The sequence below is a fragment of the Pinus tabuliformis genome, chromosome 4_1, assembly GCF_031772625.1.
Source record: "Pinus tabuliformis cultivar Carrire ecotype Pingquan chromosome 4_1, CPIR1, whole genome shotgun sequence".
NCBI classification, from domain to species: Eukaryota; Viridiplantae; Streptophyta; class Pinopsida; order Pinales; family Pinaceae; genus Pinus; species Pinus tabuliformis.
In genome coordinates this window covers 822677371-822749459 of record NC_142303.1, presented here as the reverse complement: position 1 = coordinate 822749459, position 72089 = coordinate 822677371, and positions in this window count along the sequence as shown.

The following is a 72089-nucleotide window of genomic DNA, read 5'->3' as shown; positions in this document are numbered from 1 at the left end:
TAAGAATATATTTGAGGCTCTGCAACTGGAACATCAGCTTCTTGTTGCTGATGCATATGGAAAGAATTCATATCTGCATCTGTGTCCAATGATACATGATAATCATGACTTCCATCCTGATAGAATGTGTTAACGTCAGGTCCTTCATTTTCCTGCCCAACAACATCAACAGTATCCGAACCAATATTGACTTCACCATGAGCCTCGACTCTAAGCCTCTTTTTGTAGTCCTCCATCTCCCTCTTGTACCTCTCCCTCTCACGCCGACTTTGTTCAATGTATGGCAGTTTTTCATTGTCTGAATACAGTATGGACCTCCCACTATGCTGTTAACGGGAGAGGGGGGGCGGTCGTATTTGATATTGGCCATTGGATGACCAATGTCAAATTGCATAAACGTCGTCAGATATAATGTGAAGAACCCTGAGTTGGAACATTGATTACGAACCCCTATGACATTAGTGAGGGAGCGGGGGTCCGCATTGTGTCTTGACCATCCATTTTCAACATGTATCCACCGTTGGATGTTAGGACCCTTCTGTCAATGTCGAGTTGGAACCATGCTAAGGGAGTTTGGAACCTGGAATATTAGATTGTGAGGAGCTTGTTAATGGACCAACAATTCGATGTCCAAGGACGATTTTAGAAATTGTATAGGGTTGATATGAGCTATCAGATCTAAGATCAACCAACATAACCACTGTTTGATATTTTAAACTACCAATGGTCGATAAACCGAAGGGACCCTTGAGGTTATGTGGGGTCAACAATAACGCATTTATTAATTTATTTAAAATATTGTAAGATGGGTTATATATATATATGTTGTTTTGCGTTCATGCAATATGAAAAGAGAAGTGGTGGGCTCCGTGTAATTTATTTAAAAACATAAATATGTTATATGTATGACCCTTTTGGGTTGTCACTAGAACTGTGAGCTATTGAGGGTTGGGTTTCATATTTATTTATTATTTATGAATATTTACATAGAGGGGATATACTTTGGTCCATAAGTGTTAAGTTTATATGTTATTTAAATGATTTTCATATTTATATATAGATTAATAATTGGATAATATTTATATAATCCATTAATATATAAACAAAAACATATATATTTATATATCTTAAATAAAACAATATATGAAAATATATGAAATTGTGTGTGGGGTCAGAAAGAAGTTAGCATGTTGGCTAGTTGGAGAAAGAGGCCAAAAAGCTTGTTTACTTCCAATAAGGAACCAAGGAAATCCTAAAGAGAAGAGTGAGAATCACAAGGAATAGGTAAAAATATGGAAGTACAAGAAAATACAAGTACTTTTGACAGGAAAATTAGTTATAGATTTTGAAATATAGTTACAACATTGAGGAAAGTAGGTAGAATTGGAATTTTCTCGGTATGGAGAATTTGACGAAAATTATGCAAACTTAAAAAGACCGTAAGTTACAGCTCACAAATAAGAATTGGGCATATAACAAATAATTAGAATGACAATTTCAGGATGATTATAACTTCCTACCCAAAAATTTGAATTGAAGGTTAAATTTTTGGAAAATTTTGAAGAAAATCTACAAGAGTCTTCACATGTTAAAATGTCATAATAGGTTACAATATTTCAAAGGTCATATATTTTAGCCTGGGGATTGGAATAACACAAGTAGATAGTCAATACAAAGAAATTGACGAAGAGGACAACCTGGAAAATCTAGAATTCTTAAGTCAATGATCAATTTGAACAAAATATTTAGGAAACACTATAAGTAAATTTTCAGGGAAAATTTCCTAGTAACATATAGGAGTCAAAAATATGCCCAAGGACCTTAGAGTGAAGAGGAAGTAGTTAGGGTTACAAACATAAGCATGAGTGATGTTAAAAAAACTAATGATCATGTAGTGGACCAACCTAAGGGTAGGGATTTGGAAGAAACAATCAAAAATCTCAAATTGGAATTTCTCAACTATAAAGATGACAATGAGAAGCTGATAAAAGATAAACAACATATTAGAAACCAAATATTTAAGAGTTTAAACAAAATTTAGAGTGAATTGACATAGAAAACTGAGTCCAGATTAGCTTATGAGCAAAGTGCATGGTTTATGATGAGAGGTATCGGAAGGTCAAGTCACTCCAAAATTGTTTCTTATCAACACTATCACTCAGCTAGGAAAACAAGTAAAAGGGATTATTTTACTATCGAATCTGATAATATCCATATTTTTTCAACACTTAGAGAAGTTAGAAGAAGAGCAGAAAAGCAAAGCTAAGAAAAATTAAGGCCCCCATATTTAATGGCGAAAATAAGAAAAGGGAAGACGAAAATACCTGGTTGCTAGAGATGAGGAAATATCTTTAATTGTTACACTATTCTTCGAATTTAGGGTCTAGAATTATCATATATCACTTGAATGGAAAGTTGAATCTCTGGTGGAAATATCTTTAATTGTTACACTATTTCTCAATACCTCTGCCTCTGATCACTACCCCATCACTCTAACTTTGGAAACCCACTGTCCTCTTGGCCCTATTCCATTTAAATACAACCCTCTTTGGAATCAGATTCCTGTAGCCAGAGAAATTGTTTAGATGACCTGGAGCCAGCATGTGGAAAGTTCGCCATGCTTTATTTGGGAAACCAAATTAAAAAGAACCAAGCAGATTTTAAAAGATTGGGCCAAAGATAATTATCAGGAGCCAGAGGAGATCAAAAAGAAAGTCAAGAATGAATTAGAAGGTGTGCAGTCAAGGATCGAAGAGCATGGATTATCGCAGCAAAATAAGGAGCAAGAAAGTGTATTATACGCACAACTGAGTCACATTAATAGGGAGGAAGAAACCAAGTGGCATTTAAAATCTAGACAATTATGGCTTCAAGGAGGAGACAAAAATACAGGCTACTTCCACAAACAGGCGACTGCTCAAAAGCTCAGGAACGATGTAAACACAATCCTGGACAGCGAAGGAAATCGGCACAGCACTCAAGAAACCATAAGGAAGGCTTCCTCCAAGCACTACAGGGACCTCCTAACTGAAATCAAAGGGGCAGAAGACTATTCCGACTTGCTCCAGCATCTGCCCAAAGGAGTCAGTAAGGAGATGAACGACAACCTTAGCAAGGAAATTAAAGAAGAGGAAATTAAAAGAGCAATCTGGAGTCTACACCTTGATAAGGCGCTTGGGCCTGACGGATTCCCCATCTGTTTTTTCAGGGAGTTCTAGACTCTGATAAAAAAGGACCTGACAAAGATGATTCGATGGGCACAAAGAAAAGGGAAAATAGGAGGATTCACCAATTCCACCTTTCTTGCCCTCATACCTAAGGAAAATCGGTGCTCTTCCTTTTCCAGATTCCGACCCATTTCCCTCTGCAATTCCTCCTACAAAATTCTATCCAAAATCTTAGCTACGAGACTCAAACCCCTCCTTCCCTCCATGATTTTTGAAATTCAAGGAGGTTTCCTGCCCAACAAACATATCACTGATTCCATTCTCCTTGTCTAAGAAGCCATCCACTCGAGTTTATCCAGGAAAGAGAAAGGATTTGTTCTAAAACTCAATATGGCGAATGCCTTCGATAGAGTAAGGCATTCCTTCCTTATTGTTGTCATAAAAAAGATGGGCTTCGAATCTCCCTTCATTAATATTATTGTAGCTTGTATCTCTAGGCCATGGATCTCCCCCCTGATCAACGGTAGGCCAGGTGAAGCATTCCAATCTTCCCGAGGTCTCAGACAGGGTTGTCTCCTCTCTCCCTACCTCTTCATCCTCATGGCAGAATCCTTCAATCAAGCTTTCGACCACAATCAGAGAGTGGGCCTTATAACTGGTATCAAATTCGGGAATGGAGCAAAAAACATTAATCACTCACAGTTTGCTGATGCTACCTTATTAATTGGGGGAGCCTCCAACATAATGGCAAGGCAATTCAAGAAACTCCTTGACCAATCTATGGGGTACTCTGGAGGCTTGGTCAATCAGCTCAAAAGCTGTATATATGAATGGAACACTTCAAATCAGGTTATCCATAGCATTGCAAACATATTTGGTGTCACATGCAAGCTGGAATGGACCCACTTTTCCTATCTGGGCATGCCAATGAGCTTGGGCCCTTTGAAGGCTAAAACTTGGAACAGAATCATTGACAAGGTAAAGAGAAAAGTGCAGCAATGGGGAACTCAGATTTTTGTCTTTTTACATCCTTTGCAGCTTCTGGAAGTGTGTAGGAACTCGGTTTGACTGGTTTTTTACCTTTATCCTTCGGTTGTTTGCCTATTTCTATCGATCTTGTATCCCAACCCTAGAGCATCTAGTGGCTTGGCACTTCGAGCCTTCCGTGGGAATTTTGGTTTGTCCAATCAACTCTTTGGTTGTTTTCTGCACTTGTCTAGTGGTTGATAAAACCTTTTGTTGCGTGCTTTGAGCAAACCACTTGTTGAGCGTTTGGCTTTCACTTCACTTTGTTTTGGGCTTAGATCACATAGTTCATTCGAGTCTTTGCGAGCTTTTGGACAGATTGTATTGGTGTTTCGGATTTGGTTCTACTTGCATTGAGTGAATTTGTTTGTTTACTTGTGTGATCATCTCTCAAACTTGTCTATATGCATTATGCCATTTTACAAAGAAAGAAAAACAAATGATCTTGTTGCATTACATTAGTTAGCATTTTGCATTGTTATTAGCAATTAGTCACTTTTAAAAAGAAAAGAAAAAATTTTCATTTCTTGTTATTAGTTGCATTAGGATCTTTGTTGATTGCTTAGTGATCATTTTGTTTGTGTAAAGATCTCAACTCTCCTGTAGATAGCATTCATTGAACGAAATGATTTATTTTGGCATATAGTTTGCATGCAGGAAATCTTTGAGAGATCACATACGGTAGGACCTAAAAACTGAAACATAATTGAAGATAAATTGTAAAATGAACTCAATGAACCTAACAACGCATTGGAACTTAACGCAAAAATTCTAGAGGTCTAGGCTAGAGACGTGTTCCGGCGTCGTAAAGCCTGGTAGCTTATCGTCGAGTGGTTGGGTGATTCCTCCACGGTGAAACGATAAGTGCCAGTACGGATTGTGCTCCCACGTACCGTCGAGTATATATTGGGAGACCCCTATAGGCTTAAAACCTTTTATCCATAGGAAGCCGAGTCTGCCGCCTTACAAGCCGTAATGCACTGAACACAGCATTCGGGAAGATTGACTGCCGTACGGGAAGTCCTTGGTTTTCATCTGATTGCCAAGGTGTATAAGCAGTTTTACGGATTGTTTGGTAAACCTCTTGCCTAGTTCTCCAGAGTAGTCACTTTTGATCCTTTTCGGACTCCTTAAAAGAAAAGGTGCCAGTGAGCGTCTTGTCATTTCGTGCTCATTAAATATTCGAAGGAGACTAGAGTCATCTTTTTGTCCTTTTCTCGACTCTTAAAACATGAAAATGTCAAGTTCAGTGTCTTAAAATTTATTTGGCCACGATAACATATTACCCGGTTAGATTTTGTTTGCGTTAGTCTGAGTAGGGTTTTGTCTCGTTAGATTCCCTAGGGTTTTGTGAAGTCCCATCCTGGCGGAATTACCAATTTTGTCTTCCAAGATACCGGTTGTGAGTGAAACTCTTTCTATTGTTCCAAGTATACAACCGCTCAATTCTCGTGCTCCAGGCGACGAGACTTACCAGTTTCATTGGAACCCTGTTTGGGAACCTTCTGAAAATGGTATCCCTTTTTGGGAATACACTTCTCCTCGGGTTCCACCACCACCATTTCCTTCCGACATGGAAGACACATCCCCTACTACAACTGACGAATCCGGTGCGCCAGGTGGCGAAATTCCCACCGCAACGGAATCTACACCTGTTAGTAGAACTCCTGCTACTGGGGGACTACCTCCTCGCTATAGAGCAATAAGCAATGTTATGTCGTCTCCTTTCCCGGGTTCTATCTGGTCACAACTCACTTTTTCCAACACGAGCCTTTGACTCCACAAAGTCGCAGTACAACTGTTACCTCAGTCACAACCCCTCCAACGGTATCTGTGGCTTCTTCGACTCCCATTTTTAGTCGACCTTCGGCCTCTTTATTCGGAGTCTTTGATCCCACATCGAATGTCCCACCTGAAGGCCAATACGATCAGTATCTACCACCTCTCGGGACCTGGACGGGTCTACCGGCTATTGAAATTTCAGTCCCGTTGTCAATTGATTGGGGTTCCACCTTTTATCATGGTGGCCAAGCATTGTATGCGCAACCCGAAAAACCACCTCAGCAAAACCTACAAGGACAATCCTTTCAAGGAAACCCTTTTGCCTCTGGTGGCCCATTTTTCACCTCTCATACTCAACCTACTGGTAATCCAGGTCAACATTCTGTTCAACAAGCTCAACCTGGTATCCAGCAAGGTTCTCCTACTGGACAAACTGGTCAATCATTTGTTAACCCAAATCAACCCAATGTCCAGTATGCTCAAATATATGGACAAGCTGCCCAACCCCTTGGTCAGCCCACTGTACAGTACAATCAACCTTCTGGACAAGCTGCTCAACCACTTGGTCAGCCCACTGTCCAGTATACTCAACCTTCTGGGCAAGCCGGTCAGCCTCAAACACAATTAGGCCAACCAACTGCCCAGCCCACTCAGGCATCTGGTCTGTTAGGACAACCTTCAGCTGTACAACAACAAATCCAATCCCAGCAGGTAGGCCAACCTCAGTATCAGAAGGTACAACCTTCCGGGCAGGTAATCCAACCTCAGTATCAGCAAGGTTATCCTTCTGGCCAGATAGCCCAACCTACAGGACAGCCTACTGGCGCTGCTCAATCCGGTCCTTGGCCCCAAGCGGGATCCCAAAACCCATCTGGTCTTCAAATGCAGGCTGGAGCTCAATCCCAAACATTTTATCAAACTCAGGCTGGTTCTCAAACTCAATCAGGGGTCCCGCCACCGTATGGTTACCAACAACCTCAAGGGCAACCTTTGTTTGCCCCATACCAGAATTACCAACAACTGCAGGCGAATCCTTTGCAGAATTATCAACAACCATATGGCGCTTCTGCAGGATCGTTTGGTAATCCATGGAACGCTGGGGGGCAGATGTACTCTCTTATGGATGGCTGCGACCATACCACATACATCATGTACTTAAGCTATCAGTTGTATCTCTCGATGCAGATTCTCCGCGGCGGCTACATATGTTCTTGTAAAGCATTTCACCCCTCTCTCTCTCTCGGGCCTCATGCTTTAGGGGGCATCTGTTACACAGTAATTTGTCACCGTTGGTCACCGTCCCTGTTACCCCTTTCCCGCACGGTGGAGGACTCATTCCGGGACCTATGAGCAGTGACATAACTTAAAAACACTTGCATTATGTTCTCCTCAGTATGGACTTCATTTGCCCTGAAGAATCATATAAGCCCTCAAATTAAAATCTTCTGAACTATTTTGAGCCTACAAAGGGATCAAATTTCTAAGGTGCATGCTTTTCTTTTACATCCATCTTAACTCTAGATTTAGTGAGCATAGAGGGGGATTTAATTTCTTGATGATAATGTTAGAGTTTGTTCTATTTGTAGAGTTTGTGAAATCTTACAAAGACCCGGGATTTCACACGAGTGAGAGAGACAATTTTCTTGATGTGGTTTATAAACATGTATATGCATCTCCTTGATAGGGATGAGTAAGTGGAGGGATATGGAGATGAGTATGAGATTGTTTTGTGTGAGAAATCCATCACAACTTGCTAGATTTCTCACTCTACAATGTTTCTATGTGCTTGAGTTTGCGCTAAAAGGAAATCTAACACATGTTAGGTTTTCTTTTACATTGAAATGTTGTTAATCTAGCACACATTAGACTTATTTAGTCCTAAAATTTTGTTACGTTCTTGTGTTTGTGCTAGAAGGAAATATAGCATGTGTTAGATTTCTTTCAAATTTAGATGTGTTTGTGTTTCTGTTGGAAGAAAATTTAACGCAAGCTAGATTTCTTAGACTCTACAATGTTGTTGTTGGCAACGTGCTTGTACTTGTGGTAGACATAAATGTAGCACTTGCTAGATTTCTCAATTTACAATGTTTCTATGTGCTCAAGTTTGCGCTAAAAAGAAATCTAACACATGTTAGATTTTATTTTACATTGCAATGTTGTTAATTTAGCACACATTAGACTTATTTAGTCCTACAATGTTGTTATGTTCTTGTGTTTTTGCTTGAGGGTAATATAACATGTGTTATATTTCTTTCAAATTAGAATGTGCTTATTTGTGTTGAAAGAAAATTTAAAACAGTTTATAATTCTTATACACTACAATGTTGTTGTTGGCAACTTGCTTGTATTTGTGGTATACATAAATCTAACACTTGCTAGATTTCTCATTCTACAATGTTTCTATGTGCATGAGTTTGCGCTAAAATGAAATCTAACACATGTTAGATTTTCTTTTACATTGCAATGTTGTTAATCTAGCACACATTAGACTTATTTAGTCCGACAATGTTGTTATGTACTTGTGGTTGTGATAGAAGGAAATATAACACGTGTTAGATTTCTTTCAAATTTAAATGTGCTTGTGTTTGTGTTGGAAACAAATTTAACACAAGCTAGATTTCTTATACTCTACAATGTTGTTGTTAGCAACGTGCTTGTATTTGTGGTAGACATAAATCTAGCACTTGCTAAATTTCTCACTCTACAATGTTTCTATGTGCTTGAGTTTTCTTTAAAAGGAAATCTAACACATGTTAGATTTTCTTTTACATTGCAATATTGTTAATCTAGCACATGCTAGACTTATTTAGTCCTACAATGTTGTTATGTATTTCTGTTTGGGCTAGAAGGAAATATAGCATGTGTTAGATTTATTTCAAATTTAAATGTGCTTGTGTTTGTGTTGGAAGAAAAATTAAACAAGCTAGATTTCTTATACTCTACAATGTTGTTGTTGGCAACGTGCTTGTATTTGTGGTAGACATAAATCTAGCACTTGCTAGATTTCTCAATCTACAATGTTTCTATGTGCTTGAGTTTGTGCCAAAAGGAAATGTAACACATGTTAGATTTTCTTTTACATTGCAATGTTGTTAATCTAGCACAAATTAGACCTATTTAGTCCTAAAATGTTGTTATGTTCTTGTGTTTGTGCTAGAAGGAAATATGACATGTGTTAGATTTCTTTCAAATTTAAATGTGCTTGTGTTTGTGTTGGAAGAAAATTTTACACAAGCCAGATTTCTTATACTCTACAATGTTGTTGTTGGAAACGTGCTTGTATTTGTGGTAGACATAAATCTAGCACTTGCTATATTTCTCAATCTACTATGTTTCTATGTCCTTGAGTTTGCACTAAAAGGAAATCTAACACATGTTAGATTTTCTTTTACATTGCAATGTTGTTAATCTAGCACACATTAAACTTATTAAGTACTACAATGTTGTTATGTTCTTGGGTTTGTGCTCGAAATATAACATGTGTTAGATTTGTTTCAAATTTAAATTTGCTTGTGTTTGTGTTGAATAAAATTTAACACAAGCCACATTTCTTATACTCTACAATGTTTTTGTTGGCAACGTGCTTGTATTTGTGGTAGAGATAAATTTAGCACTTGCTAGATTTGTCACTCTATAATGTTTCTATGTGCTTGAATTTGTACTAAAAGTAAATCTAACACATGTTAGATTTTCTTTTACATTGCAATGTTGTTAATCTAGCACACATTAGACTTATTTAGTCCTACAATGTTGTTATGTTCTTGTGTTTGTGCTAGAAGGAAATATAGCATGTGTTAGATCTATTTTCAATTTAAATGTGCTTGTGTTGGTGTTGGCAATGTGTTTGTATTTGTGGTAGACATAAATCTAACACTTACTAGATATCTCAATCTACAATGTTTCTATGTGCTTGAGTTTGCGCTAAAAGGAAATCTAACACATGTTAGATTTTCTTTACCATTGCAATGTTGTTAATCTAGAACACATTAGACTTATTTAGTCCTAAAATTTTGTTATGTTCTTGTGTTTGTGTTGGAAGAAAATTTAACACAAGCTAGATTTCTTATACTCTACAATGTTGTTGTTGGCAACATGCTTGTATTTGTGGTAGACATAAATCTAGCATTTGCTAGATTTCTCACTCTTCAATGTTTCTATGTGCTCATGTTTGCGCTAAAAGGAAATCTAACACATGTTAGATTTTATTTTACATTGCAATGTTGTTAATCTAGTACACATTAGACTTATTTAGTCCTACAATGTTGTTATGTTCTTGTGTTTGTGCTCGAAGGAAATATAACATGTGTTAGATTTCTTTCAAATTCAAATCTGCTTGTCTTGTGTTGGAAGAGAATTTAACACAATATTATTCTTAATGGGCCTTGTAATCAAACGAGTGATTTGAGGGGTGTGATTATGAAGGGGCCTAGATGAACAACCTAAGACCACCCTGCTACGAAACTCAAAAAAATGACTACGGGCCTACTGCAGAACACAAAAAAAGTCTCTGGGCCTGCTGCAAAACTCAAAAAAACATTGTTTAGGGGGTCAAAACTGCTTCGGAAGTTCAAGACCTAATCTTGGGTAATTGGGCATTTTTAGACAAGAATATCTCAAACATTTTATATCTTGTAGCAAAATCAATCTTCTGATAAAGCTGAGTGAAGGCTTCTAAGGAGAAAGGGGCACTATTTTCCACAGGGGGAGACATCATCATCTGGTTTATGGAGTGGCCAGTTATCTAGAGAGATGACTTAGAAATCGTCAGTACCTTGAAGTCTGCATGCATCAATGGCAGGTTTCTCGCCTATCCTCATTTCCTTACTCATTGGCCAGATGAGAGGTACTCCCATGAGTCCTAGACCACATGGGTAGGATGTATCAGTAGGAGAAGGATGAACCATTCTAGCACACATTAGACTTATTTAGTCCTACAATGTTGTTATGTTCTTGTGTTTGTGCTAGAAGGAAATATAGCATGTGTTAGATCTATTTTCAATTTAAATGTGCTTGTGTTGGTGTTGGCAATGTGTTTGTATTTGTGGTAGACATAAATCTAACACTTACTAGATATCTCAATCTACAATGTTTCTATGTGCTTGAGTTTGCGCTAAAAGGAAATCTAACACATGTTAGATTTTCTTTACCATTGCAATGTTGTTAATCTAGAACATATTAGACTTATTTAGTCCTAAAATTTTGTTATGTTCTTGTGTTTGTGTTGGAAGAAAATTTAACACAAGCTAGATTTCTTATACTCTACAATGTTGTTGTTGGCAACATGCTTGTATTTGTGGTAGACATAAATCTAGCACTTGCTAGATTTCTCACTCTTCAATGTTTCTATGTGCTCATGTTTGCGCTAAAAGGAAATCTAACACATGTTAGATTTTATTTTACATTGCAATGTTGTTAATCTAGTACACATTAGACTTATTTAGTCCTACAATGTTGTTATGTTCTTGTGTTTGTGCTCGAAGGAAATATAACATGTGTTAGATTTCTTTCAAATTCAAATCTGCTTGTCTTGTGTTGGAAGAGAATTTAACACAACCTATACTTCTTATACTCTACAATGTTGTTGTTGGCAATGTGGTTATATCTGTGGTAGACATAAATCTAGCACTTGATAGATTCCTCACTCTACAATGTTTCTATGTGATTGATTTTGTGCTAAAAGGAAATCTAGCACACATTAGACTTATTTAGTCCTACAATGTTGTTAAGTTCTTGTGTTTGTGCTAGAAGGAAATATAACATGTGTTAGATTTTTTTCAAATTTAAATGTGCTTGTGTTTGTTTTGGAAGAAAATTTAACACAAGCTAGATTTCTTATACTCTACAATGTTGTTGTTGGCAATGTACTTGTATTTGTGGTAGACATAAATCTACTACTTACTAGATTTCTCACTCTACAATGTTTCTATGTGCTTGAGTTTGCGCTAAAAGGAAATCTAACACATGTTACATTTTATTTTACATTGCAATGTTGTTAATCTATCACACATTAGACTTATTTAGTCCTACAATGTTGTTATGTTCTTGTGTTTATGCTTGAAGGAAATATAACATGTGTTAGATTTCTTTCAAATTAAAATGTGCTTGTGTTTGTGTTGGAAGAAAATTTAACACAATCTAGAATTCTTATACTCTACAATGTTGTTGTTAGAAACATACTTGTATTTATGGTAGACATAAATACAACACTTGCTAGATTTCTCATCCTACAATGTTTCTAGGAGCTTGAGTTTGCACTAAGAGGAAATCTAACACATGTTCTACATTTGAATAGCTATTATTGTGAGTTCTACACTTGTTATTGTTCTTGTTCATTTTGTTACGCATACAATGATGCGAGTAGTTATAGTATTTATAAATTCGTATTTTCTTCAATAAATGAAGAATGTGATAATAATATTTTACTTTATTTTCAGAAACCATGGACTATGAAGCTATTGAGAATTCAAAGGAAGCATCCAAGGAAAAAGGAAGTTCAAGAAACAAAACACCAAATTCTTTAAATGGTATGAGAATTTTAAATTAGTTTATACTTTGTTACAATTGTTAGACATATGATAATAAGTGGTTGTTGATTAATAAAAACCATGGAAATGGCCTTAGGAGTGGTTTTTTAATGAGGACAACCCATACCAACATGGGTAATTTTTTTTCCCGAGCAATTTTAGCTAGGTGATAACTATTGGCATCATATAGTAAACTTGCATAACATATGTACTTATTTATTATTGTGCGTGTAAATGGAAATCGTGTATTATAAGGTTGTTTAATAATATTTGGTATTTCATGTCTTCCATATTCTTTTTTTTCTAGAAACTGTGGAAACTGGTGTGCGTGAAATTCGAAGTAAAGTAGTGAAGAGAAAAAGAAAAACAAGTGATAGACAAACGATGCCTCCTTCAACTGGTATGGTGGTTTTATATTTTTTGTACTTTTTTAGAAATGGTTGGATTAGGTGGTTTCTTTTCATAGCAATTTTACCCAGGTGATAACTTTTGGTGTCATATAGTAAACTTGCATTAAAATATGTACTCATTTATTATTGTGCATGTAAATGGAAATCATGTATTATAAGGTTGTTTAATAATATTTGGTATTTTATGTAGTCAATATTTTTTTTTTTTAGAAACTGTGGAATCTGGTGTGCCTGAAATTCGAAGTAAAGTAGTGAAGAAGAAACAAAAAATAAGTGATATACAAACGATGCCTCCTTCAAATGGTATGTGGTTTTATATTTTATGTACACTCTCTTAGAAATGGTTAGATTATGTGATTTTTCAATATTTAAAAGAACATTATGTGACAATATTTAAAATTATATTTTCAATTTGATTCATGCAAATATTTTTTGTTGTTGTTATTTGCAGAATTGGTCGGCCCTAAAGCAAATGAAATGTTACAACTATCACTTAAGAAAAAGAAAAGTTATTCAACTCAAATGGCAGCATCAATAACACCTTCTACTTCTACTTTTGAAATGATTAAAAAATACAATACAACTAATAAATATGAGTTTGTGCAAGACTGGTACATCCAAATAGAAGCTCCCCTGAATATGTTTCCTGATATGTATCTATTTGGATCAATAGATGGAAAAGAACCAGAGATATTAGGAATAATAATTAATTGCTATGCTTGCAATGAAAATGACATTGACTTTCAAGTGGAAATGATTAAAGAAAATGAGGTAAAATTAATTTCATGTCAAGTAGAGTATACAAATTTTAGACCAGATTTGATTGAAGCTTCAAGTACTGATTCAACAAATACGATAAAGAATTCAATGTTCAAGTTGGATAACTATGAGAGCTTATCTAAATCTGGACTAACTAGTTGCGCAGATCTTTTAAAACGCATTGCCACCGTTTTGAGATATCGCTATGTAAGAAGTAAAAAAACATCATCTGTACTTCTTCATTTACAACAAAAAGGTAAATTTCTTGATAAAATACCAGATGATAAACTTGATTCTCAATTACTTGCTTTGAGAAGAGTATATTTATCTGATTTGGAGGAGAACATAACAGAAAGTGATTTCAAGCCTACTACAGAATTTCAAAAAACTAGGAAAGTTGAATATGAGACAACAAACCTTGCAAATCAATGTGATGAGATTCATGAAGCCTTCAAGCATTGCTATCTATTTTCAAACTCCTTTAGTAGAAAAGTGGCTGTTGAAAGATGCATAGAAGCTCCGAAGGTGTTCAAATTAAGATCACGAGATGATTTAAATGTTCAAGTATTAGTGAAATCATTCTTAGAAAAATTTCAAACCTCATTACCTGATGCTCTTCTGATTCCATTTGACATCAATGAGTCTGATCCATTGGTAAACTCTGTCAAAATTATAAATGAGACAGATCTAAATTCCAAGAATATCAATTTTTGGATAGTTGATGGTCAACACACCATTCAAGCAGCGAAAGAAATTTTAACAAATCCTAAATATAATGTATCTACAGAAGCGAAAAAAAAATATAAAAAACGTAATGCTCGATTCTTGCATCCATCAGTTGAACCCACTGAGGTGATCCGCATTTGTTGTCAATTAAATTCTGCAAATAAGGTGTTCTACAAAACTCCATTTATTGATTGTGTGCGCTCGGCAAGGCATTTCTTAATTGCCAATGACAAATTAAAGAAAAGAAGGATTGGATGTTCTAAGACGGCTGAAGACAAGGTATGTAATTTTAATTATTTTTACATTTAACATTTTATTATTGTATCTATTTTTATTGTAGATAAATGACTAAAGTTGATAATATAAGTCATTTTTATTCATATTTATAATGAATTCTCATTAGTTTGTAAAAACTTATTTAGTTTCATTTTTACATTGAATTCTTATTAGTTTATATTTCTTATTTTATCAGGTTGATGATGAAATGTTGTGCTCATTCTTCGACTGTCCAATTACAAATTTTTCTGATAAAAAAATTCTCTTATATCTCGAGGAACCTATTTGGGATAAATGGGACACTGTTTTTAACTGTTACCAACTAGGCACATTAAAGTGTTCTCCAAGCCAACCTGATTTTGAGAACTACAAGAGAAATAGTCTACACAGTTTGACAGCAGCTACTCTTCGGCCCCTTCAGGGATTAACAATGGAAGAAATTGCTTCAGTAGCAGATAAGCTATTGGATGGAACCATCTGGTTTTCTATTCCACATAATCATCCATCAAATGCCACAAAATTAAAAGATTATTGTTCTAAATTGAAAACCAACAGAACAATATTGGATGCAATGGTAACATATTGTCAAAGTCATGATCAGAACTTGAATGAGATGACTCTTACCACATTCAACATTCTTGAGCATTATGAAATTAATGATATCATATTTACCAATTTTTGCAACACGGTGGAGGGGTCTACTTATGTCAAAGGAACACGTAATACAAAGATAGAGTCCCTTTCTCAGCAAGCATGTGGAGTCCTTGACAGAATAATAAATGGATCGACAAGTGTTCAACAGGTTGACAACAATTTTGAATTTGGTTGTCATTTTGGGGGCCCTGATCTTTTGTCAACACTTTTGCACTCTTTTCCATGTCAGTTGCAACCAGTTTTACATACTGACCTTGTTGTTTTGGATACACTAGCTTTGAAAAAAGAACAATTCCACAAGGGATATTATATTGAATTTTTTCGATTTCTTATCGAAAAAAATGAGTTGAATGACTTTACTACAGTTCTCTTAGTAGAAATTTGGTTTTGTAATGATGTACGCCAGTCTTTGGATATTTCCATAAAGAACTCCAAGTTCAACTATAAAATGACTAGTGGCATTTATGAATATAAGTCCCAAAACAATTATAGTTATGATGTAGTTCTTACTATACATTTCTATACTTCAGAATTAAAAATTTTGGAGGCTATCAAATACTCTCACACATTCGATGAAAATGAGAGAGATTATGATTTCTGGATGGATTTATTGGAAAAACACCAACAATGTAGTGATGCAAAAGTGGTCATTTCTCTTTATGCGGGGACAAATTTAATCAAGGCCTGTTGTACATATGGAAGAAGAATTTCATGTGTTGTGCAAACAGAGACACAAAGGACAATCATGTTAAATACTTACAAATCTTTTCAACTATCAAATCAAGGATCCATTAACTTCTTTGAAAATTCAGGTACTACAATTCATTCTTTTTTCTTATAATACTTTGGATAATATTTTGTTCATATTTCTTAATTGTCAAAGTGTTTACTAAAATAATTAATGATGGAGATTCTAAAACAGAGAATGATGAAAGTGGGAAGCAAAAAAAGAATCAACATAGTGCTCATGATGTTGAAAAAAGTATAGACATGGAAATAGGAGGAGAAGAAGGAGAGGAAGAAGTTATCATACGAGGTACATAATTTTATTGGATTTTGCTCTTGATAATTTTTCAATTTATTTAATTTCCTTATTCATAACATTTTTTGATGACTATTACAGGGAATTATGAGATGAATGGAATTAATCAAGACAATGACCATGGCATGATGGAGATAGAAATGGGTATTAATCAACATAACTCTATCATTTTTATTTATTTTATTATTATGCTAAATTATTATTTTTAGTATGGTGATTCATATCATCTCATATGTTGATTGTAGTTGGAAATAAAGAGAATGAATATAATGACGAGGGACTGTCCCACAAAACTACAATCAAGACCAAAATATTATTATGGACGATTATAGATGATTCTTTTTTTGTATAGTTGTTTAATGAATTTTGTTCATCGTCACAATTTATAACATTTTTTATGTTTATTATAGCGACAAGCAAGGAGAACCAAGACATTGATCAAATGAAAGTTAAACAAAACTTTAATCAAGAACAAAATATAACATCAGGTACTTATAATTTCTCCACTTGTTTTCCTTATTATTTAATGATTCTATTTATTTTCACAATTCAAAATATTTTATATGTTTAATTTGGAGACAGCTAAAGGTAACAAAGATGATGATGACGTGCAATGTTACAAATATGAAGATAATGTCATATCAGATACTTATAATTTGTCTTATTGTTTATCTTATTATTCTTCAAACTCTAATTCTTGTAACTACCTTAACGTTGTATATTTTTATTATAGGAACAAATAAAAAATATAAAATTAACAATCAAAATAATGTTAAAGGTGTGTGTGTGTGTTTCTTTCTTTTTAAAGGTTGCATTACTAATGTTTTTCTTGGTATTGGTATTTGATTGAAGGTTTAATAGGAAGTACAATTGGTATTTGATTGAATGTTTAATATGTTTACTCCAGGTTCTATCAAGATGATAAAAGAACTTATTGTTTCATCTATAAATAGCGCGAAAACCTTTCAAGGTAAGTGTATCGTTTCAACAATTTTTTTAGTAATTTTTGTAACATGAATAAAATGGTTTGATTGGTACATCCAAAGTGTTTACTAAAATAATTAATGATGGAGACTCTAAAACAGAAAATGATGAAAGTGGGAAGCAAAAAAATAGTCAACATAGTGCTCATGATGTTGAAAAAAGTATACAGATGGAAATAGGAGGAGAAGGAGGAGAGGAAGAAGTTATCATACCAGGTACATAATTTTTTTGATTTTTTCTCTTGATAATTTTTCAATTTATTTAATTTCCTTATTCATAACATTTTTGGATGACTATTACAGGGAATTATGAGATGAATGGAATTAATCAAGACAATGACCATGGAACGATGGAGATAGAAATGGGTATTAATCAACATAACTCTATCATTTTTATTTATTTTATTATTATGCTAAATTATTATTTTTATTATGGTGATTCATATCATTTCATATGTTGAATGTAGTTGGAAATAAAGAGAATGAATATAATGACCAGGGGACTGTTCATCGTCACAATTTATAACATTTTTTATGTTTATTATAGCGACAAGCAAGGAGAACCAAGACATTGATCAAATGAAAGTTAAACAAAACTTTAATCAAGAACAAAATATAACATCAGGTACTTATAATTTGTCCACTTGTTTTCCTTATTATTTAATGATTCTATTCATTTCACAATTCAAAATATTTTATATGTTTAATTTGGAGACAACTAAAGGTAACAAAGATGATGATGAGGTGCAATGTTACAAATATGAAGATAATGTCATATGAGATACTTATAACTTGTCTTATTGTTTATCTTATTATTCTTCAAACTCTAATTCTTGTAACTACCATAACGGTGTATATTATTATTATAGGAACAAATAAAAAAGATAAAATTAATAATCAAAATAATGTTAAAGGTGTGTGTGTGTGTTTTTCTTTTTAAAGGTTGCATTAATAATGTTTTTCTTGGTATTGGTATTTGATTGAAGGTTTAATAGGAAGTACAATTGGTATTTGATTGAAGGTTTAATATGTTTACTCCAGGTTCTATTAAGATGATAAAAGAAATTACTGTTTCATCTATAAAAAGCGCAAAAACCTCTCAAGGTAAGTGTATCATTTCAACAATTTTTTTAGTAATTTTTGTAACTTGAATAAAATGGTTTGACTAGATTATTTTCCATTGTGTTGCAGCGAAAATAACTGAAAAGAAACTAGTTATTTTTGAACTAAAGGACATTTTTTATCATAGCATCGATGATGAAGCAACAAACAAAGGGCATATTGAGAAAATGGGAGCTGATGCTGATTACACAATAGAGAAAAAATTATTTTGGATTCATCCACATGCAAAATCATTTTTTGAAATGTGTTTCAAAAATGAATCTCTTGAAATTGCAATTTGGACGACAGCTTTGAAACAAAGCACAACAAGATTTCTAAAAAAGTTGGTTTCAGAAACATTACAAGATAAACTTTTGTTTAAGTGGACTGCTTCAGACTGTAAACCACAAAAGGGACATAAGGTCATTGACAATCCAACGAAAGTTATACACACTAAATCATTGAAAAAAGTGTGGGAAATGCATACCCAATATGACGCAACCAATACTATTATAGTTGATTGTTTAATTGAGAGAGTGAAAGAGAATCCAAAAGAAAATGTGATTCTTGCCCCTCCATTCATTGGAGCAAATCAAGGGGATAATTGGTTGATCAATGGGCTATGGAGAATATTGAATAAACTCAACAAGGCTACAGATGTGCGAGCTATTTTGAAGGATGTTCAATTACATTAAGAAGTAACTTAAGATTATTGATGTCTATTTCATGCTATTATATGTATGACATCATGAATTATTATTTTTATTTCACAACATTAATAAAAGAATTGTTGATTTGGTTTGTCATTACCAAAAATAAAATATTTTTATTTTCTTTATTTTTCGTGAGATGAATGGTCATTTAATGTTTTCATATCAAAATTTCCCATGCTATATATATATTTTTTTACAATGGATTACATTGTATATAAAATTAATAGATCATTGGTCTATTTGTTTTAATTAGATCATTACAATTATTTACTATAAATATGGTTTAAGTTATTGTTATACCTCTTATAAATTAGTAATGTGAAGGATGACCCATTGCATTCTTATAACCTTTTTTATTCCATATAAGTTGAAAAACTATATTAAGTTGTATGTAGCACCAACAATAAACATACAATTTGTACTAAAAGAAGCACTAAAAGAAACTAAGGTAGAAACTCTATAAATTAACATATAATAATTAGGTTTGAAATTTAGAAATTGTATTATATTGTATGTGAAAAATAATATATAATTAGTTTGTTTACTTGCACTAGACCATTTTAATTATATTTTTCAATTGCAATTAAATAAATCATTATAAGTCTTAAAATCATTAATTTAAATGGTGGTTCAATGCATTCTTATAAGACTTTTATTCCATACAAATTAAATAAAGGTATTAGGTTGTATGTATAAAGTAAACATATTATTTGTTTGTTCATTTTAATGGGGCAATTGTTTTTGTATTTTGTGATACTATGAACTCATTGTAAAATTACCTTAGCATACAAATGGAAATAATTCATAATAAATATTAACATCATTTTTAAAATGATAGGTTTTTATGTCCTTAAGCAATGAAGTGTTGAAGTGAAGATATGTTAATATCATACATGTTGTTACAGTGCAGATGCAAATGGGCATTACTACAAGTCAGAAGATGTTGTTGATATTTGAAATGGAAGGAGTATTCTTCCAATCATACACCAAAGATGAACAAAATTTTCATATCCAAAGAGAACCAGATTGGCAGTTTGGTGATAGGTCCTTTTTTCTAAGGCCTTTTCAGTCAGAAGTATTAAAATACTGCTTAAGAAATTATGATGTCGCAATATGGACATTAAATGTCACTGACAAGTACATCCGAAAAGTACTTGAAAAATCAAATATTGATATAGAGGAATTTAAATTTGCATGGGACAGGTCTCATTGTCATTTGCAAACAAAATTGGAAGCAGGGAGAACAAGACAATTTTATGAGAAAAAGCTGATTGATGTGTGGTCCCAATATGGAGATAGTTATGAAGAATCAAATGTATTGCTAATAGATACAAAAAAGCATACTTCTCAATTCATCGGATATCGATCAAACCACATCTTGATAAAATCATATATAGGAAAAGAGCAAGATATGTGGCTTCTGCAAGTTTTATTCCCCTTTCTTAAGACACTTCATCGTATCAAACAAAAACATGAGTACATTCGAATGTTCAATAGAACATGTACTTCATTGTAGTTGATGGAGATATTTTCCTTTATAAATTTGTTGAAAAGTACATTCCAATTTTTCAATACATTTTGGACATAGTTTTTGTTGAATCAATTTGTATGATTTTATATTTTTTGAAATATATGGGATGCCAATTATATTAATATGTATATTTCTTATTATTAATAATTGTTTTTGCAATGACTTTGTTGTATCAATTTTTTTTCTAAGATGTGTGTGTGTTCTTAAATGAATTGTTTGCCATTCAAATTATCTTACATGAACCATCAATGCATGTTATTGTTAATGACTTATGTTTACTTATATGTATCAATAATCATATATCAATGTGAAATATAAGTTTTTAAATATAACTCCTTGCAAACAAAGGTGTTATTCTTACTAAAGAAATTATAATAATTTACTTGATAAATGTTATGTGCATTATTCACTATTCACAATGCATTATTCACTATTAAGGCTAATGATAAATGTGTCATAGGTAAATGATTTGATCTTTTTGAAGCATATGATATGTGATTTTTCAATCGATAGTTTTCATAAATGTATATGCTTAAATCAACTAATGGTTGTAACTACAATCATATCATATTGAAAATCAACAAGGCACAAAGTCAGTTATTCATTGTTTACATAAAAAATGCACTAATATAAGTGCATAAATGTAACATGTAATTTTTGAGATAAAAAATATATTTTAAATAATTTTGCATTTCTTAAAAAAACATATACATGATGATAATGATATATAAGTGGATTATCAAGGTTTGATTAGACACTATCACAAATGAATTATGTCATTGAACTTTTTGAACTGTAAGGCATCTAATTTCATATTCTTAAATCACCTATTTGTATATGCAATCATCTCATCTCATTTAATTTAATAAAGAATCCATATATTGAATTTTATTTGTCTATCATGGAATTTATTAAGATTGTATTAATCTCATATTATATTGTTTTGAAACAAAACTCCATGAAAAACAAAATTCTCTTTTTAATAAAATATGGAATAATTAATTAACAATGTGTTAAGTGGACCATCTAGACCCATTAAGGAGATGGGTAAAATATGGTTGTATTTAAACTTTTTTGCACCATAAGACATTGATTTTCTAATCCATATTAGCATTTTTTCATTTTCATTTCTTAAATATTTTATTTGTGGTTTAAATAATTTCATAGAATCGAATATGAGTTGAAGAATTCTATTTGGCTATATGCATTGATAGAAGTTCATAAATGTGATGCATTTTCTAAATGTAACTCTTAATGTAAGTATATATATATATATATATTTTACAAAACAAATTATAATTAATTGATAATGAGTTTTAAGTGGTCTAAGTGTGTAAATGTGACACTTTTTAAAAAAAATAAAACTCCATGTAATATGAAATGTTTTTCCCAACAACACATGGAATAATTAATTGGTAATGAATGTTAAGTAGATTGTTAAAGTTATTTAAAGGTACAAGTCATAAATAAATGTATTTAAATTTTATGCAACATATGGTATTTGATTTTCCCACCTTTATTAACATTTCGTAAATTTCAATTCTTAAATAAATTATTTGTAAATGAAATAATCTCATAGAAACCAACAAGATGAGTATGTATTAAATTATATTTAGTATGTATGTATGTGTAAATGGAATTTATTTTTGAAATAAAGATCTCAATGTAAGTAAAAATATATATATTTTTAGAAAATTAATAATTTAAAATCAATTATTTATGACTTCTAACTGGTTTATTCTATTTTGAATTGACAATTTTTTCTAACTATGCATTATTAAATCAATTATTCCTATATGCAATCATGTCATATAAGTCAATAAGTCAAGAAACCATTAATTGATTTTTATTTAACTATCATGTGGTTTAATATGAATGTATAAATGTGAAATTGCTATTTCTAGAATAAAAAAAACCACGTAAAGAAAATGAATTTTCTAATAAAACATGGATTAATGACTTCACCATGAGCATTAAGTAGACTATTTAAGCTCATTCAAGAGATGAGCCATAAATGGATGCCTTTAAACTTTTTTCACCATATGACATGCTTTTCCCATCAATATTAACATTTTGTAGATTTCAATTCTTAAATAAACTATTTGTACTTAAAATAATCTCATAGAATCCAACAAGACTCAAAAGTTATTTATTGAATTTCATTTAGTTATATGTATTCATATAAGTTTATAATTGTAATTTATTTTTGAAATAAAGCTATTAATGTAAGTAAAGATATATCTTATACAAAACTAATTAGAATTAATTGATAATAAACTTTAAGTGGTTTATTCAGACTACATGAAAAATCAAGTGTCATAGATGAATGCCTTTTAATACATATTTAATATTCAAAATCAATATCTTAATTATAATTTATTTGTATTTACATTACGTATTTAATAATTAAAGAACACGGGGAATTATATAAATTTCAATTAAAATACATGAGTTATGTTTCACACTTATTTCTTCCCCATTAAAAATGGTTATCATTTTCTCTTTTTAGTGAAAGTAATGATCAATCATGGTTTTCCATACAGTTGGTTAACACTAAAATTATATTGAAACTATTACTGGTTTTGACATTGTTGACAAGGAGAGATCAATATCCACACTGCCATCAACTGTGCTAATATTTGAAAACCCTTGCCTCCACTACTTACAAGAAGTCACCACTAAAGTTTCTTGTTTACTTCAATTTTTGACATTGTCCATCATAATGGAATGACTTGAATACCCATTTAAGAACTCTCATTTGATGTACTTGGATTTGAGTGGAGATAGATCAATGGTGCCTAACTTTCTTGAAATACCTAGATCAACAATGTATAACTTTTAAAGTGGATGTCTGCATGCTATGAAGATGAATGATGACCCCCTCATTAGTGGTTCATAAAGGCACATAGGGACCGTAGGAAATTGAGCACAAGAACATTTTACTAAGGTTTTAGTAGACTAGTTTCAAAGAAATGCAAGGGACACTTATCATTGTCATTTATAATAAGATCTTCACATCACCATCATTCAATCAACAAATCTCCTGTAGGTTGGGGGAAAGGGGGTTAGAGTTGCCATATTAATATGATCTAGCTTAAATCAATTTCTTCTAACAATTTGATTTCACACTCCTTTTTTGTATTGATACTATTGTACATAACAACCACATGTTTGACCTATTCATGATCTCTAATTGGTTTGAAATTACTAAAATTATTTTAATATTGAATCAAGTTAATATGATGATTTACAAACGAATGAATGTTGTTGAAGGCCTTGTAATAAAATACTTGCAAACAAAGGTGATATTCTTACTAAAGAAATTTTAATAATTTACTTGATAAATGTTATGTGCAATATTCACTATTCACAATGCATAATTCACTAGTAAGGCTAATGAGAAATGTGTCATAGGTAAATGATTTGATATTTTTGAAGCATAAGATATGTGATTTCTCAATCGATAGTTTTCATAAATTTATATGCATGAATCAATTAATGGTTGTAACTGCAATCATATCATATTGAAAATCAACAATGTACAAAGTGAGTTATTCATTGTTTACATATAAAATGCACTAATATGAGTGCATAAATGTGATATGTAATTTTTGAGATAAAAATGTATTCTAAATAATTTTGCATTTCTTAAAAAAACATATATATGATGATAATAATTGATAAGTGGATTTAATCAAGGTTTGATTAGACACAATCATGGATGAATTATGTCATTGAACTTTTTGAATTGTAAGGCATCTAATTTCATTATTTAAAGTCATTTTTTTGTAAATTCGTATTTTAAATACACTGAAATCATCACTTGAGCTAGAAATATATTATTGAATTGTACTTAGTTATGTCCATTAATATGAGTATATAAATGTGATTTCTAAAATCCATATATTATCAGATGCATTTTTTTCGAAAAATAAGTCTTTTAATTTCTTGATAATAAGTATTAAGTTGACTATTTAGGCTAATGGGTGATGGCTCATAAGTGAATACTACTCGTTAAGTTGTAGGGTATTCAATTTTTAACAAATTTTTTTTTTCATATATTCTTAAATCAACTATTTGTATATGCAATCATCTCATCTCATTTAATTTAATAAGGAATCCATTTATTGATTTTTATTTGTCTATCACGTAATTTATTAAGACTGTATTAATCTCATATTGTATTGTTTTGAAACAAAATTCTATGCAAAACAAAATTCTCTTCTTAATAAAACATGGAATAATTAATTAACAAATTATGTGTTAAGTGGACCATCTAGACTCATTAAAGAGATGGGTAAAAAATGGTTGTATTTAATATTTTTGCACCATAGGACATTGACTTTCCAATCCATATTAGCGTTTTGTCATTTTCAATTCTTAAATAGTTTATTTGTGGTTTAAATAATTTCATTACTAGAATCCAATATGACTTGAAGACAAAATCACTGCTGATACTGGACATGAATGGGAAGTTATTTATTGAATTTCATTTAGTTATTTGTATTCATATAAGTTTATAAATGTAATTTATTTTTGATTTCACACTCCTATTGTGTATTGATACTATTGCACATAACAACCCCATGTTTGAACCATTCATGATTTCTAATTGGTTTGAGATTACTAAGATTATTTTAATGTTGAATCAAGTTAATATGGCAATTTACAAAAGAATGAATGTAGTTGAAGACCTTGTAATAAAAAACTTCCAAATTTAATGAAATATGTGTTTAAAGGGAAATATTATAGGGTTTTTACTGAGAATTAATCCTTCACATCTGAGCCAAGGGTGACCTCGTTGTTGGGTTCAAAAGAGGCAGTAGATGTTGAAAACCATAGTTAATTAGAAATCTTTAGGCATGAAGAGTATGCTCCATACCCTTTTAGCAGAGGGGAAAAATACCTAAGGGAGAATGAAATTTCAGAGGAGGCACCCAATTCTTCCAAAAAAAGGAGAAAAGGAAGGGCCTCAAATTTGAAAGAGTATGATAAAATATTGGTCTTATGAGAAGACGTGCTTTTGGAAGAGGTGATGGATACAACAGAGAGGACTTTTGTAGGTTAGGCCAAGGATAAAAAATTATCCCATAATTTCTTGTGGGTATGGGCATAAAAAGGATGGAGCAAGGTGGTCGATAAAACACCAAAGATGATCACCCTATCTCATGGGTGGTTTATGGTTTAATTCAAGTTGGCAGAAGAAACATTTAGGGTCTTTAGTAAAAATTAAAGTATTAACTCCACTCCAACCATTCTAAACTGGTGGCACCCTTTGTTCGATGTCAGTCAAGAAAAAATATATTTGGTTTGGGTTTGGGTTAGAATTCTTGGGCTCCTTCCACAATTTTGGACCCTAGATGTGTTAAAAAAAAAGCAATAAATTGGGTACTTTCTGTTAGGTTCCTATACCAATAGAAGTCATAATTTTGAATGACTTAGGTGAAGCCTTGTAATATTGTACATACCTTTGCTTTCTGCAAATGTTTTCCATATTAAAAAATTAAAAAATGTAAAGAGGGTATGTCCTAAAAGAATAAAAAAAAAAAAGTCAAAAAAAGAAAGATATATGAACCCCAAAAGACAAAAAGAGACCATGAAAGTGTGCAAGTCAAAATGCCGCTGCTATTTATTTTTATGCATAATAATGATTGTGTGCAGCTTGTTACTTATGCCACAATCCATGGTAATCAAACTGTTTAATCTTGATTATACCATGCTTTGAATTTTATGTTTATAGTTAGTGAATAAAATCTGACCAAATAGTGTAATCTTGGCAGATCATTAGATAGGTAGAGTAAATAAAAGGAGCTCATCAGTTTAATCTGAGCCCTTGGATGATATAAGGTTAGAATTAGATAGTTTACTTTGTAAAGAAAAGAAAAATATTGATAAGGGTTTGCTAGCCTAAATGCACCCAAATAAAGTGAAGAAAAAATGGTAGGATGAGTAAATGGGTAAGTAGTAAGAAGGTTGCAGAAATATCATGTGATTATACAAAAGCACTTATGTCATTGTTTCAAATGCATTTTTCAAATATGCATAAGCAGTAAACAAAGCAAGCACAATGGTTCACAATATGGTTTATTTAACATCCCCTCATTCATTTCACCCCTTTACTTCACTAATTTCCCATAAATAAGTTCTAATGCTTAAAATCCTTTAAGTCAAAGGGGCTCAGAGCATTTCTCTAACTTTTGGAGGGACCAAACCCTCGGCTTGATGACTTATGGGCATAAGTGCTAGAATCCCCTTCATAAAAAATTCACCCCCCTTCATTTCCCCTCATTTCCCTAATAAAATCACACTTTCCTATGGTTTACATCATTTACCTAGGACAAGTGGGAACCCCCCGTAAAACCCTTTCACACAAAAACCCCCCAAAATTTTTTATCCTAAGTGTAAATCAAAACGCACAATCGCATACATTTAACCCCTTTTCCTTAAAAAAGTCCAATCCGCCATCAATTTCATATTAATTAAACTAACTTTATTATGTAAATTCCCCGAAAACCCATTAAGCCCGTATTAAATTAAAACTCTATATAGAATCTCCCAACCCCTTAGTTTTAAATAAAAACTAATATAAAATACCCCTTATCCCGATGTAATTTCACTTAATTTACCTAACCCCAATAAAATTTAAGTTAATCACGCGTTGGCCTCATCTGACTCCCTAATCCCTCATTAAAGCTCAGCCCAATCACTTGACCCTAGATTAGTCCCTAAACTAATCCTGAAACCACCATAATTAAATCCCCAGGCCCCCCAACAACCCTTGTCATTTTCCCCTGCGCAGCTTCACCTCCCGACCACCATTGATCATTCCTCCCCCACATCCAATGGCGCATAATCATATCGGTCGCGCCTGATGACTAAACAATAGCCTCCTGATAAAGTGGTTTTCCTCCCGACCCCCGATGCTACGTGTCAAATGATGTATGGAATCGGGCGACCCCTCCTGAATACCGCCCGCACCACAAAAGTAGTGCGATGGCCCTCCAAAACCACTTCCCCCATTTAACCGAAAAACCATCACTATTCATCCAAAAGTGAACCCGCCAAAAATTAACCGTTTTCCCTATAAAAGACCATGAAGCCCTCTTTTACCCTTTTTCGTGCATTCTCTGTGTAAATTCTAAAAAACCATTGCCAACCACTACAAACACCAAATTTACCCACAGACTTCCAATTCCACCCAGAAGACGCTGCAGACAGCCATCCAACCTTTTCAGACCGTACCAGGACTACGCTAACCACTGCAGCTACCATGAAACACCATTTTCAGAGCCAATTTGCCCATTTCCAGGTATTTCACCACAAAATTACCTCTTACCCCTGCAAATTTCAAGACCTTTAGCCTGTGCAGTATTTTAAATTAAGAAATTAAGTAAAAATATTGTAAATTAAAGGAATCACTTGCTTAAACCCCCTGAAAAATCCCAAAAACCTTTGTTGAAACTCCCAGAGCATAATTCAAATCCACAAGAACTGAATTATGGTTGCCCCTATCGCCATGGACGTAAGACCCATTACCACTCCCCATTTGGACCTCGACCACCTTCCCCTGGCTGACAGGGACTTCCAAATAAAAGATACCACTGCCCTAGAACCCCTACTCAAAGTGCATTGTCAAAGTAGGGACAGATACCTCAACCATGCTGATGAGATTGGCCTTTGGGAGTCAAATTTTCCCAAATACCAGTTCCCCCAAGTTCACATATTTCCAAAGATTGTTCATATGTGCTATACATGCTACATTCCCAGCCATAGAACCATAATGTCTCATGACCAAAAGGTTCTTTTCACTATCACAACTGAGTCCATTAATGAAATGTTGCAGTTCCAACTAGGGCCAAACCTAACTCCACTCTCAATTGGAGACCTGTTGGACCAGTATCCCAAGCTTAGCCCTGCAAAATTAGCCCAATTGTTCCAAACCTTCATTAGGGAGGAAAAACACATCCCTAAGGACCCCCCTCCATATGTAGCAGTTATTTTCTCTCCATGGGGCCAAAACATTGTAGCTATGATATCATGTGTGTTAGGTTACACCACAAGTGAGTACATTGATGAAATTATCCTTGCTTTCATGTCCATCTATACTCCAGGACAACCTCCTGCAACCATATATGACTTTGCCACATTCATAGCTAATAGAATGCATGAGCAACTCACAAGAATGGGAAATGAGAGGGTGTTCAAATACTGTTTTGTATTGTACCATCTATTTTGTACTATCAGTCGAATAAGTTTCCTTTCACTCTCCAAAAGCTTGACACTAGGGGTCAGCCCAGATCTATCATCTTTTGGACCCCACCTTTCCATGAGTTTAGATCAGCTTATACATACTCTGACTTCATAGACTCTTTTGCATCCAATCATGACCATGCTCACTAGAAATCCTCCACCTAGGATAAGCCCAGAGATAAAGAGAGTCCTCTAGCTTTCCAAGCAAACCAAAGTGGGTGATTAGTACCTTTACCAAAACCACACAGAAATTAGAATATATGGTTGCCTACTTGCACCATATAAGTTGCCAAGATACCTCCCCATGAGGTTGTTTGCCTTAGAATATTACAGACAGATCATCAATGCAGATGAGGTCAACTTTGTCAATGCCAAGAAGAAGGCCAATTTCAAAATCAAAGATCAATTAGGTCCCTTCATATGCAATTCCAAAGAGGCAGGGAAAGAGGCAGACCTAATCCTACAGAGAATGAAATTCCAAAGGAGTTTTGTATGGAGATATGACCCTTTGGAATTCATTACCAAGAAAAGGCAAAAGGTCAAGCTAGGACCTTTCATCCACCACCCCATACCAGAAATAGAGGCATATGCAAATCAAACAGAATGGGTGGAAAATACTTTAGTAGACAGAGACAACACAAGAGTAGATGTAGAAAATGCTCTGATTGATTTGGAAAAGCAACTTGATGAGAGCTCTTTTCTGCAGGTACCAGAAGAGAAAGAAAGAGCCATGAGCACCCCTCCAATCATATAGACTCCTTAGAATGAGTAGAAGATTCCAAAAAGAAACAGAGAGGGAGCTTCCATTTCAGGAATGGACACCTCTAATTTGCAACAGGAAACAAGTAAGAGGCAAAGGCTCAATCTGAACTTTGAACAGGAATACACAGGAGAATCAGCATAGGTTACCAACACAGAGGTAGAAAGAAGTAGGCCCACTACTCCATCTGAAGGCATGCAAGATCCTTCCACATCATAGACTCAGATGTTGGAAAGGCAACTTAGTGTGGAAGTGTCATCCTTCAGTAGGACTGCTGAAAAAGACCATGACATAGAAGACAGGTACAAGGAAATCAAAGCGAGAAATGAGAGGCTTAAGGCCCAAACATATGCTCAGTACCTAAAGCTGACTCCCACAAATCAAACAAGACTAATGTCAGCCTTTGACATTAAAGAGGGAAAGCTATAGATGTCTTTCATCAAACCTACAGCACAACAGCCCAAGACAACATCTGATTTCAAAAGGGTTTGAAGTGTTGGCAAGGGATATTCATCCCATAGACCAGATTGAACTGCATAAATAGGCTGGAGAAATGATATACTCCACCCTGACAAGTAAAGACATAGATGCTCATCAGCTACAAAACTCTTTGAACAACATTTCAACACAATTTCAGTTAGAGAAGGCCTCCTCACAGGCCAAGGATACCATGATCAAGTCCTTATAGGAATTAGTTATTGAATTGGGACACGATCCCAAGGATATTAAAGCTACAGAGCAGCTTATAAAGAAGAAAAATGATGATATTGATGCACTTAAGAGGCAATTAAAAATATCCCAGCTGCAACATCCTCAAACTCTAGAAGTCTTAGAGAGCCAAACCAGACATGAGGAGTTGATGGACTTGGTCCTAAAGCTGAATAATCAATTAAAGGAGACATAAAAGGAGTTGGACGCTTTAATTCAACTGAATAAAATTGACTTGGCTACAACTTCTAAAGATTTCATCCCTACAGTATCCGCAGCAGTCCCTTCTACATTGACAGCTTCACTGGCACCTACAGCTCCACCTGCCACAGCATTGCCAGTCACAGCAGAATCTACAACAACAGGTGCATCAGGAGAGAAAGCAGCAGAATTGGTTAAAGCCATGGAAGAGATGTTTATCCAGGCTACAAAAATGAATAGGCTGAGAGAAAAGGTGGCAAGTTTTGAAACTAACTATAAACTTGCCCAACTTAAGAAAAAAGAAGAGGCACAAAAGGCCCAAAGAATGAGTGAAAAAATCAAAGTCTTAGAGGAAGAGTTAACACTGGAGAAACCCCTTGGGCAAACCAAGGAAATGTTGTGGGCCAATATCATTGACTCTGTCAAGGATATTTGGCCATCTATTCAAGTTATTTTTGAGCAAACAGAACTGATAAATATAGCTATAGAAGTTATCCATAAAGTAAAGGAGGAGTTGGGAGATAAGCCTGAGGACGCCAATAGACTCATCCACTTCCTCAATAGCAAGAATAGGTATGAGCTCCAAGAACTCAATATAGAAGACAGGACTGAAACCATCTTGGAAATAAGGAAGGTCCTTTCCAAAAGAAACCTGATGTTGAACTTAGAAGAAAAGTTCCATAACATGCAGGTGGCCATTGATAGATTCATGGCCAAATTCCAAATTTTGAGGGAGAAAGGATTGCCTAGTCCATTGGTCATCAATGATAAACTTATGACATAGCTGGACTATGATAACAGACTCAGACAGTTGGCTAAGGAACAAGCAAGCACTTCATCCATAAAAGCACTGCCAACAGGCAAAGTTTTGTACAACACATTTGAGAACTTGTTTTTTCTTGAGCATGAGATAAAACACTTATTCCTCACCAAGCCCAATTTTTCCAAGTATACTGAAGCTGATGAGATCTATAGGAGGATGATGAATGTAAAGTTACCTGATTCAGAATGGTGGGAAACAATCACTGATTTAATGTGATAAATTTACAGCAAAAAATTATTGTACAGTAAAAAATGAGAGCAGCCAGGTAAATAGATGAAAACAAGGCAGCATAGTCAAAGAGTATCAAGTGAAAGATCAAAATTGAAGAAGATTCCAACGTAAAAAGACCACAACTGCAAGCCAGCATAAAGGGCTACAAATCCAACCATAAAAGCCAGCAATACCACAATAAAAGGGACAGCATGAAACAGTTCAATAGTTGTCTCTATCTTCTTGCAAGAAGATACTTGTATTTCCTAGAATAAATCTCAAGTTTGTTTTGAGATATTTTGTAATAGCTTTTATATAAATACTTCACCATTTGAAGTATGTAGGGTGGATTCTTAGACATTTCTATAGACTTTCTTGATCAAAGATTGTAAGCTATTGTATCACTGTTTGGACCAGCAAGCTAGATTAATGAATAAAGCCAAGACATTTCACAGGATTCATGTGTAGTGCGAAGTACAAACAAGTATTTTCTCTTGTGTTGTTATCTTTCTTTAAAAAAAAATCCATAATCTTTAATGTATCTGAAATCTGAATGCTATAATATGGAATGATATCTCATAATTTGCTTCATTGCACTCTGTTTTAACTATTATGCATTTTTATGTTTCTGCTAATTATCTAGGTTAAGGAATTCTTGGTTGCTCCTTAGTTTAGGTAGTTTCCCTCTAATCTATGGTAAAGGATTCTTAATTGCCCTTTGCTCATGATTCTCCTTTGTTCCTCATTTTAATCTCGGTTTGAGAATTCTTAATTGCTCTCTCACCCTGGTTAAGATCATTTCACCCATTCAGCGCAAAGACCTGCGCTTTACTCTGCTAGCTTGCCCTTTGAACACTCCCTTTAATGAATTAATTCCAGTTCTGTTGCCCTCCTTTGACTCCATAGCCCAATAGTCCAGAGACATCATTCTATCCATTTGTTTTAAGGATTCCACCATCCAAACTTCAATACAAATCAAAACCCCCTGAACTTTAAGAAATAGCCTAAAATCTCAACAAACAAAGCTAAATCATATAGAGAGAGCCCTCTCTGAGTCATAGGTTGGCTAGAGCCTATACTTAAAAGATTGGTTTGTGGTTACCTCAGTCTTTTCCTTCTTCTGATAACTTCTAGGGAAAAATTCTGAGTGATAACACTTTCCTTGAGGCAGATATGTCTTATTTGGAGAATGGAAGAAAGTGTATGGTTTGCATCCTTGTGAATTTAAACCTTAAAGAGGGTTTCTTAGATGAACTAAACATTAGTTTCAAAGGTTGCTCTCATTGTCAACACTAGAATATGAAGGCTTTCCCTTCTGGTGTCCTTGATGCCACAAGACATGGCATATCCTCATAGATTGTCTAATCCCTTATATAGGAAAGTATGGACACCAAGGAATGATAAATGAGGATAGGGTAGGAGGATCTCGATCAGATAAGGGGTGTCATATAGAGGACTTTCCTACAGACCTAAGGACATAGGACCCCGTGTGATGGAGCATAGGGTTGAAGAGGAAATTGTCACTATTGAACAAATGGAAGCAGAAGAAATCCATATGGACCATGAAGGAGCTTCACTCTTTGCACAAGCCACTCCCACGGGTCATTTCTCTCCCTCAGTTTTGGTTAATAATTTAATTCATTCTATGGATTCACTTGATATGGTTGTTGGAATTCTTCTACATTATGTAAATGTGTCGATGGATTCCTCCCCTCCGCTTTCTGTAGCTATGGTTTCCTTCCCATTCCTCTCCTCTTCAACCTGTATACCTTCCCCTAAAACCATAATCTCAGGGGAATAGTTAGGTCCTTTGGGACTCCCTGCACCATATAACCTTCCTCCTAGGATTGGTAAAGTAGATTCTCTGGGATGTGTCAGAATAGTGGGGAAACACTCTCCAATAAAATCTGGAGGTAAGTCGAGGGGTAGAAAACCTTATATGATCGAGATAAGGTTTTTTCGATGGGTTGGCTAGGCCACTGTAGTTAAAGGATTGAAAGATCATGAGATCATGATATTTGGGGTTTTCCAAGCTCTAAGAACCCCTTCAAGTGACTTATGTTTTCCATTTTCCTGGTTGGTGTTTTGTAGCATCATATGCAAAATGCAGGCTGGGGGGTTGTCTTTGGTTATAAACCAAAAACCTATCAAATTACTTGAGACATGGGGGCAGACCTAATATTGGGAGATGACATTGATTCTATTAATTTGGGAAAGGATCTGAAGGTATTAAATATCTATAGCCCTTGTCATGATAGGTTTACTTTCTTGGATGGATTGATGTCCAAATCTTACATGAGATTTGATGATCTGGTTGTTGGGGTAACTTAAATTTTTCCTTGTTAACATCGAAAGTTTAGGGTCCTCATTTGCATGTGGACTACCGGGATGGGTATTTCATACATCTGTTGGAGGCCCATAAGCTTGATGATGTGGACCTAATAAAAAATGGGCCTATGTGGAGAAATCAGTGATGAAGTGAAGCTAAGCTGGCTAGGAGAATTGATTGTTTCCTCATGGCAGAAGCCCTCATGGAGAGGACAAACTTGTTTTTCCAATGGATTGGAATAGGTGGTGAATCTGATCGTCATCCCATATTCCCTTAACTTAGAGGGGACAAAAACAAACTTGGTATCCCCTTTAAATTTAAATCCTCTTGGTTAAAAGATGATTCTTATCGAGAGATGGTGTCCAAGAATTGGACTCCATATGATCCAAATCAGGGGGTTCAAGGGGAGATCAATTTGTAGAAAATTGGAAGAAAGTAACAAATGCTAGTGTTTAATGGGCTTTACATAAAAATCAAAAGGATTAAGAAACCCTCAAAGTTGTGGAAAGGGTGTTGGATAGTTTGGAATATTTTGAAGGAGGGGGCTATATCATAGAGGAAGCCAAGCAAAGGTGTTTTTCCTTGAGAAATAAATAAGAATAAATTTGGGTGATAGAAAAGAGATGTAGAGACAAAAGATTCGGGTCATCTAGCTCCAAAGTGGTGATGACAATACAATATTATTTCAAAATTTTGCAAAGGGTTGAAAGGTGCAAAAAACTATATGGGAGTTGGACAACCCGAAAGGAGGCAGAGTCTCATCCTTTGAGGACTTAGCCAGGATCAAGGTAAGTCATTTCAATAGTATTTTCAATACCTTAGTAGAGGTGTTGATTGCATAGATAATTCAAACTTCTAAAGCATTCCTCGTTTCGTAGACCCTGAGGGAAAAAGGGAACTTATGGAGCCAATGTCAAAGTTGGAACTGCAAAAGGTGCTCCATAGGTTTTGAAAAGACAAAATTACAGGCCCAAATGGATGGACTGTGGAGTTTTTTTTGGGTTTCTATGAGATGATGGGTGGTGACCTCCTCGGTATTATTGAAGAATCTCGAACATCAGGGAAAATACTGATGAGAATTGTAGCAAGAAAGGCTCAATTTGGCTTACCCTTCATCAAATTGAAAAATTCAAAATTTCTGCATCAATAAACAACTTGGAGGTATTTAACTGAGGTGACATGGCTCTTGTCACTCAGTTAACTCAGTAAATTTGAGTTAGAAGGCTTGGAGTTTAGTTATGCATGTGTGATTGCTAATTTATAGAAATCTAGTTTAGGTATCTCCAGTTGCACTCAGTTAAACTAGTTCTAACAGTTAATAGAACTAGTTGGAGGTCAATTATGTAGTGGGGAAACATTCTAACTCGGGGATCATCCAGTTAACTAATCATTCAACCAAAAATAGCTCATGCATGCAAGTAATTGTAATTGCTTAGTTGTGGTGGATATTCCAAGGTAGTATAACATTAGTTGTAGACTACTCTTGAGTATATAGGTGTTGCATGCAAGAAATGATCAATCCTTGGGAATTACGCAATCGTTTTGGAGGAAAATCCTACATAATAGGGGCCAATTCCCTCAGATTTGTGGAAGGAAATAGGAGCTCAAGTGGGTGCAGGAATTCTCTTAGTTTGGGTCATAGCTCTTCATTGAGCAGAGAAAACAATTATTCTTTTGTAGGTTGAGCTCAGAGTTGGATCTAGAAATTGTAATAGATTATCTATTCATTTTATTAATGAAAGCATGATTAAGGGGTTTTTATCAGTTGGTTTCCTCTATCTACATATGTGTACTTGTGTATGTGATTTATGCATGTTTGTGAATGTTGTTCTAATTGTGAATTAATTTTCGTAGGGCAGTAGAGTAGAATCGTGTCTCTTGATTTAGATTAAATTTCTTGAGCAATTGCAATTCTATCACCATATTTCTACAAATCCTCCCCTCTTTCAACTCTACATTTATTACCTTAATCCCCAAAACTGATACTCCTTGTTCCTTTAATGATTTGAGGCCTATCTCACTTTGTAATTGTATTTATAAAATCGTTGCAAAGATTATAACAAATAGATTGAATTCGGTCCTATCCAACAATATATCCAATGAATAGTTTTCTTTTATGGAGAATAGATAGATTCACAAATCGATCGAGGTCGCCAAGGAAATCCTCCACGGTCTAAAAACTTGGAAGAAAAAGGGGATGGTTATCAAGATAGATTTATCCAAAGCATATGATTAGGTGAGTTAGTGTTATGTCAGTATGTTTCTAGCTCATTTGGGTTTTGAGCTACCATTTATAAATTGGGTAATGAGTTGTTTAGCGACTGTATATTTTATGGTACTCATTAATAGTTATGCATATAATTTCTTTCAGTCTCAAAGGGGGCTTGAGAAAGGATTCCCTTTGTCTCCTTTCTCTTTTTTTTGGTTGTTGAGGGCATGAGCATGTAATTAAAGGATGCTAAAAGAAGGGGCAACCTTCATGGTGTTTGGGTGGCTGAAAATATGACTATTATACACTTGTTATTTGTAGACAATGTCTTGCTTTTTTGTGATGGCACCTGAAGAGATATGGATACTTTAAAGGAGGTATTGAACTTGTTTCAGAAGGCTAGTGGAATGATGGTAAATGAGTAGAAACCTTCACTATCCCCTAATGGTCTGACCAGGGATGAAGTTCCTTATGTAAAAACTTTGTTCCCGTACTATACCCTAGATTTTGAAGATGGCCTAAAGTACTTGGGGTTCTTTTAAAACCAAATGATTACGGGAAAACCAATTGGCAATTGCTTAATGCAAAGATAGAGAAAAGAATCAAATCATCGTACTTAAGATGATTGTCTAGAGAAGGGAGACTAGTGCTAATCAAATCAGTATTAGAAGTGACTCCAATGTTTTGGATGTCCCTATCCTGGATAACATCAGGGGTTCTAAATTTTATTCGCAATTTATGTAGCAGGTTCCTGTGGATGGGAAGCAAAGATGGAAGAGTTTTACCTTGGGTAAGATGGGATAAAATAGCTCTTCCAAAAGATTGGGGAGGATGGGGACTAAATAATATTCCCTCTTTTGCAAAGGCTTTGGTTGCCAAAGTGGGATGGAGATTTCTTTCTACAGAAAGTCTTTGAACAATTATTGCTGATAGGAAATATATTTATGTGAGCTCCATTGAAGAGTGGCTTCAAACTCTTGATAAAAAAAAACCCAAGATATCCATCATATGGAAAGTTGTTCTTTCATCCTTCCCCACTGTTGAAAATGGTTTGGCATGGAAAGTTGGTAATGGAGATAAATTGAAAATAGGCATGGAACCCTGGGTCAATTGTGGAGACAGTTTCAGTCTACCAAGGGAAATGGTTCAATTCCTCAATGATCATGGAATGCATACATTGAATCAAGTTGTTGATCCACTTAGAACTTCTATATGGGCTCAAGGATGGATCAATGCCCAACATCTTAATTTTTCCCCCTGAATTTCATAACCTATGGAATAATTATACGTTGGCCTTAAACATACCACATGTGAGCATTAGAGAAGAGGAGGATGATATTCTTCGATGGGTACATTCCTCATGGGGAGAATAAACTTGAAAATATGGTTTATGTGTTTATATGCAATGATAGATAGTCAACTGCAGTCGCGTGGTGGTGGAATAAGATATGGAAATTAAAAAGCCCCCCAAAGACTTGTCTTTTCCTATGGTGCATGCCTACCAGAAAATAAAACATCGACTTGGAATCATCTCCAAAAGTGGTGTATGCAGGGACTAGGGTGGTGTTTATTATGTAAAAATGAAGATGAATCAATAGATTATCTATTTATCCCATGTCCTTTCACAGAGGTAGTCTAGAATGTCATTAGGAATTGAACAGGAGGTGTTATGAATTGGAAAGGTGTATCATTCCAGGAAGTATGGAAGGATTGGTGGGAGTATGTCACCCCAGAAAATCTTAGGAATATACCTCCTATTGCTTGATAGGGCATATGGAACACTCGAAACAAAGTTATCTTCAAATACAAATCCTCTGTCTCAAACTGGGTGGCGGTCAAAGCAACTGCAAACTTTGATCTCCTACCTGTTGAAGAAGCATCCCATATCCCACGGATCATTGTCGTTAAGGAGTTGGATAAAACCCTTCCTTGAGGTTTTTTGATGGCACAACCTCTGAAAATGGAAACTATGGATGAGGGGCAGTTCCAGATATTCAGGAAAATCAATTTTTTAAACTTCAAAGTAGCTTAGGGAGGGGTACAAACAACTATGTGGAGCTTCTTAGCCTAAAACTCCTCTTGTTTGCAATTGAAAAAAAATATTCATTCCTTGCAGATTTTTGGTGATTTGATGGTCATTGTAAACTAGTTTAATGAGTTGCAACAATGCCACATTCACACATTGAGCCCCATTCTTGAGGAGGTTTTGCATCTCAAACAATATTTTAATCAGATTTATTGTCACCATATTTACAGGGAGTGAAACCATGACATAGACACACTCTCTAAGACTGGTGCTACACAGGCTTTGGGAGTATGGAAAATCTATGAGTAACTGAATGGTGTCACCTCAAAATATTTACACAAACCCTTCATCGAAGGACTACAATTAGATATCCTCGATTTTGTTTTTGCTTAATGATTCTATGGACTATCTTGTTTTTGCGGGATCTTATTACACTCACTTTATATATGTCATTATGATGATTATGTGAAGTCGTAAACGCTGTTAATTCTATATACGTATTTTGAAACTTTAAGAGTTTTATAATTTTGTCAATAAATTTTGATTTATCTCCTAAACAACCAAACATATATGGTTTTTAATCACTAACAATTATATATACTATAAGTGTAACTCACACATACAAATCAATTTTATTTACATTAATAAAATTACTATTTTTTCTTAAAAATAATAAAAAAAATTAATCATAATTTTAAAAAATAAAAATAAACATTGCAACTTTATAATTTCAATGACTTAATATCCTTTACAAAATGATTAATCCATACTCATATCATCCAAAAATAAAAACATCTCTTGAAAAACAAATGATTAGAATATTTTATAAGATATTTAAAGATTCATAAAATATTAATAAAACAAATCATTTTTACATTTATAAAATTTTTAAATTTATATATATATATAATAAAATATTAAATTTTATATATCCCTATAAAATGAAATACTTTATAATATATAAAATAAATAGATAAAATTATAAACCGGCCTGGAGTATGCCGTAAAACTGCTTCTGCTTGGCTAAGAGCTCGTCTTCCTCGGACGTAAGGAAACAGGTTAACGGCCCAAGACCCAGAGGCATCTGGCAGGAGTGAGAGCTTGCTCCCGATTACGGACCACCAGCAGGGTTATGCCAGGTGGCGTGGTTTTCCTATTTAACAGTGATGAGTCAAACCCAGCATTCGCGGATAGCAGCCAGAGATGGCTGTCCTCACTGTTGGTTTGACACCTGAGTTGATAGGTTTTACCACCTTCGGAAAAAAAAAAAAAAAGATAAAATTATAAAATATATTACATATCCCATATCATAATTGTTTGTTATTTTACTTTGTACTGCACCTCGTTGATCACACCAACCGTCAGAGATGGCTGTCCTCACTGTTGGTTTGACACCTGAGTTGATAGGTTTTACCACCTTCGGAAAAAAAAAAAAAAGATAAAATTATAAAATATATTACATATCCCATATCATAATTGTTTGTTATTTTACTTTGTACTGCACCTCGTTGATCACACCAACCGTCAGAGATGGCTGTCCTCACTGTTGGTCTGACACCTGAGTTGATAGGTTTTACCACCTTCGGAAAAAAAAAAAAAAAGATAAAATTATAAAATATATTACATATCCCATATCATAATTGTTTGTTATTTTACTTTGTACTGCACCTCGTTGATCACACCAACCGTCGCTCCTGATTGAATTTATGCCTCAAGGGTTTCTAAGCAATAATGAATTGTAAAAATATTTATATCAATATAAAAATCATTAATAATTATTTGTATTAAAGATGGATCATTAAATTGATTTTCTTGTCCTTGAACAATAAAATTTTAAAAATATATTATATCTCACCTATTATGATATAATTCAAATGAATGTGTTATTGTTATAGTGTAATTTAAATGAATGTGTTATATTTATAATGTTAAAAAAAAAAATATGAAAAGAAGATAATTATAACAATAAACTTTTAAGATATAGATTTGTTTTCCATCTTTTTACAAAATCAATAGGCTTCTCACTTCTTACATAAGAAAAATGAGAAGAAGATAATTATAACACTGAATTTTTAAAATATAGAGAGTCTACGTTTGACAAAATAATAAATACTGTGTTGGTTGTTGTCTAGTCTCATTCAAATGGTGAAATTCGTTATAATTGGTTCATCACGGTTTGTGGTGTCCTTCATTATGTATCCTGGGTCACAAATCAAAAATACATGCCACAAAGTGGTTTTGCATGGCTATATATATCATACAATCTTTCTAATATGCCCCAAATATCCAGAAAATACCACTTGAGGAACCTCATGATAATCCCTTTGTATCCATGTTCATTGATACTTCAAATCATTCCTCAAATTATGGGGTTCATTACATAAAGAAGGGCCATCTAACTAGGTGGACAAAGGGGTTCATCTATCACCATTAGTTTGTCCTGGTCTAATGAATGGTGGTGGAGAGATGAAAAGGTAGGCCAAGGGGAAGGGCTAGGCACTATCTGTGGACCATCACATGTGTGCCTCTCAGCCGGGACAGGGGTGTCATCCAGGCCCATTGCTTTTTTTTTTTGCCTTGCTTTTGACTTTGCCTTTTTCTATTAAGTCTTTTGGGCTTTTTCCTAACTGGGGACACTACCATGGGCTCACAGTCTACAGGGACATGACAAGTAGCTGTTAATATCAAAGGGGCTTGTTGTTCTAGCCAAACTACAACATTTGCTTGTCCATTGATCGAACCCAATCAAAAGCTTGGCTGGCCAGGAGGAGAAGGTCAGGGGAAATGGAAAAGGAAAAGGAAGGAGGAACCAACCATGTTGGCTTTCGTCTAGCTGGAATTCGGTGATTTTTTTTCAAAAAAATGTAATTTTGAGAGTGTGTTGTCTAGTTTCATTTAAATGGTGAAATTCTTGCTGGAATTTGGTGATTTTTTAAAAAAAAATGTAATTTTGGGAGTGTGCTCTCTACTCTCATTCTTGTTGGAATTTGGTGATTTTTTTTTCAAAAAATGTAATTTTGTGAGTGTTTGAATCATTTTTTGATGGTAGAAATAGATTCAGCACCATCAAAAATCCATAGGGCTCCCAAAATCTTGAAGTTTGACAACAGTACAAATTTCCAAAATTTATACGAGATTTTCTCAAAATCCTATAAGAATTTCCATAATTTTCTTAACAAAATTGTAACCTTATTAAACTACTGCAATTTTTTTTTAAAATCTAAATTATATCTATCAAACTTAAAAATTTTGAGTACGGCAAAATTTTTAATAATACTGTATCCATTTCCACCGTAAAAAATCTACCATAAAAAAAATACCATCCAAAAAATTTCTGGCTTCCTTAAACAACGCCTATATATACTTTCTTAAAATTCAAGATCATAAACAACGCCTATATATACTTTCTTAAAATTCAAGATCATAAATATCAACTTATGCAACATTTATATTTAATAATTTTGTTGGTAAATAAAGATGTGTGAGTGCTTAGTGTAAGGATAACTTGTGCAACATGTCGGATGACCGAGTTTGTGTCGTCAGCACCTTTGGAGATATATAATATGTTCAGTGTCGACTACTCATATTCATTGTTTTGCCTCAAAATAGAAAAGTTCGTTAATTAAAGCTCTTTAAATATTTCAACGAATTTTATGTACAATATTTTAATTGATTAGTTAGTAGAGTGTGTATGGGTTACAATGTCATTCAGAAAATCAGAGAAATTCAGTATGATTTAAAGAAAATTTTGAAAATTTAAATGTTTCAATATTTTGGGTATCAATTTTTTTTATAGTATTAAATCTATTTTTACTGTCAAAATATAGTTTAAAAATTATTACAATTAATAAAAGGTGGGGCCCAAAGCTCCTTATTATTTAATATTTCAATTTATTAGAGTAGGTGTAGCGCTGTAGGTTAGTCACTGTCCTCAGGCACACGTCATTGCATGATGTCATATTCACGCTCCCACGTCGTACTGTTAGTGGGCCACACACGTCAAATCCGTGAGGAAATGACAGCGCGATGGAAAGGGGACCATCTCGTCTCCCACTCCGGAGTGCGGAGGAAATGAAGGAATTGAATGCAATTTTTCCCGTGGTTTCTAATTATTCTAGGTAGTTTTCGTTTTTTTCAAGTGATTTTAGGTGAGATTTTGATTTTTAAGTAGTTTAAATTGTATTTTTAATTATATAAAGAAATTTAAATATTTTAAATTTTATTTTGAAATATTTAAATAATTTAGTGTATATAATTTAAATTTGTAATTTTAACAAGTGTTTGTTTAATTTTCAATCAAATTAACTAGAAAAAAGTTTGGCGGTGACCATAATACAGAATAAAGTGACGGGTGTCGTGCTCTGCTGCATAAAGTGGTGGTGTTAGGTGGAAACTGTTTGGTACTCATTCTACTCAACTATAAATGGAGAGAAAAGTGACAGGCATCCTGGTCTGCTGTATTAAATGGTGGTGTTTGGCCGAAATTATTTAGTACTCATCGCATTGAACTATAAATTTTCCGGGACGGAAGGCCGGAACTATGTATTGAGCGCGCTGCGTAGCTTTTGCGAGGTTGAATTATATTGATGGGTTCGGATATCGATCCCGTGGCCGTGGAGAGTATGACGAAGAAGCGCTCTCCCGAATCATCTTCAGCTTTAGCTGAGGGGAGACCCAAGCGGCCATGCGCCGGCACCCATAACGACAGTGACAGCTTTGAAGAATTCTTTGCTCTGCTGCAACGGATCGAGGCCACCAAGAGGCACTGCGGGGGTAATGGGCAAGAGCCCGCTGCAAAATGCGTCGAGGCGGGAAAGGCCGACGATGCCAAAGCCGTTGCGTCTCAGGTGCTGTGGCGCCCTTCATTCGAGTGGGAAGATTTTTTACCCCGTGGGAATAGAACCTGCGACGTCGACTCCAAGACCGGCGAGCGGGATCTGAAGGGGAAAGAGCGTGAGGAAGAGCGATTCTCGTCGGATGCGAGTATAGACGGAGATAGAATGTTGGATCTGAATTTACCGTTGGAGATGGTGCCACTGTGATGACATTGGGTTGTTGTGAAAGAGTAGATTTAATCAGAGATCATAGCCTGTAATTTTCTTGTAAACTCTATTATTAAAAATGTAATAAAATTCATTTTTGGTTTTAATGTTTTCTAAATGTATAATTACATTAAGTAACATCAATTTAGTTTTGTTAACATGGATTATTACCTTTAATTGTGAGTAAATAGTCGATTCCTTCGCGTAAATAGTCGATTCCTTCCTGCAGAATGCCGATATTTGCATGTCTGAACGTGTTCAGGTCGAGGCCGATTGAAAATAAGTAAATTAGCAATTGTTTCTCAAGTTGCAAAATATACGAACAAAAATTTGAGAAAATCATTTTGAAAAATTAAATTACTAAATATGAAAAAATTAAATTACATACTGTTATGGGAAAATTATTTTGAAAAATTAAATTATTAAATATAAGTATTCTTATATAAAAATGGATATCGATTTTTATTAAAAAAATTTAATATATTTAAAAATAATTTAACTTTTTGTTTTTTATTTTATTAAAAAAATTTAATATATTTAAAAATAATTTAACTTTTTGTTTTTTATTTTATGTAAGGTTAATGATTTGTTTTATTTTTTAGTGTTATTTATATAGCTGGACAACATGTTATCATGTTATTTTGATTGGAAAATTGATTTTCAAACATATATATTGAGTTTTCATCTAGAATCATTCATTTTTAAAGTTATGCTTTGATGTTGTTTAGTCCACATCAATCATCATCTCCATAACATTCATTTTAGAAAAAATTAAAAGTAATTGTTAATTTAGTAAAAGTGAATGACTAAAGAGAATTAAAGTTTTTTTTTTTTCAAAAGAAAAAAGCAGGATGTAATTATATTAAGATGATATAATTGTTCAGATACAGTTGTCTCCGTGGAGACATAATACTGAAGGCTGATCCCTTATAACAGAAAACCAGCTGCTGTTTCAACATCAGTCGAATGAGAGATGTATTTGCCGAATTGAAAACATATTAGGAGTAACACATATGAGCCGTAAGAGAGGCAAAAAGAGACAGCCTGATAAAAAGGAGGAGCTACGCCGAGGAGGGCATAAATCCTAAAATGGAAACCAAGATTGATTGCAGAGGCGTGATGGAGTTCTGGAAAATACGGTGATTCCGCCAAGTCCAGATGTGCCAGCATGTTAAAATGAAGAGTGCGCGCCAGGAGGGCCGTTGTGTGCTCCACCAAAGGAAGGCGTCCAGAACAGAAGGAAAGGAGCGATGCGTAAAACCATGAGAGAGAGAGAGCTCATACCAAATTGATGAGGAGACTGTACAGTCAAAAAACATATGGAAGTTTGATTCAGGATGAGCTGAGCAAAGAGAACACCTGCTCGGACCATGCCAACCTTTTCTCTGGAGAACCTCCCAGGTGAGGTTCTTGTTGGAGAAAAGGAGCCAAGAGAAGAGGATCGCCTTGAGGGGGCAGGGGGCTTTCCATAGCTTGATAGGAAAGATGGGGAGAGGAGGCGGGAGGGTAGAAGAAATGAGGGAGTAGATATTTTTGACAGTGAGAGGAAGGGAAGGTTTCGGAAAGGACCAGACCAGCTCGTCAATGGTGCCCGAATGAGTGAAAGCTATGCGAGAGAAGCTGTTTATAGCAGATTGCCATAGGGGGTGGAGGGGAGGGGGAATGGCGAGTTGGTGATGATTTTTCCAGATGGGCTGGTTGGAGTGCCATGAATCTATAAGCCTGCTCCATGTAAAAAGGCCAATGGAATGAAAGAAGGCAAGGAGAGCAGGGGGAATAAAGGACTCAAGGCTGTGTTGAGTGGGGTCAAAACAGATGAGTACCTTCGTACCAGTGGCAATGGACCATCTAAGATTCTGCAGAAAAAAAGATTGAATCTTCCTGAAATTCAACCAAATGGTAGAGCCATTTTTGATACCAATGGAGGAGCGCCTGTGCCAAAAAGAGATATTTCGCCCCTTTAGATATTTTTGTCTGATGAAGGAGCTCCAAGGATTGCTGCCATATATGCCTCGGTGTAGGGATTTGCAAAGAAGCGCCCTTCCAAAGGACCTTAAGTGCAGGAGGCCCCAACCGAACTAAAGAGAATTAAAGTTATGCTTTGATGTTGTTTAGTCAACTTCAATCAACATCTCCATACCATTCATTTTAGAAAAAGTTAAAAGTAATGGCTAATTTAGTAAAAGTGAATGACTAAAGGTCTCTTGGTGAATCACTATGCAGAGATGATTAACGATGAAACAAATGCGTACAAATATTTTAACCGAAAATTTCCAGTAATTTTACATATCAAAATGAGGTCCCAAAAAAATTCTTTAGTCCTCTGGACGGTCTATGGAGAAATATCTAAATTCATTGTTATTACCTTCGAATCTTTCGGGAAAATCAACGCAAAGGAGTATCTCTTTGTTCTTCTCGGGCACGGGCGCTACTGCCATGAGGGCGAGCGATATGAATCGTTCTTCTTCCTTCCAAGAGGAAGAGAATCACGGAGCTAAGCTTTCCGTCTCAATCCACCGAACCGGCAACGCTTTCCCATATGTCCTTATACAAACAATGGAGTGTACTAATGAGTTTCTTCTCTGCAAAATCAATTTCTGGCTATGTAGGGTTTGCATTTTTTGGTTGTCTAATGTGAAAAGGATGTGGCCTATATACAAGAAATCATAGTTATCAAGTTCGAGTTCAAATTCGATTCGGTACGAAAATAATTCGACTATATAAAATTCAATACCGAAAAAATTCGGAAGTATCCATCTTACCACTACTAAAAAGAGCTTTTTAAATAATTTTTAAAAAATCAAAAATAAAAATCTTATTATTCAAAAACTCATGCTCCTCAAAAATTGTTTTCAATCACATTAAGGAAGTTGCAAATAAAATTAGAAATTAAGATTAATAAAAAGAATTCGTCCTCATTGAAAGTGAATGAGATGGAATTGGAAACCCTTTCTCCACGAACAAGAAAGAAATAACATGTCTCAAACCATTAGAGTTTTTTTTGTTAGTTAGTCAATAAATAATTGTTAATGAGATCCTAATAACTAACAATAAAGAATAGATCAAAAATCGTCTCTCTAAAAAAAAATCTAAGAACTATATAAATTATTTCCCCAACAAAAATCTCAATAACAAAAAAATTAGATTTTAACCAATCTTATTACAACTAAATAGTTAACTATTATTATTCATTGTACTTCTCTACACAATAATGCTATATTAACCATATATATTAAAATTTTAAAAATAAGAAAAAATACTTAAAAATCGCTACTTTAATTTATCAAATAATTTCCACAAAATTTTTAAATATTTCACTCTCCAATTAAAATTTAAGTACCAAACTAGTTCATTTTTACATTATCTTTTCCAATTTTTTTTTTTTCATTTAAATATTCCTTCTCACATTTTTTTATTTCACTTCACGTTGATTGAGGTTGATTTATTTCCTAAACTCCTTTGTTCTTTCCTTCTTCCGTATTGTCTAGCGCCATACATTGGTTACGAGTCGAAATTATGTTTAGACAATGGGATATCCTTAAATGCCTACTTTAAAAGAATAATCAAAGGCAACAACGACGTTTGTTATCACAATTTTCATTTCCTCTGATCGATTAAACACAGGTGTGAAAGAAAATTTCACCGACCATTCGGACATGCAATTTTCAAATCGTCGAATTTTCAATTTTGGGATGATTTCTATGACTGGTCGCGATAGAGGATTATAAATCTTTTGAGGGTAAGGCTCGCATAGACCCTCCTATAATCAAGATCCCAACCAGGAAGATCTCGCACACAAACAAAACAGGCTCTGGATCTCAATCTGGTCGTGTTGGAGGATAAATGTTCATGAAAATTACCCAGTTGCCGTTCGTACCGAATTGAATTTTAGCGAATTATTGACCGAATCGAACTGAACCGCCGAATTTCCGAATTCTTCAGCTCGATTCGGCCGAATTTGGTAACTATGCAAGAAACCATGTTATTCGTGATGCGGTCTCAACTTCTGTTTCACACACAATGATACAATTCATTGACACTTTAAATGTTGAAGAGATTTTATTCTTATACATTATAGATAGAGCACAAGATTGAAAGACAATAGAGAAATATGGTATACCTTCGAAGTAATTTTGTTCTTATACATTATATATGGAGCAAAAGATTGAAGGATAATAGAGAAATATGATATACCTTGTGGCGAAGTGTGAGGAGAACCAATCCTCCAACATCCATTAGAATGACTACGTTCTTCAGATGGGAACAATAGTTGTCCACTTTGAAAATAAGGTTTTTGCTCAAATCATACAATATTAAGTCATTACAGTTGAACATCAAAAAATTCTTCCAAACGATTAACAACGTGACAGAGTCCTTGCAGAATTTATCGTCAAATACAACATTGTTAAAAAACCTATAGTGTAAACTATCTTACCATTCATTAGTCAAATATGATATTACATATATACAAGAGTCTTGTTTCAAAATAGGAAAGCTATCTTGGACACACAATGTGTTGGTTCAGAGAATATCTCAATCACACACAAATCTAGGAACATAGTGTTGTGACCAGCAACAACCCCCCCTTCTCATTTAAGTGTCATCCGAAATACTAAATGTGTGGGGACCCTTAGTTAAAATTTAGGAAAAGCAAGAGTAGTGCTTAAATTCCTTTTTCGCAAATAAAGTTACCATCGTAAGCTTAGGAAACTCTTTAGAATACTTAAAACCTAAGTTTATGATAAGGGAAAAATCTTTAAAAAATCTCATCGTAAAACGGTAGTAGGACGCCACCATTCAAGTGCAATCCCGGCATGTGCGAGATTGTGGTATTGAACAACTATCGCATCGCAATAAGAAAAACTTATAAGAAATACTTCAGAATTTACTGATTTGCGATGATGCCGATCGCAAGATCGCATATCGCAGGAAACAGGTTAACGAAATTTGTCATACATAAAACTTCTGCGATATGCGATATTGCGATAAAGCGATGGTTGCGATGTTAGGCCAGATCAACACTGCGATGTTATGTTTGTATGATTTTACGATATTGCGACGTTGCGATATGCGATGGTGCGATCTGCGATGTTGCGAAGCAAATCGCAAAATCGCTCCATCGCAGATCTTTCGGGCACGATATTCAAGAAAAGCTATTTTCCATAAGCTGACACATGATTATGCGCTTTAAATGCTAATAAAGGAGTTAGTTGTCAGTTATTAATAAAATATGAACGCATGCTTTTCAAAGAATCACTTCACGTAAGGTGGTGTATTTGGTATGTCTGCGGCATTTAAAATTCTCCCATCACCCCTCCTGGTCATTCATTTCTACTTCACTTGTGAATTGCAGGAACGAAGTACGAAGTACAATACAAAGCAATACGCAGGTTGAAATGGGAAAGAAAAACAAAGCCCTGAGCTCCGAAAAAAAGGAAATGGCACCTTTATATACAGACACGGCTTGTAACAGAGATGCGGGAATAGCTACGTGGGAAGGCATGTACAGGCTACTCGAAGAGGAGAACCCCAGAGTAATGGAAGTTACTGTTGTTGCTGGCTCACAGAGTTCTTTTGAAGCAACCCTAACAGAGCTAGCTTGCTCATTCCTACATCGGATAGCAGCGAGGCCAAAAATCCTCCCATACACAGATATGGTCAAGTGGATACTTGATAGCGCAGAAATCAAAAATAGACAATTCAAGGTTCATGGTCAAGGGCTCATCGGGTCATTTGCTGCGCAGGATTTAAAGCTCATGTATCATCTGCCTGAACCACAGGCAACTTATAACATGCAATTCATAGAGAAATTCATGAAGGAGAACCAGAACCTGTCAGAAACCACCAAACACTAGTCCAGAAAAGACGAACCGCTGAAGAAAGATAAACACGGTATGTACAGTACTGGTTCCCTCACCTCCCCATATTGTTTTGCTGCTGCCATGCTCTGTAGGATATTTGGGATGCCAAATATCAATAAATTTTCATCCGAATGGTTACCATTACTAGATGCTGCCACAAACGCTACTATTGTAGATTGGGCCAAAATTTTATCAGATAACCTAATCACGGCTATTGTCAGTTACCGGTCCAAAAGGGCCACATCTCAAAGGATTTATCCTCCTTTTTACCTAGCTGCATATATTATGGATTCAATATGTTATGTGTCTAAATTCCCTGTTATGGGTTGGAAGTGGACAACTCAAGACCTCTTACCCATCCATGTCTATTATAAGGAATTGTGGGACTCTCAGTTCACTCCATACTTCTACCAAATTTGTCATGGAATTATGCTGCCCTTGTATAGAATGTTGTATGATAAAGATCCTCTGAGGTGCTCCCCTGAAGCACAGGTAGACATCCTCCCCGTCGCAAAATGGTTCGAAGAGGAATTGTTCACTGATGTTAGGGTATTTGGAAGTACTGCACCCCCTCATGTTCTACCTTTGTATATCCCTGATAAACTCCTAGCTCGAGAAATTGCATATCAAACCTGTGGAGAAGGTGGCCTAACTAAAGACTTAAAGGACAAAAAGAAGGCTATATGGCCACAGTTTCCTGTAGCTTGTGGGGCCTTTTCGCTATTTGATGTAGGTCACGCGTTCACTGAAGTACAGAATATGACATGTTTACAACTATTTAAATTCCCGGGAAGACCATTTGACCCAAATGAGGTTGCCCAGAATTTCACAACTACAGTCAAGATAAAAGTGTTCGTTGGGAAAAAGGATTTATTTGATGATATATTCCAACAGAAAAGCACACTTCAAGAGATTTTGCGCGAAGCCCAATTGCAATTGTCTCCAGAAGATTTTCAAAAGTTCATGGTATACAAACAAACAAGATTAGCCAGTGTTCCTCTAGAGAAACTACCACTGTCCGCAAGAGAACCAACTCCAAGCGTTAGTCTCAGTGGGAGTTCAAGCACTAACGGATCTAAATATAAATAGGAACAAGAAATTCCCGAACACTCTAAAAGATCCGGAAATGACCAGGATAGGAGCAAAGAGTCAACCAAAGATACTGCTCAGTCAATGGAACTTATACAACGACAAGTTATTGCCCCCCCGCAAAGAGATCCTCCTCCTCTCATAATTGAAGCACCACCAGTCACGACCGAATTAGATAAGGAATGGGAAACCTTCAACGAACTGATCAATCTTGAAGGACAAGCCCTAAAAACACATGTGAGCAATACACAGGTAGCACAGGAAGTAGTCACAACAATATTCAACGATGTCTCAGATACGGAGCATATTCCCATTGCCCCATCTTCTGAGCTTATACTTAACATAGAAGAAATTCCCCCTTTGGATATATTTTATAGTCCCCAACATAAAGCAGTGGTAAGAAGACAGAGAAAGAAAAGGAAATTGGAAAATACACTATCTCAAAATGTAGAACAATTAGACGTCTTGTGGAAAGATCCCACCAGCAATCCTACTGAAAATCTCACCAAACTATCTCAGATCGCAGGAGCATACGCCTCTGCGACTATTGATAAAGCATTGGAAGTACAACAATTGTTGAAAGAACGGGAAGATCAGATACAAGTATTGCAACAACAATTGCAACAAGCCAACACCAATAATGAAGTACAGAAACAGCTTGAAAGGTTGCAACAGGACTTCCAGCAAATGCAGATAGGATATCAGAAAAGTTTGGATGAGAAAGGAAAGCAGTTACAAGATTTACAAGAGATGCACAAAGACAACCCTAAACTCACAGAGTTTATTTCGGAATCTATTTCCTTGAATGAACAATTACTACAGCAGCAAGAAGTGTTGGGCCAAAAGATATCACAGTGGGGTTATTATTGTGAAACTAGTGATAAGATCACTAATCAAGTGGTCGATTTACGAAGTGACTATGATCTGATTGATAAACGGGTGACTGAGTACTTGGCTTGGCAGGATGAAGACGAGGGAAAAAGAGCAGGTGCACCAAGGATAAATGAGAACCATAAAGAGCTGCTCTTTAACAAGTGGGACGATCAAATCAGGGAGGCAGAACAAGCGGCAGAAACAGCAGCCACGGCAGCAAGCAGTCTTATTGACTGTGTAAATGAGAATTTGCACAGGGAAAATTTGATCACAGAAACCACCCCAGGATATTTACCGAACAAACTACAACTAGAGGCGGAATGGAAACAGAGAGCGCAAGAAAAGGAAAAAGCAATTCAAGCGCTGAACAGGTTAAATTGGGAACATTACTGGACATACTTGGTAAAGCCGCATAGTCAGTGGATGACTGTGAAGTGTATCATAAATGCGGCCGAAAAGATGGCACCAGCTCTCATCGATTCCGTTTTCTCAGCTCAGCTCAAAGCAGAAGTCAGCCAGCCGACTCTCCTTAAACCAATGCTGAATACATGCAGTTTTAAAGACCAGATACAAAAGTAGTTTAGTTCTGGATTTAATTTTCACTTTAAATTTTGCTTAGAAAAAGGGCGGTCATTTAAACTGCATCCTGAATTTTTGTAAATAAGTTATTATTAGATTTAGGAAGTAGTATTTAAACCCTTCTCATGCATTTAGAGAAGGGTCCAGAAATTTATCAAAAACTTGTCCTCAGAACATGCACTTTTGCACCCTCAGAGGAGGTTTTGGTGAATGAATGGATCAAGATTTGTTGATGTTTGCATTTGATATCTGCTACTAATGTTTCACTTATGTACTCTTAGTGGATGTTAGAGCAAGGAGAGATAAATCATTGTTGCTTGAAGCTTATGAGTAGGACTAGTCATGAATGATACTTTTATCTCTTGACCATTTCTGCTTATATGTTAAAGTGATATACAGTTTTTAGTTGTTTATGTATTATTGCATGAATGCTTGAGTTATCATTTGGCACTTTTGTACGATGATAGCTATTTATTTATGCCTAATGTATGAATAGCTCATTATGCCATATGTTTTTCACCACTGTTTCGTCTAACTTTTTATGCGAAGTGGTTCATCTTGATTGATTTCCTTTCTTATAATCGTTGAATGATCTTTATTACCAGTTGTTATTTGGAATCTCTTTAGATCGCATAATAGAAAAATTACATCCCGGGTTAGTATAGATTTAGATGTGTTGTTTATTAGATTACAATAGCATAGAATTAGATTAAAGTTTGAATTAGAATATCTTAGATAGGAACTGTTAGATCAGCAACATCGAATTCTACACACACACACTCATAGATTGGGAAACTGGTCCCCTTATCCCCAGTCAGACCCGCTATACCAAACGGATAAGGAGCTGCCAACCAAGGTCCGGACCGAGCAGGTATCGCCCTTGTTTTCGACCCGATTTTCGGGGCTTCAACACATAGTTAGGAACAAACTCTTTCACATAGAAATAATCACAACTAAGACAAGTAGGAATTACATATACCAACACACCCCCTTATTGACTATTTGTCTTGATATAATCTGCAAAGTCTAGTTGTGGTCAAACAAAACAAAAGAATATGTTGATGTCCATATAAAGGAACAACCATCCACCGGAATGTATTGGTGCTAACTGCTGCAACCGCCAGTGTTGTAGGATGTCATTCGCATACATGGTTATTTCAACCATTATAATTGCATACATGTACATGTACTTGTAAATCCCCCTCCAATATCATCATGGGTTTTATCGGATCACTGTAACCATGCTCCGGGTTTTATCGGATCACCCTCAACCATGCCACCAAGGGTTCTGAGCCACCACGGCTCAACTCAGCCACCAAAGCTCAACACAGCCACAAAGGCTCTCCAACTGTTCTGGGCCGCAACTCTGCCAATAAGGCATTCCAACCACTCTGGGCCACAACCTTGTTACTAGGGCACTCCAGCGACTCTGGGCTACAAACTTGCCACTAGGGCACTCTAGCGACTTTGGGCCACAAACCTGCCACTAGGGCACTCCAACAACTCATCTTGGATACACCATACCATTTATATGCTCAAACACATTATTTCCATCCCACATGAATATCATCGGTTTTGTACTTTTGAGTCTTTAACACCCTTATTTTTAGCTTTGGCATATTGGTCTTGGATCTCCATGTTTTACATGTCATTCATTAGAGACATGAATTCTAACAAAATGACTTCACATTGAGGTTGTGAATCTCAATATGTATACCAACTTCCAAGACATTCATCTTCACCCATATCTTGCGCAAAGCTTATATTTCTGAAACGTAAAGACTAATAGAAAATTATTGATCCAGACGAAAGACTCCTTTACCATGAGAAATCACTTTCGGTGAGGATGAAAAAATATGGCAGTGTCACACATACTATGACACACAGTATGGACAACGTTGGATCTCTTCATTGGCATGGACAACGTTCGATCTCATCATTGGCAGCGCAGCGGACATGAGGTGTTCCAGGTTTCTCCAGCAATAAGGGTCTCTCCAAAAAGAAACCATTTGTAACAGTTCAAATCTCATCAAAGAGAGAACACCCAACCTGATGTTCAATTTGCCAAAGTGATTGACACAAAAATCGTCGACTCCATTTCTCTCTCCCAGTACATTGTCTCTTCGTCATCTCGACTCTCAGCAGATGCGAGTCTTCCAGTTGCACCAGGAGACCCATCGATCTGTTGCTTCTTGCGCTCAGCGTGGATGCATCTGCCGAGAGTTTCAGTGCTTAGCTCTTGACATCTATTTTCCAGAGCCTCCACACAACCGTGAACAGAGCCTGGTACATGCACAAGGAGGAAAAGGTAGGGCATTGCACGATGTTTCATTCATTCACCCACCAAGTTGAGACAATGATATTGGCACCCGACCTTGTTCCATCATCGACCATCGATACATCGACGCCCAGATTAAAAAAAAAAAAAACATCCGCTTGTGTGAATGGGCAAACCCCCCTTGTGTCCGCAGACCACCACAATATTAGATCCTCGAAGGCCGAGAAGACTACAATGAAGGTTAGGGTTTTGGTAAACAACACGGCACTGCAAGAGCTCAGTGCTCAGATGATCTCGCTTGAGTTATTAATCACTCGATACCCCGCCCATTTGCCCCGATTTGTAGTGCCTGAACTAGGGCCGCAGTGCATATATTCCCCATGGTAGAGGGTGTTGAGGGCGAATGATCCATTACATTCGAACCAACCAGTGAGTTGAATCAAGTCGCCAAGAAAACACTGCATGAAGACAGTGTGAGAGTACTCTTTCCATGGCCTCCCAAGGTATGCCTCAAACGAGCTTTTCACTGGAACCAGGTTCGGGGCCATGGTCACATTACAATTCAGAATGGAAATTCCAGTTTCCTCATTGGGGTCCTCCCTTCCCTGAGCAGTGTAAAGAATCTTATGTTTCTCCAGGGGTCTCCGCGCCGGGAGATTGCAATCCTAAAAAACGACAGAACCCTCTGAGGAATAATAAACCAACACCGCACATTTGTATGTAGAATGTTGGCTCTACACTCAGATCGTTTTGGCTTTGATCTATGGATCAAGTTCTTTAGCTAAAATGTGGGCAGTCTCTCCTAACAACAATCATTCATTCAACAAACTAAAGTAAAACGCACACTAGAAAAATACTCTCTATTATTTCCCTTAGCCCAGGACAAGCCAACCCTAAGAGGGGCCAGGCTCTCATGGGCTCTGATACCATGTTAAAAAACCTATAGTGCAAACTATCTTACCATTCATTTATCAAATATGATATTACATATATATAGGGGTATTGTCTCAAGATAGGAAAACTATCTTGGACACACAATCTGTTGGTTGAGATATTCTCTCAACCACACACAAATCTAGGAACATACTCCTCCACATAGAAATAATCACAACTAAGACAAGTAGGAATTACATATTCCAACAAACACTTTCTGTGAGTTCTTGGTTGTTTAGGTGAATCTTGAAGATCATTTTTTATGAGAATATGGAACACCAGAGCAAGCAAGCAAGGTAGGTCACGGATGAAGGAAATAACAACCAGAAGCAACGCGGGCCACAGATGAAGGAAATAACAACCAAAAGAAATTGGATCATTGAAGTTATTTATGGAAATTCAAGCGTCATAAGATCTTGTACATGGTAAAAAAATATTTGTAGAAGAACACCTTTGATCTAAATATTGTCAAAATTTTAATAATATAATTTTTTTGTAATAATCAATTTATAACATATAGAGAGTTTTGTGACTATAGCAAAATAAATTGATGTTACTTATACTAACATTAAATTTATAACTTTATTAAAATTTCAAAATTTTAAGCAATATTTTTTAGGTAAAGAATTGTAAAATGATATATTTAAATTGTTTATGCTTATTTTTTTAATTGAAATTTAGTAAAATTATATATTGATAGTTGGTAAAATTATAATATTTATTGTTTAAAATGTGTTTTTAAATATATAAATAAATTTAGCATTTTAAATTTTTTTTAATATAATTCCAAATTACAAAACTCAAATTTGTTAATACAACAATTAATACAAAGGTTTTACAAAAATATTATGAGTAAGGATTTGAACTCACCCAACCATTTATGTCACTAATCATTATAATATTTATCAAGATATTATAACTCATAATATTAAAAGTAGAGATTTGAACCTTAGTGAAAATGATAAGAATCATTGGAATAAACTACCTTAAATATCCCCATTGACAATAATTAAAGTTAATAATATGTCTATTTAAACCATTCTTTTATTTTTTTAAATAATTGTATATACAATAACTTGAATGAAAACAATCAAACCAAGTCAATATAAGGTTAACCTAACCCATATCACTTGGGGAATGCTTAATTTAAAACCAAAAATAATAAATCATTTATAATAATAAATTAAAATCAATATTATATTAAAACACTTCTAGACTTGTCCTACCAAATTTATAAACAATAGTACATACCACCTACAGAAAACTTGGACGGCCCACCCGCTTGACCGTAGGTTCAACGACCATCCCCACGGAAACTCCTATTTCCACCTCTATAGCAAAGTTATTGCACCCTGACATGCAAGGGGAATAGTGGGTGCCTTGCATTTATATTTCTGCCAAAGTTGACTTTGGCATGTTAGCAGCAAGACACCCACTATTCCCCTTGCATGTCAGGTGCAATAACTTTGCTATAGAGGTGGAAATAGGAATTTCCCCATCCCCACAGCCCAGCCGCGCAACATTGGGATCAGTCACCACTCTGGACGTACTTCGCATTCAGTGCAGGATCGAAATTTCAAAAGGGCTTTCAAGCTAGAGAACTCATAAGCATAGTTTGGATTATTTTAATTTACAAATTATTTAATTAATTTATTATTAAAATTTATTGTATTAAATCTATTTAATAAAATAATGTGTTTTTAGTTTATTTGTTTAAGTAATAAATATATTAAAAAAAATTAAAATTAAAATTAAAATGGCTTTAAAATTACATTACAATTAATATTCGTGAAGTTATAGCACCATTAATGCAATTAATATTCGTGGAGTTAATGCAATTGGGAAAATATGTTAATCTAATAAAAATATTTAAATTTTAAAAAAATAATATTAAATTTGAGTCACACCAAATTTTAAAACACACAGGCATTGGGCCTGGAGTACGCCCTAAAACTGCGTCTGCTTGGCTAAGAGCTCGTCTTTCTCGGACGTAAGGAAACAGGTTAACGGCCCAAGACCCAGAGGCATCTGGCAGGAGTGATAGCCTGCTCCCTTACGGACCACCAGCGGGTTATTTCAGGTGGCGTGGTTTTCCTTGATAACAGTGATGTGTCAACTGACATTCGCGGATAGCAGCCAGAGATGGCTGTCCTCAATGTTGGTTTGACAAAACTGAGTTTGATAGGGAAAAAAAAAAAAAAAAAAAACACACAGGCATATATATAGTTATAATTATATTTTTTAAACTTTTATCCCGGACGTGACGTGTGTGGCCCACTAACTGTACGACGTGGTGACGTGACATCATGCAATGACGTGCACCTGAAGACAGGGACGAACCCATACCTACTCTCATCAATTGAAATATTGTACATAAAAATCGTTGAAATCTTTTTTCCATTTTGAGGTGAAACAATGAAAATGACTAGACGGCATTGAACATGTTATATGTCTCCTCCATAAGGTGCTGACGACACGAACTCGGTGATCCTAAATGTGGCACAAATTATTGTTACACATTTATCAATGCATTATTTGGCAACAAAATTAGTAAATATAAATTTACTTAAGTTGACACTTGTAATGTTTAAATTTAAAAGCATTCAAATCTAACAATCTATACAATACAATATGTATAGATTGTATACAATATAATTAATTTCAATAATAATTTTTATGACCTTGGTTTTAATGTCAAAATTAGTCGTTGGTCAAGTTAACCGTTGGAGGCTCTGTTAAGATTATTTAACATATTAAGATGGATATGTTTCTTCAACTTGTCCTGACGATGAACCACACTAGTTGGTTCGAAACACGTCGACAGATATTTTCTGCATGTAATTTACCCCGAAATATTTCTTATAAATGTATTATTTTGTCAAGTTAGACTCTTCTTGTAACTCAAATGGATTTCCAACTCTTATGTGATGTGTAAGATGAGGTTTGAGTGCAAACGCTCCCATGGCTACCTTGTGTGTTTGGGTATATGGTCTAATTAAATACTTGTAATGGGTCTTGCATTCCCATTGTTACCTTGTGTGTTAGCTAAGGTGTATGGTCCAATTAACTAGTTGTAATGGGTCTCACAATAGGGGATAGGGACAATCATAATTAACTTTAAAATAGCAATGGTAATGTTGTTAGAATTTAAACCAAATTTACTTAAATATATATATATATATATATAATATTTTTATTTAAAAATAAACTTTAAAATAAAACACACAAGTTATGAATGATAACATAATTTATTTGGAATTTATATTGATATATATATTGATTATATAAAATTTGCATTTCACTAATTTATTTGTACATAATTATTTTGAAAAAATTATATCCATATATAATTATATTTAATTGGTGAACAATCTCCTTTGAATTAGAAAGTTCCAAGAGGTCATAAAGATATTTTCATAATGATATTAATAGTTTGATTTAGTAATTGTGGCATATTCATATAAGCCAAGTAGAATAATGTAACACCCCTGAGCATGGGACATTGGCATCACTTTTACTGACAATATTTTCATTTTTTACTTTTAACATAATCTACGAAACAATTTGGGAATTTAAATTAAAAACATTTAAAAGAGGAATATAGCAAAATAACATAATGATATTTTTTTTTGTTAGTATTATGTTAAATTATGCTTAGTTAAGGAAAGCTCAGAAAGACTTGAAAAGAGGATCTTGGCTTCCATGTAGTTAAAGAAAAATAGTTACCCATTCTTGAGGGCAATGAAAAAAAAGAAAAGAGAAATTGTCTCTCAGAGGGGGAGAGAGATTATGACAGGGCGTTGTCTAAGAGTGCAAAAACTGAGAAGGGGCTTCTAGATCTGGTAGTAGCCAGTGGAAATCCTGAGAAAAGGTCATTATGCACTGGATAGGAGTCTCGAGGTCCTATAATGGTTTCATATGGACTGGATAGGAGTCTCGGCGTCCTGTAATGGTTTCATCCTTAACTATTCTGGAAGTCAGGAGGCTCGGGGGGAGGCTTGGACGTGATTTACAGACTCACAGGTTTGGTGGTTAGCAAGTTACTTTCCTGATCATATTACTTAGTAGACTGGATTAAACGGATAAGTATAATTTTCTGGAATAAACTGGTTTTTTGTTTGTGGATAACTAAAATAGGAGGGTAAAACTAAAGAATACATAAGATGGTTAGTATGTTGATCTAGTACAAAAATAAATGGAAAATGTGTGATGAATGGAATGAAAGATAGAGATCTATATTCCATAAGTAATCGATGGGATTTCTGTGAATAAAAGAGGGTTTATTCTGAATTGGGCTTTCTGTGAATAAAAGAGGTTTTATTTTGAATTGGGTTTTCTATGAATTAAAGAGGGTTTTATTTTGAATTTATGGAATACAATGAGGAATAATGCATTGTAAAAGGAATTATAACTATATATTGTAATAAGTATAGCCGCAACGTGAAATGCACAAACTTTTTCTGAGCACATTAGACATAAATCTGGAAACTAGGAACTCACATTACTGTGATTGATAATTATAACCAATAGAGAAATTTTTGTGAAAGAATTGTAAATGGTTTCTTATGTTTAGTACATCCTCTTGTAAATGAAAAGCATACATGCCAAAGGAAAGGTTTCCTCTACGAAATTAACATTTACAAATCATTTATGAGTTCGTTAGTTCTAAGTAACTAGGGATGGTTAATCCCCAAAACAATTTGCACTATATTTAAAAGGAGCAACACCAGCACCTCATGGGCCAAGAGGCAACTTCGCCGGAGTGAGGCTACTTCCTTGTCAAGTGAGTAAAATCTCGTTTAAGAAAATAAAGAACCCTTAAGTTACTTCTCAGAAATAAAATGCTATCAAAACTCAGAAATAATTTTAACAAGAACAAAAACCACAATTATATATGTGAACAATGCCACAAGTACGAAAAAATTACATGGCAAGAACTATATATGTAAATATGAATCCTGCAGTCAAACCACAATGATAGCGACAACAAATGTTCATGATATTTAGAACCGATAAAATGCAAAAAACTACTGAGTAAGACATCGCAGTTATAGCAGAATTAAACTTTAGGAAACCCAGTTCAAAAAAGGGTATGTTAAGCTCTCAACAAAAATTACCCTAAATAATTACAATCAAACCCTAACTTTGAATCTAAATATGGCTGCAAGTGTCAGTTAAATTATTTCCCTCTGAACAGAAGAAAAGAAACAACTTCTTCATTCAAGTCGTAAAGGAGGAACAACTATTAGTGTAACCTAGAATGATACTGGGATTGAAGCCAAACCGAGCAACAGAATGGTGACCTTCAAACAAGAAACGGAAAGCAGAGGTGTTAACCCAGTAAGTAAGAAAATACCTCAGAGGAGCAGAGCAATAACCCTTACAGCTAACAAAACAAACCACATACAGATGGGAGAAAGTTCGGCGCTGGATATTTCTAAACGTTGAAGTGAATCCACCTTTGAGAGTGGCAACCTGCATCCACCAGCTAGTAAGAATGACTCTTATAGCAAATAAAAACTAATAACCATATTAGTAACCTAAATACACTGTGTTGTATTAAGAGAGGATTACCTGAATACCTCTGTTTGGGGTTTTCTCGACGATTCTGAGGAAAAAACATGAAATTCTGTAAGGAAGTTGTAGAGCTCTCCCGGAGACGGTGTAAGAGAAAATTCCAGAACAACTGCTCGCACTAGGGGATGTCGTTACCCTAACTTCCATTTATGGAAGGAAGGCCATAGGATTAATAACCTCAAGATCCATGGTGGAGAGGAGACCATGTATCATAACCTCTCCAAACGGTAGCAAACCTTGTCCCCAGGATAGAGGTGGGTCAACCGTCAAGAAGGTTCGGAATATTCGTCGCTAACCATGCTAATGTTTAAAGAACCTGTATTATATCCCAAATTATATATACATATAACCCAACTTGTTACCGAAAAATAATGCTCACCAGGTGGAATATTAAATATTAATTGTGTCAACTATGGTTGCCAAACTTGTTAATAATGATAAATCACATTACATTAGTTCCATATGGCATTGAATTTTGTGTTAAGTCTAAAGTCTTGGATTTTATCGGATATAAATTTCATATGACTATGTTATCAAACCTTTGCCATAAGACTATGGCATCAAATGTTTTATAATGGTGAATGGTATGTACTAGCCAAGTAATTGATAACAAATAATTGATTGCAAATAATTTTATTTTTTTTATCCTATGGTAAGTTTGTATTGTATTGACATGTTACAAGTGGTATCAAAGCCTGGTTAAAGCATTATGGTTGTGTTGGGCAACTAATTGATAATTCGTGTGTTGTGATCACAGTGTTAAAAATAGCAACAAGAAATGATAAAAATAGAATCCAAAATATTCCAATTTTAATTTGTCCTTGAATGAAAATTGAGAATTAAAATTTGAATTTAGTCTCACCAACTGCTTGAAAAATAATTAATTAATTCATTATGGATTAATTAACTTGCTAAGCTGGATCTGTTTCTTCAACTTGTCCTGACGATGAACCACACTAGTTGGTTCGAAACGTGTCGACAAATGGTATCCCATGTGATTTTCGTCGAAAAATCTCTCACAAACTTGATATGGATCACATAAGCCTGAACTCTATAATGGATTAATTAGTTGGAGAAATTCAAGTTAGAAGTCTTTGTGAAGTCATGCAACAGTTATCCCTTAAATTAAGGAGATTATCCCTTAATTAAGGAGATAAGATTGAGTTAGTTGTAATTAGTTAGCTCAGTTTACTGATTTAAGTCTAGTTAAATTAGTTCCAAACTATTTGAGGAACTAATTGTGAGTTCAGTCAATTAATGCATGCATGCATCCAACTAGTGTACTCCAGATAACTGAAGATTCTCTCATCATTAACTCATGCATGTCTATTCTAAGAAATACCCAGTTGAGATTAAAGACAGGGACAATGTACTATCAGTTGCATGTTTTCTCCTATAAAGGAAACTCATGCATGCAGAAGGAACAAGGTTCATTTAGGATTGCGCAGTTCTGACAGTGTGTTAGAGCAGTGTTACATTGGGTGAAGGTGATCATCCCAGAGGTAACTGCACAAGGAAATAGGAGGCTTGGAGGGCAAAGGAGAAGGCTTGTGAGAAGCTTTGTTTGCCTGTGAGCATCCAGGAGGATTGTACTAAGTGCTGGCTAGCTATGAGAGCTAAAGCTTTGTGTAATTCTGAGATATTTCCACCTTGTATGATAATACAAATAGTGGGTTTTTTAGTTGAGGCTTTCCCCTGAGTATTCTTCTGTGTTTCATGTGCATTGATTCTGCTTCTGGTTATATGTGTTATGCTTGATCTTGCTCAAATATATTAAGCTTCCACAAGTTTGATTGTAGAAGTAGATTAAAGTATTTTGCTTTAGTTATATTGCATTATCAGGTTAATTTACAGTGAGAATTTTTATATGGTATCAAAGCAAAGGTTATCGGAGCTATGAATAGTATATTGAGAAGAGAATTCGAAGTTTGAAGTTCGGGGTTGCAGGTGCAAATCGAATTCATCTCATACTTCAAGGTTGGTCAATGGCGTTCTATGGCTTGAGACTGGAGTATGCCTTAGAAGGCAACTTGAATTACATAGCATGGAAAGATCACATGGAGGTTGTATTAGAAGACAATGACTTGAAGGATTTCATTGATCAAGAAATCCAAAAGCCAGCTTCAACTAATGCACAAGAGTTGGATGAGTGGAAGAAGTGTGTGGCGAGGGCGAGACAGATCATCCTTGAGGGAGTTCGAGACCATGTTGTCTCGAGTCTCCATGGGAAGGATACTCCATATTCAATGTGGAAGACATTGAAGGACCTCTACCAAAACAATAACGACTAGAGGAATTTGGCGCTCAAGGATAAGCTTCAAAGAATCAAGATGGAGAACTGCGATACTATTTCCACATATCTGAACAAGCTCACCACTTGCAGAGATGAGCTTAGCAGTGTGGGAATAACTACTGTTGATGATGATATGGTAAGCCTCGCTCTCCTTGGCCTTCCAAAGAGTTGGAATAACTACTAGGACTCTGTGAATGGAAGGGAGAAACTGTCGGATTGGGAACAACTGTGGTCGGATCTCATGCACGAGGAGATCAGGAGCAGCACACGAGATGGTTCTTCATCCAAGGATGATAAAGAAAATTTGGCCTTAGCAAGTAAGTCAAGGAAAGGGAAGGAGAAGGATTCTCATTCCAAATCGAATTCTTCTTATGGAGGGAAGAAGGTTGACAAGTCTAAAGTGAGATGCTTTAATTGTCACGAGATGGGTCATTATGCGACTAATTGCCCATTGAAGAATTCCAAGAAGGGATACTCAGAAGGATCTGAAGGTGAGGCATTGGCCTCTCAGTTTGAAATGGACTTCACTCTCAGTGCATGCATGGTGTCATCGATGATGGGTTGTAGTTGGTATCTTGACAGTGGAGCCTCATTCCACATGACCGACGATAAAAGTTTATTCAGTACCTTGGAGGAGAAAGACCTCAAGATGTGCATAGAGATGGGGTGACGATGAAAGGTTTAGTGTTTCGAGAGTGGGCACTGTTGCTTTTTAGAGGGAGTATGGAGCTTCTATCACCTTGATAGATGTGAAGTATGTGCCTGCACTGAAGAAGAACTTGGCATCGGTCATGATGTTGGAGGACAAAGGCTACAATGTTGTTTTTAATAAGGGAAAGGTTTTCCTTAGACACATCACCACGAGATAGGTGAAGTAGATCTATTCACAAGTCAAGAACCTGTATGCTCTTGAGGTTCAAGATGCATGAAAAGCCTTAAGGAGAAAGGCAAATGTTAGAGACTTGGTGGTTGAGAGGGAGAGTAAATTACCTCTCAACATGCAGTCCTAGAAGAAGTCTCAAACAATTGTGGAGGAGCCATAATTGGATAAGTGGGCAGAGGGATCACACGCTTCCATACCTCCAAGTGTGAGGTGGGGCGATGTGAAGTGATATCTTGAAGAAGGCTGAAATTGGGCAGGGTCCATTGAGAGGTTTTATCTCATGGATCGTACCTTGCTACAAGAGCCCAAAGTACATAGTAGCAGGAGGAATCAGTGGGATTGATGCAGTTAGAGATCAAAGTGATAGAGATCGATCCTGCGGCCGTGGAGAGTATGACGAAGAAGCACTCTCCTAAATCATCTTCAGCTTTAGCTAAGGGAAGCCCCAAGCGGCCATGTGCCAGCACCCATAATGACAGTGACAACTTTGAAGAATTCTTTGCTTTGCTACAATGTATCGAGGTCACCAAGAGGCACTGCGGGGGTAATAGGCAAGAGCTCGTTGCAAAATGCATCGAGGTGGGGAAGGCCAACAATGCCAAAGCCGTTGCGTCTCAGGTGCTGTGGCAGCCTTCATTCGAGTGGGAAGACTTTTTACCCCGTGGGAATAGAACCTGCGATGTCGACTCGAAGGCCAGCGAGGAGGACTTGAAGGGGAAAGAGCGTGAGGAAGATCGATTCTCGTCGGATGCGAGTATGGAGGGAGATAGATTGTTGGATCTGAATTTAACGTTAGAGATGGTGCCACTATGATGACATTGGGTTGTTGTGACAAAGTTGATTTAATCAGACATCATACCCTGTAATCTTCTTATAAACTCTATCATTAAAAAAGTAATAAAATTCATTTTTGGTTTTAATTTTTTTATAAATGTATAATTACATTAAATTGCTAACATCAATTTAGTTTTGTTAACATGGATTATTACCTTTAATTGTGAGTAAATTGTCTATTCCTTCGCGTAAATAGTCGATCCCTTCCTGCAGAATGCGGATATTTGCATGTCTAAACGTGTTCAGGAATTAGCAATGGTTTCTCAAGCTACAAAGTATACGAACAGAAAAATTGAGAAAATTATTTTGAAAAATTAAATTACTAAATATGAATACTCTTATACTCTTATGAGAAAATTATTTTGAAAAACTAAATTACTAAATATGAATATCTTTATATAAAGATGGATATGGATCTTTATCTAGATTTTTTTTAAATGTTAATTTTTTTTTAATACATTTAAAAATGAGATAACATGATATACTTTCATCGTTGTTAGTGATTTGTTCTATTTTTTATTTTATGTAATGTTAGTGATTTATTTTATTTTTAGTGTTATTTATATAGCTCGACAATATGTTATCATGCTATTTTGATTGGAAAATTGATTTTCAAACATATATATTGAGTTTTCATCTCGAGTCATTCAGTTTTAGGGTTATGCTTTGTGTTGTTTAGTCAACTTCAATCAACATCTCCATAACATTCATTTTAGAAAAAGTTAAAAGTAATTGCTAATTTAGTAAAAGTGAATGACTAAAGGTCTCTTGGTGGATCATTGTGCAGAGATGACTAGCGATGAAACAAATGTGTAAAAATATTTTAACCGAAAAATTATAGTAATTTTACATATCAAAATGAGGTCCCAAAAAAATTCTTTAGTCCTCTGAACTTGTTCGGTCCACGGTCTATCGAGAAATATCTAAATTCATTGGTATAACCTTTAAAACTTTCAGGAAAATCAACGCAAAGGTGTATCTCTTTGTTCTTCTCATGAATGGGAGCTACTGTCATGAGGGCAAGCGATATGAAACGTTCCTCTTCCACCGAACCAGCCACGCTTTCCTATCCATCCTTATGCAAACAATGGAGTGTACTAATGAGTTTCTTCTTTGCACTATCAATTTTTGGCTATGTAGGGTTTGCATTTTTTGGTTGTCTAATGTCAAATGATGTCAGTGGCTTATATACAAGAAACCATGTTATTCATGATGTGGTCTCAAACTCTGTTTCACACACAATAATACAATTCATTGACACTTCAAAAAGTCAAGAGATTTTATTCTTATACATTATAGATAGAGCAAAAGACTGAAAGACAATAGAGAAATATGGTATACCTTTGAAGTGATTTTATTCTTATACATTCTAGATAGAGCAAAAGATTGAAAGACAATAGAGAAATATTATATACCTTGTGGCTAAGTGTGAGGAGAACCAGTCCTACAACATGCATGAGAATGACTATGTTCTTTAGATGGGAACAATAGTTGTCCACTCTGAAAATAAGGTTTTCGCTCACATCATACACAACTAAGTGGTTACAATTGAACGTCACAAAATTCTTCCAAACTATTAAGAACGTGATAAAGTCCTTGCAGAACTTGTCCTCAATTACAACACTGTTAAAAAACCTATAGTGCAAACTATCTTACCATTCATTAATCAAATATTATATTACATATATACAGGAGTATTGTTTCAAAATAAGAAAACTATCTTGGACACACAATGTGTTGGTTCAGAGAATATCTCAACCACACACAAATCTAGGAACATAGTTAGGAACAAACTCCTCCACATAGAAATAATCACAACTAAGACAAGTAGGAATTACATATTCCAACACACCCCCTTAATGACTACTTGTCTCGATATAATCTGTAAAGTCTAGTTGTGGTCAAACAAAACAAAAGAGTATGTTGATGTCCATATAAAGGAACAACCATCCACCGGAATGCATGGGTGCTAACCGCTGCAACCGCTAGTCTTGTAGGATGCCCTTCGCATACATGGTTTTTTCAACCATTATAATTGCATACATGTACATGTACATGTAAATCCCCCTCCAATATTATCATGGGTTTTATCGGATTACTATAACCATGCTCCGGGTTTTATCGGATCACCCTCAACCATGCCACCAAGGACTTTGAGCCACCACGCCTCAACTCGACCACCAAAGCTCAACACAGACATGAAGGCTCTCCAACTGTTCTAGGCCGCAAATATGCCACTAAGGCACTCCAGCCACTCTAAGCCACAACCTTGTCACTAGGGCACTCCAGCCACTCTAGGCTACAAACCTGCCACTAGGGCATCCAACCACTCTAGACCACAAACCTGCCACTAGGGCACTCCAACTACTCATCTTGGATACACCATACCATTTATATGCTCGAACGCACCACTGCCATCCCACATGAATATCATCAATTTTGTACTTTTGAGTCTTTGACATCCTTATTTTTAACTTTGGCATATTGGTCTTGGATCTCCATGTTTTACGTGTCATTCATTAAAGACACGAATTCTAACAAAATGACTTCACATTAAGGTTTCGAATCTCAATATGTATACCAACTTCTAAGACATTCATCTTCACCCATATCTTGCGCAAAGCTTATATTTATGAAACGTAAAGACTAATAGAAAAATTATTAATCCAGACGAAAGACTCCTTTACCATGAGAAATCACTTTCGGTGAGGATGAAAAAATATGGCGGTGTCACACATACTATGACACACAGCATGGACAACATTGGATCTCTTCATTGGCATGGATAATGTTCGATCTCATCATTGGCAACGCAATGGACATGAGGTGTTCCAGATTTCTCCAGTAATAAGGGTCTCTCCAAAAGGAAACCATTTGTAACAGTTGAGATCTCATCAAAGAGAGAATGCCCAACCTGATGTTCAATCTTCCAAAGTGATTGACACAAAAATCGTTGACTCCATTTTTCTCTCCCAGTACATTGTCTCTTCGTCGTCTCGACTCTCAACATATGCGAGTCTTCTAGTTGCATTAGGGGACCCATCGATCTGATGCTTCTTGCGCTCGGCGTGGATTCGTCTGCCGAGAGCTTCAGCACTTGGCTCTTGACATCTATTTTCCAAAGCCTCCACACAACCGTGAATAGAGCCTAGTACATGTACAATGAGGAAAAGGTAGGGTGTTGCACGATGTTTCATTCATTCTCCCACCAAGTTGAGACAAAATGATATTGGCACCCGACCTTGTTCCATCATCGACCATCGATACATCAACACCCAGATTCAAAAAAACATCTTCCTGTGTGAATGGGCAGACCCCCCTCGTGTTCGCAGACCACCACAGTATTAGATCCCCGAAGGCCGAGAAGACTACTATTAAGGTCAGGTTTTTGGTGAGCACCACGACACTGCAAGAGCTCAGTTCTCAGATGATCTCGCTTGAGTTACTAATCACTCGATACCTCTCCCATTTGCCTCGATTTGTAGTGCCTGAACTAGGGCCGCAGTGCATATATTCCCCATAGTAGAGTGTGTTGAGGGCGAATGATCCATTCGATTCGAACCAACCAGCGGGTTGAATCAAGTCGCCAAGAAATGACTACATGAAGACAGTGTGAGAGTACTCTTTCCATGGCCTCCCAAGGTATGCCTCAAACGAGCTTTTCACTGGAACCAGGTTCGAGGCCGCGGTCACATTACAATTCTGAATGGAAATTCCATTGTTCTCATTGGGGTCCTCCCTCCCCTGAGCAGTGTAAAGAATCTTATGTTTCTCTAGGGGTCTCCACGCTGGGAGATTGCAATCCTGAAAAACGATAGAACCCTCTAAGGAATAATAAACCAACACCGCAGATTCGTATGCAGAATGTTGGCTCTACACTTAGATCGTTTTGGCTCTGATCTGTGGATCAAGTTCTTTGGCTAAAATGTGGGCAGCCTCTCCCAACAATAGTCATTCATTCAACAAACTGAAGTAAAACGCACACTACAAAAATATTCTCTATTATTTCCCTCAGCCCAAGACAAGCCAACCCTAGGAGGGGCTAGGCCCTCACGAGCTCTAATACCATGTTAAAAAACCTATAGTGCAAACTATCTTACTACTGATTAATCAAATATGATATTACATATATACAGGAGTATTGTCTCAAGATAGGAAAACTATCTTGGACACACAATCTGTTGGTTGAGAGAATATCTCAACCACACACAAATCTAGGAACATAGTTAGGAACAGACTCCACATAAAAACAATCACAACTAAGACAAGTAGGAATTACATATTCCAACAAACACGTTTTGTGAGTTTTCGGTTGTCTACGTGAATCTTGAAGATCATTTTTTATAAGAATATGAAACAACAAAGCAAACAAGCAAAACAAGTTGCGCATGAATGAAATAACAACAAGAGGAAATTGGATCATTGAAGCTATTTCTGGAAATTCGAGTGCCCTGAGATCTTGTACATGGCAAAAAATGATTTGTAGAAGAGCACCTTTGATTTAAATATTGTCAGAATTTTAATAATATATATATATATATATATATGTTAATAATCTATTTATAATATATAGAGAGTTTTGTGACTATAACAAAATAGATTGATGTTACTAATACTAACATTAAATTTTGAATTTATAATTTTATTAAAATTTCAAAATTTTAAGTAATATTTTTTAAGTAAAGAATTGTAATTGTTTATGCTTTTTTTTTAATTGAAATTTAGTAAAATTATATATTGATAATTGGTAAAATTATAATATTTATTATTTAAAATGTGTTTATAAATATATAAATAAATTTAGTATTTTAATTTTTTTTAGTTTTTTGGATTGTATAATTCCAAATTACAAAACTTAAATATGTTAATACAACAATTTAATTGTTTACTTACTGAAAACAATTAATACAAAAGTTTTACAAAAATATTATGAGTAAGGATTTGAACTCACCCAACCACTTATGTCACTAATTATTGTAATATTTATCAAAATATTATAACTCATTGTATTACAAGTAGAGATTTGAACCTGAGTGAAAATGATAAAAACCATTCAAATAAACCACCTTAAATATCCCCATTGACAATAATTAAAGTTAATAATATATCTATTTAAACCATTCTTTTAATTTTTTAAATAATTATATATACAATAATTTGAATAAAAACAATCAAACCAAGTCAATATGAGGTTACCCTAACCAATATCACTTGGTAAGTGCTAAATTCAGAACCAAAAATAATAATAATAAATCATTTATAATAATAAATTAGAATCAATATTATATTATAACACTTATAGACTTATATATATTATAACACAGGCATATATATAGCTATAATTATATTTTTTAAACTTTTATCCCGGACGTGACGTGTGTGGCCCACTAACTGTACGACGTGGTGACGTGACATCATGCAATGACGTGCACCTGAAGACAGGGACGAACCCATACCTACTCTCATCAATTGAAATATTGTACATAAAAATCGTTGAAATCTTTTTTCCATTTTGAGGTGAAACAATGAAAATGACTAGACGGCATTGAACATGTTATATGTCTCCTCCATAAGGTGCTGACGACACGAACTCGGTGATACTAAATGTAGCACAAATTATTGTTACACATTTATCAATGCACACGAAGCACTCAAATATCTTTATTGGGCAACAAAATTAGTAAATATAAATTTACATAAGTTCACACTTGTAATCTACGAAACAATTTGGGAATTTAAATTAAAAACATTTAAAAGAGGAATATAGCAAAAGAAAATAATGTTTTTTTTTGTGGGGGTTAAATTTTGCTTAGCTTGAAAAGAGGATTTTGGATTAAGGTAGTTAAAGAAAAATAGTTACTCATTTTTGGGGAATAAAAACAGAAAGGAAAAATTGTCTCTCAGACGAGGGAGAGAGATTATGATAGGACATTGTCTGAGAGTGCAAAAACTGAGAAGGGGCTTCTAGATTTGGTAGTAACCAGTGCAAATCCTGAGAAAAGGTCATTCTGCACTGGACAAGAGTCTTGAGGTCATGTAATGGTTTCATCCTTAACTATTCTAGAAGTCAAGAGGCTCAAGGGGGGGACTGGACGTTATTGCTAGACTCACAGGTTGTGTGGTTAGCAAGTTACTTTCCTCATTAGATTCCTCAGCATACTGGATTAATCAGATAAGTAATCATTTTCTTGAATAAATTGGTTTTTTGTTTGTGAATAATTGAAAGAGGGTAAAACTAAAGATTGCATAAGATGGTTAGTATGTTGATCTAGTACAAGAATAAATGGAAAATGTGTGATGAATGAAATGAAAGATAGAGATGTATATTCTATAAGTAATCGATGGGATTTATGTGAATAAAAGAGGGTTTATTCTTAATTGGGTTTTCTATGAATAAAAGAGGGTTTATTTTGAATTGGGTTTTCTGTGTATTAAAGAGCGTCTTATTTTGAATTTATGGAATACGGGTTTATTCTGCATTGGGTTTTCTGTAAATAAAAGAGGGTTTATTGTTTATTTTGAATTGGGTTTTCTGTGAATTAAATAGGGTCTTATTTTGAATTTATGGAATACAATGAGGAATATTGTGTTGTAAAAGGAATTATATCTATATAATGTAATAACGATAGCCGCAACGTGAAATGTACAACTTTTTTTTGGCACATTAGACTTGAATCAGGAAACTAGGAACTGACAAAACTATGATTAAATCCTCTTGTAATGAAAATCGTACATGCCATAAGAAAAAGTTTCCTCTGCGAAATTAACTTTTACAAATCATCTATAAGTTTGGTTAGTTCTAGGTAACCAGGGATGGTTAAGCCCCAGAACAATCTGAACTAATAATTAAAAGGAGCATCACCAGCACCGCATGGGCAAGGAGGCAACTTCGCCGGAGTGAGGCTACCTCCTTGTCGGGTGAGTAAAATATCGTTTAAGAAAATAAAGAACCCTTAAGTAACTGCTCAGAAAGAAAAACTCTATCAAAACTCATAAATAATTTTAACAAGAACAAAAACCACAATTATATACGTGAACTGTGCCACAAGTGTGAAATAATTACATCGCAAGAACGATATATGTAAATATTAATCTTGTGGTCGAACCACGATGATAGCAACAACAAATGTTTATGATGTTTACAACCAAGAAAATGCAAAAAAATACTTAGTAAGACATCACAGTTATAGTAGAATTAAAGCCTAAGAAACCCAGTTCAAAAAAGGGTATGTTAAGCTCTCAATAGAAATTACCTAAATAATTATGATCAAACCCTAACTCAGAATCTGAATATGGTTGCAAGTGCCGGTTAAATTATTTCCCTCTAAATAGAAGAAAAGAAACAACTTCTTCATTAAAGCCGTAAAGGAGGAACATCTATTAGTGTAACCTGGAATGATTTCGGGATTGAAGCCAGACCATGCGGTAGAATGGTGACCTTCAAACAAGAAATAGAAAGCAGAGGTGTTAACCCGGTAAGGAAGAAAATACCTCAGAGGAGCAGAACAATAACCCTTATAGCTAACAGAACAAACCACTTACCGTTGGGAGAAAGGTTGGTGTTGGATATGACTCAATGTTGAAGTGAATCCACCTTTGAGAGCAGCAACCTACATCCAACAGCTAGTAGGAATGAC